This window comes from Pinus tabuliformis, chromosome 6 (genome assembly GCF_031772625.1).
Source record: "Pinus tabuliformis cultivar Carrire ecotype Pingquan chromosome 6, CPIR1, whole genome shotgun sequence".
Taxonomy (NCBI): Eukaryota; Viridiplantae; Streptophyta; class Pinopsida; order Pinales; family Pinaceae; genus Pinus; species Pinus tabuliformis.
In genome coordinates, this window is record NC_142292.1 from 705,018,754 (window position 1) to 705,090,842 (window position 72,089).

Here is a 72,089-nt window from a genome sequence, read left to right on the forward strand (position 1 = left end):
ATATAAAGATTGTATGGGAAGTCTCTTCATAAGGCGAAAAAAAGCCCAAAGGCCAATAATTCTCAATACCCAATGAGAATGAAGGAATATGGTGTTTCGTAAATGGACATTAAATCCAAAATAAAATTAACTTCTTACTTTATTTGGCTATAAAGTTTAAAAAAGTGCTGCTAACATTAAGGGAAATATCCAAATTAGGCAAACTCTTTAATAATTAAACTATTAAACTGCCATATGGTGATTAAAATTATATAAACTCTTCCATTTATTAAACGAGGCTAGTATAAAAAAAATCCAAATCTGAAACTAGTTTGTCCTTAAACTAAATAAACATTCCCTTCACAAACACAAATCTTCAATGTTTTAAAATTTCAAATATCGTATTTCATGTTTGTAAGATGTGGAACTTCTACAATTATTGCCTCACTTTCTAGTATGCCTTTGGTATTCTCTTTTCTATATTTTATGAATTGTTTGATTACAACTTTAGTGATATACATCAGCTTTAGTTCATACCTATCTTCTTTTTATTTTTTACGAGTGGTTTGAATGGGGATTTAGTGATCCATGTGTTTTAGTTTTGCACCTATTTTTATATATTTAAAAATTATAAAAGTAAAAGAATAAAAACAAATATTCTGGTGGGATTATGATGCAACTGTGTAGATGTAGGAATTTATTTTTTTTAATGGACGAGTTGCAATATATATTTTAAAAAAAATATACAAGTAGAAGACTAAAAATAAAGGTTCTAGATTATGATGCAACTATATAGATGTAGCAATGATTAAATAATAGGTTTGGGATGTCATACATATAGAGTACATAACAATATTATTATCTTATTTGTCATGGGTTTAATTTCAAGTTGTGAGGGATCATGTTTCTTGGAGAACTTGTGGCCAGTTTGGATAAGGCATTTGGACATTGTTGAAAGCATCCAAGGACTTCTACCTCCTCCTTTGTCAGGAAATGTCTAGGTGGATGTCCTTATGGACATTTCCTTCCAAAAGGGGATAAGATTCCATGCAATATTGGTTCACAATATTTTATGAAACATATTTAAAAGAGAGTGGATACAAGGTACAAGAACTTACAAAACAAGGGACTGAAAACTATTGTTGTCCTTGAGGCATTCCCTGAACTTACAAAACAATGGACTAAAAACTATTGTTGTCCTCAGGACATTCCCTTCCAAAAGGGTATTTTCCTTGCAATCCCCAAAACAAACCCTTGGGATGGATAAATGGAGGGGATTCCCCCAAGGTTGGGGATGGGTTTCCATGCAACATTGGTTCACAATCTTTTACAAAAACATATTTAAAAGAAAGTGGATACAAGGTATACAAACCTACAAAACAAGGCGCTGAAAACTATCGTTGTTGTGATTATCTTCCATTTCAAAATTGCACAATAAAGTACTCTAGCAGTGATTGAATAATACATTTGGCATGGCATGAATGTATTAAAATCGGTGATTAAATCATTTTTTAAAAATATTTAAGACATGGGTGCAGGATTAAAAAGAAGCCATCAAAACATCCCAAAAACCTGCAATCTCCAAATCCCATGGATGCAGAAATGCAAGGTATTCCCTAGGGTTGGGGGTGGGCTTGCATCCAAGATTTTTCCATACTTGCACAACATTCAAGAGCATTCAAGAGTGTATGCAACATGGGAGTGAAAATTGTTGTTGTTTTAACTTTTTATTATTCCCTATTACAAAAACTTACAAGTGTTCTAATAGGCATTGCATAAAAATATTTGCCATGGCATGAATGTAAAACCAATGAGTAAATATTTACATTAGAGAATCAATGTCACTTGGGTGTAGAATTTGAAAGAAGTTGTAGAAATTTCACCTGTAGATCAACTGATATATACAATGTACTAAAGCATAAAACTAGATCTACTTCTACCATAAACTTTGCGGAAGCTTAATCACATATGAGTAGTATCAAACAAGAACAGATATAACTGAGAATGAGAAGCAATCACACATAACACAAAAATATAATCCAAGGAAAGCCTCAGCCTAAAACCCCACTCTCTGTATTATCATACAAGTGGAAAATAGTCACAGAATTACACAAAGCCTTAGCTTGGAAGCCAACTAGCTCTCAGTATAATCCCTCTGCTGCTCATAGACAGTCAAAGGCCTCTCACAAACCTTCTCCTCTGCCCTCCAAGCCTCCTATTTCCTTGTGCAAATTTTCTTGGGGTCCAGTGCTTCCACACATGTGAATTTCCACCTCACACTGCTCACTTGGCCCAATAGTAACTGCGCAATCCTGAAGGAGATAAATCCTTCTGCATATATGAGTTTCCTTTATAGGAAAAATTCATCCAACTACTAGTACACTGTCCCTCCTCCGATCTCAACTGGGTCTCTGACAGAACTGACATGCATGAGTTATTTATGATAGAATATTCAGTTATCTGAAGTGTAGCAGTTACATGCATGCAAGCATTAACTAACTGAACTCACAATCAGTTCCTCCAAATGTTGGAACTAATCTAACTGGATTGAACTCAGTTAACTGAGCTAACTAATTACAACTCACTCTTATCTCTTTAACTAATGGATAAATCCCTTAATCAAAGGAATAACTATTGCATGTCCTCACATAGACTTCATGTTTATTTTTCCTTAACTAATTAACTCAAGATGAATTAATTAATTAATTTACAAACAGGTGCTAAGATCAAATTCGAATTTTAGTTCACAATTTTAGTCTAGGGACTGACCAAAATTGGAATCTATCCCGAACTGCTATTTTTAGTAATGCTATTTATAGCACTTCCATTTTTCATTCCTTGTTGCTCAGTCCAGCACTGGTACCTGAACTGCTATTTATAACAGTGTTATTTTTAGCACTTCTATTTTCAGCATTTCTTGTTGCCATTTTCAACACTCCCTCTCAACAAGAAATACATTCAACTCGAACCCGATCCTGAACCTTTAGAATGTTCTGCATGCAACACTTCTTCCAAGTGTGGTTGCTCCAGCAACTCTAGAAACAAAAAAAACTCCCAACTGACCTCTCTGTTGGGCTAGAAACACACTCTGATGCTGAAGCTTCCTCTGCTGCTGACAAGTGCTCCCTCTCTGACCTCTGAGCTGCTGCAACACTCCATGCATCTTGCACTGTTGCACACCTCTCTGTGCCATCCTGCACTGGTGCAACACTCGTGTGCCTCTCGCATTGATGCAGCTTGCTAGCTCTACACAGTCTTGGGACTCCTGCATTGTAGCTCTCTCTACCACTCCATCCGCATCTGTCTTTACCCACTCATCCAGTCCTACTACTCCTCATCGGGGCCCCTGCAGCAAAGTAGAATCAAAAGAGGTTGGGTACCTCAAGGATCCTGCCCCTATTTCAGCCTTCGTGGGACGATCACTCCACATCGCCCCACCTCCCACCTGGAGGTATGGCTGCATGTGATCCCTCTGCCCACCTGGCTCGAAATTTCCCCCTACTAGAGGTCTCTGGATGAATGGATGTGTCCACTCGAACTCCTCTTAGCTTCTCTAGTTGTGGCTGCTCCACAACCTCCTGAAGCTGCTTCACCAACTGTGGCTCCTCCACAATTTTCTGAGACTTCTTCTGGTGTTGTATGTTGAGAGGTAGTGTACTCTCCCTCTCAACCACCAAGTCTCCAACAGTTGCCTTGCTCCTCAAGGCATGCATCTTGAACCTCAAGAGCATACAGGTTCTTGACTCGTGAACCAATCTACTTCACCCGTCTTGTGATGATGTGTCTAAGGAAAACCTTTCCCTTACTGAAGACTACATCATAGCCTCTGTCTTCCAACATCGCTATCAATACCAAGTTTTTCTTCAGTCCTGGCACATACTTGACATTTGTCATGGTAATGCGAGCTCCATGCTCCCTCTGAAAAACAATCGTGCCTACACCTGAGACGCTATACTTTTCATCATTACCCATCTCTATGAGTATCTGGAGATCCTTCTCCTCCAAGGTACTGAACAAACTCTTATCGCCGGTCATGTGGAATGAAGCTCCACTATCAAGAAACCAACCACATCCCACCATGGATGAAACCATGCATGCGATGAGAGTGAAATCCAACTCGAACTATGAGGCAAGTGCCTCACCTTCTGATCCTTCCAAGGATCCATTCTTGGATTTCTTCAGTGGACAATTTGTAGCAAATTGGCCCACCTCATGACAACAAAAGCATCACACTTTCTATTTGTCAAACTTCTTCCTACCACGGGAAGAACTCGAATTGGAATGAGAATCCTTCTCCTTCCCTTTCTTTGCCTCGCTAAGGCGCAGTTTTCTTCATCCTTTGTGGATGAAGAACCACCTCTGGTGCTTCTCCTTATCTCCTCCTGCATCAAATCCGACCAAAGTTGTTCCCAATCTGGCAGTTTCTCTCTTCCATTAACTGAGTCTTAGTAGCTATGCCAGCTCTTAGGAAGACCGAGGAGAGCAAGACTCACCATGTCATCATCGCTGTCATTACCCCTACACTTCCAAGCTCATCCCTACAGGTGGTGAGCTTGGTCAGATACATAGAGATCGAATCGCCCTTTTCACACTTGATTTTCTAAAGCTTGTCCTTCAGCGCCAGCTTCCTCTGATTGCTACTATTCTGATACAGATATTTCAATGTTTTCCACATTGAAAACGGAGTCTCCTTCCCATGGAGGCTCGAGACAATGTGGTCTCGAACTCCCTCCAGGAGGATTCTTCTTGCTCTAGCCACACATTTCTTCCATTCCGCCAATTCTTGGGCACTAGTTGCTGCAGGCTTGGGGACTTCTTGATCAATGAAGTCCTTCAGCCTGTTTTCCTCTAATACCGCTTCCATGTGATCCTTCTAGGCTATATAATTTTAGCTACCATCAAGGGCATACTCAAGTCTCAAATCGTTGACCGCCATTGATGAAATCTGAGATGTGATAAGAACTCGATATCTATATCAGGAACACTAAACTTCATACTTCTCCCTTCTTTGTATACAGTTCTTCGCTTGATTCACCTTTGCTCTGATACCATGTAGAAATTTCACCTATAGATCAACTGATATATGCAATGTACTAAAGCATAAAACTAGGTCTACTTCTACCATAAACTTTGTGGAAACTTAATCACATATGAGCAGTATCAAACAAGAACAGATATAATTGAGAATGAGAAGCAATCACACATAACACAGAAATATAATCCGAGGAAAGCCTCAGCCTAAAACCCCACTCTCTGTATTATCATACAAGTGGAAAATGGTCACAGAATTACACAAAGCCTTACCTTGGAAGCCAACCAATTCTCAGTATAATCCCTCTGCTGCTCATAGACAGTCAAAGGTCTCTCACAAACCTTCTCCTCTGCCCTCAAAGCCTCCTATTTCCTTGCACAGTTTTTCTTGGGGTCCAGTGCTTCCACACATGTGAATTTCCACCTCACACTACTCGCTTGGCCCAGTAGTAACTGCGCAATCCTGAAGGAGATAAATCCTTCTACATAGATGAGTTTCCTTTATAGGAAAAATTCATCCAACTGATAGTACATTGTCCCTCCTCTGATCTCAACTGGGTCTCTGAAAGAACTGACATGCATGAGTTATTTATGAGAGAATATTCAGTTATCTAAAGTGTAGCAGTTACATGCATGCAAGCATTAACTAACTGAACTCACAATCAGTTCCTCCAACTGTTGGAACTAATCTAACTAGACTTAACTTAGTTAACTGAGCTAACTAATTACAACTCAAAGTTACAACTCACTCTTATCTCTTTAACTAATGGATAAATCCCTTAATAAAAGGAATAATCGTTGCATGTCCTCACATAGACTTCATGTTTCTTTTTCCTTAACTAATTAACTCAAGATGAATTAATTAATTAATTTACAAACAACTGTTAAGATGAAATTCGAATTTTACTTCACAATTTTAGTCCAGGGACTGACTAAAATCGGAATCTATCTCGAACTGCTATTTTTAGCAATGCTATTTATAGCACTTACATTTTTCATTCCTTGTTGCTCAGTCCAGCACTGGTACCTGAACTGCTATTTATAGCAGTTCTATTTTTAGCACTTCTATTTTTAGCATTTCTTGTTGCCATTTTCAACAGAAGTCATCCACGTCCCCAAAACCATCGAGGGATGTCTCTAAGATCTTCCCTTCTTTTGAAAGGAACATCCAAGGGTGGTGGGGGATGTCGGTCTCCAATATCTTCCCTTCTTTTGAAAGGAATATCCAAGGGTGGTGGGGAAGTCCTCCACTTTCTTTGGGAAGTCCCCTTTGAAATGGGGATTTTCCCTACACTACCCATGTCTTTGAGGATGGTGAAATACAAAGGATGCAAGATGGGGGGAGTCCCCATGTCCTCTAGGACGTCCCATTCCAAATGGGGACTTCCCCTTATAGATTCCATGTCTCCGTGGATGGTGAAATACAAGGGACATGTGGAGAATGACACTGCCAGATAGAAGTTTAGAACTTGGTTACTATTGAAAGTTTTGGATCTCTATATTTTTTATATTTGAAAGGAAGTGAGACAATTAATTTTGTAGACCTTCATGGTGTGTGTTCCTTCATTCTTTTGAATTTTAATAGTATATCAATGACCCCGCGAGGACTTCCAATTGCAATGATATTTTATTGGTATTTGTATGCCTTTTCCCCATGAAATGCTTTGAAGGGTATACAATTTTCATTTTCCTTATCATGTAGGTTGTAAGGAGATTTTTCTCATCATTGGATAGTCCTTGATTACTAGTATTTCTATAACATTCTTGGCCACATGAAGCTTCCATTCTACATTTTGCACTTGTCTTTGCTTGATATTGGTTATCAAGCAATACTCTTTGCACATTGTCTATCTCAGCACCATTAAGTAGTGTTTAATATCCTAGGCTCTGAGATCCAACAATATGTTTGAGTATTGAGCATTTGTACACAATTTTTTGAATTGTAGATTGGACGCTCCACTGCATGCATTCAATGCCACAAGCCTTTTGCCGAATACCAAATAAAAATCAACTAAATGCACTTTTCAACCATAGTGTATCTATTAAAACAACTAAACAATTGCATACAACATCGCGAATATATAACTAAACAATTGCATACAACATTGTGAATATATAACTAAACAATTGCATACAACATCATGTATATACGTTGAGAGTTTTTAGTTACGTTGAATGCAAATTTCATGCATACAAGATGCTTATGAGGATTTTAGTTACATTGAATGCAACTCTCATGCATACAAGATGCCTATGAGGAGTTATTGTCATTTTGGAGATGTCTACTGGTGGATCGAGATGGATCAAGAAGCATCAACAAGCAAATCAACATTATAATATTGAAATAATCATTGTGTCTTTGTTACAAGCCAATGATGAGAGATCAATTATATTGGAAATGATGCGTTCAAATAAATTTTATTGATTTTTCTAGGCTACCATCTATGCATAAAGCATGAACAATTTTAGGAGGCTGCAAACCCATTTGTTTGCATGGGTTTATTATTAGACACATATATAGTTGGTTTCACCAAATCATCAAGGAAATTATACGAGGGTCCAACTCAATTGTTTAAAATCTGAACATTTAGCAACATCATAGATATTTCTGGCCTAAATGTAGGCCATAGTCATGATATATGATTCAAATTCAATATATTTGAATCTTCTAATAAGTCATACCTTTATTCTCATTGCAAGTTTCTAAACCTAAAATGGAAATCCATAGAAGATATTGTTACATCGAAAAATATTCAGGATTACAAGAAAAAAAATTAGTTTCTAAGCATTTCACTTCAAGCCAAGGTTCACGATGTCTATCAGGGCTACCCTGGTACCTTGCCACTCAAGAATCTTGCAAAATGGCCATGGCTTCCCAAGCCAAACCTAACATGTCCTACAATACATTTCGAACTATTGATGAGTCTCATCACGAGAAAGTATTGTTAGATCATGTGTAGGTAGAAAATACAATTAGTTTGTCGTTTTTTTCTCTTTAAAAGCATTGGAAAAGAAATCAAAATCAAAATAGTGAGTTGACAATTGTGTCTCTCTTTACAAACCATCAAATGAGAAATCAAGTCCATTAAGAGTGATGCATATTAACAAACTTTTCTTTCATGATATTTTTAGGCTATCATTTTTTTCTAAGGATGCTTCCCCTCATTCATGAATGACATCCCTAATAAACTCATTGGCATTATTGGCATAGAATAATGCAATTTACCTAGGAGGATTCAAATGGGCACTTGCCAGCATGGAACAATGCTTAGCAAGATTGGTGAAAACAAGTTGTGCTTAACCCCTTGGACTTCTAAGTTACCATGTATGCATAGAGCGTGTATAATTTATTGGAAGTAAACTATTTGGACCATGTATGCATAGAGCAAGGATAATTTATTGGAAGTAAAATCCTTGGGAGGTATTTGTCTCATACCCATATCTGTCCACACTGGATTCCTAATATAGATGAGTATAGTTGGGTTTTATCAAATCATTGAGGAAATGATGTGGGGGACTAACTCAGTTGTTTATAAATCTGAACATTTAAGTAGCATCATCTATCCGAGATTGAAAAAATAAATTTCATTTGCAAAGTATGGTTCTTAAAGTCCAGATCCATGAACACAAATAGAGATAACATTATTAGTCAAATAACTTTCAAAATGAGCAAGGATTCATAAAGTACAGTTAAAAGTGTCATTTCTATGCTCTGTAAAAGAAGTTGGATGTAACATATTCTTAGGAATCTTATTTTTAACTTGCAAATTCAACCATTCAAGATCTGATATTTCCAACTTCTTTCCAAGCTATAGTTGTTGCCCATTTTCTCCAAGTTTTTCAAACTAGGTTTATTATGTGAAAATACAATTGAATGACAAAAGGTCCATGTTCCTCGAGGATGAAATTTCATGATCATTTCTTCAGCATGATATAACAGGTAATGGGAGGATATCCCTAAATGCTACTATTTATGATATGGTTTACCCCCTAAGAAATGTTCTGAATATCTCCAATATCTCTTTAAATTTCCCATTTTTTCTAAGTTTTTAAGGTTACCATTTTTTATTTATTTTTTGAGTATTTTTACTATTTTTAGGTCCCAAGTGTTTTCTAGTATGTTCCAATATTTTCTTTGATTTTTCCGACAATTTTTTTCTAGAGCCTATGCAATAGCTTCCTCTATCCCCTAAACAATATTTGCAACATTGCTTCTAGCCTTATTTATGTTCCAATATTTTCTTTGATATTTCCCACAATTGTTTTTCCAAAGCCTCTGCAATATCTTCCCCGACCCCATAAACAATATTTGCAGCATTTCTCCTAGCCTTATTTCCCTCTAGAAACTTCATATGCTAAACTTTATTGTTTTGCAGAGTTTTCTTCATCACCACTAGGTTGTTAGCCTTTTCAAAGATCTTGAGAAAAGTAAGATAGAGATCATGAAAGCAAATCAAGTAGTTTCTGTGGAAATTAGCAACATATGTATTTCAGCTTATCACAATATAAGCACGCATTAGAGTTGAGTTTGGCATTTTGAACCTCTATCATTGTTGTTATCCCTTGAGTCTTGGCCTTAGTAAGTTTTCTAAAATAGTATTTTCTTGGAACTATATTCCATAAATGCGCTTTTTTGAACTATATTGTGCACCTTTTCCACTGACAAAGGAGATTTGTTTGCATCGTCTCTGAAACATAGAATTCCATCTCCTAAAATTTGAAGTACACAACTAATTAAGTGATCTAAAGAAAACATGGCATAAGACTTAGCTCTAAGAAAATTAATTAGCATATTATAAAGACCAAAATGCTAGCCATGAGCTTGGCCACCTACTAGCCCATCAAAAATTGTGGAACCTCACTAACTACAAGAAAGACAAAAATAAAAATAAAGTGAGTGTTGTTGTTTGGGGGAGATGAAATGTTAGGCATGTCTGAACTCCTTACTTCCAACAGTGAATGCTCCAATTTGTCTATAAAATTCCAGTAACAGGAGGAAGGGGGTTCCTTTTGAAAATCTTGGCGGAGACTGACTTTCGTGCAGAGTAAACTGTTAATGGCCTATAGGGCATGATAATATGTAAGTCCCTGTAAGTGTTGATAATAATAGAGTTAGTTTTCCCATTTGAAGTTGGTTTTCCCCAATTGCGTTGACTGCATCATTTCTCTATTCATTAGTTAAAGAGTTGTTGTGTATGATGATTCCATATAGCTATTAACTTTCTAGATTTTGTAACCTAGTAGGTGATGTCCCACAAACATTAGAATGGTGTGGATCATTCACCTACAACAGTCCATTTATTTTGGTGTTCGTTACCTGTGGTTCAGTGATCTCTGATGTGTAATGCCAAATGGTTGATTGTGAGATAGAGCAGTGATCTGTGGTGTATAATGGTTCCTATGTTCGTTAGTCATATAATTGGTTTGAGTGATTGGGAGATGAACCTTCCCACAAAGCATTTCCTTGAGTTGTTGCCATTCTGTCCTGAATCCTATTCATCAACCTTTCATTAGTAATCAACTTCCTAAGAGATGTTTTCACTTTGCGATTAAAAAAAACACAATACAAGTTTTTGGTTATATTTCAGATCCATGATAGGGTGTCTTCTCCCAATATTGCAATTAGTGGGGAGACATTTCTATTCACAGTGTTGGTTGAAGAAAATCATACACTGAGAGGTAATGGAGAGGCTTCTAACACCAGTGAATAGAACATGGGGAATCACATTTAGAATCAAATATGGCTGCAGACGACATAGTAGTTTATATTCCACAAAAATAATCTATGTTGATGGGATGGACAGGCCATGGGCCCATAGTCTATGGATCATTGAAGTTGGTCTTGATTCTTATATAAGATCTTATATTTCCAACTCATAATGTTTTAAACTATGAACTACAGATTTCATGCCTCTTTTCTAGTATATTTTCTGCTATGGCCCATTCTTGAAAGCGGCAACATTTTGATATCTATAACTTTCATAAGAATAGATCCAAAAGCTTATTAACAAAACATTTTCCATGTTATGTCTATGATTCTTTTGATAGGAAGAATTCATATAACTGACAACATATATGAAATAAGTTGGACTAATTTTCTCATCCAAGGAAAGAGTCTTGGTTGGAGATTCAAAGCATTCTTGTAGTAATTAACCTACAAAGTAGCAATTTCAAACTGATTTTCCATTCCTCACTGGGAGGATGAATGGATGGAGTGTAGGTGTCATTTAGTCGGTCCACCATTGCATGTTGATTATTTTGTTACAATGTCTTCATTTACAATTGTAAACAATATGATTTGGTACTAGTACGCTTACACTAACAATGGAACCAACAGTGTTAAATCATAAAACACCCACTAATGCAATACTTTGTGTAGTCTCACTTTGTGGTAAACAAAAAAATAGCCTCAAGAACTTTATCATTGCTAATAGCAGTAAGGAATAAACAATTTTTGTTGGTCAAAAGTTTTGAGTCCACTCACACTGGTTGACAGTGAAACTCTGCATATTACAATGTGATTTTGTCAATCTTATTTGGCAATTGCATTGGTCTATGCCTTGTTGAAGGTCGTTTACAGGTTATATATTAGTATCCCTCCCATCTCTCAATTTCTACCTTAGCAAGTGAACTTAGGTGGTTTCCATCATAATGACCGTTCTTGCGAACTATCCCTTCCAACCTTTCATATAGGTTGGAAAATTTGGTCAATTAGTGCAACCAAGTCTAATTTTGAAAGAGGAAATAAAAGTAACATAAGCTAGTAAAAGGGAAGTTTTGAATACATATATTCATATTTAAGAAGTATCATCTTCCTTCAAATAATTCAAATGGCCTTTGTATGTGAAAAAATAGTTTATAGGTTAGCTCTGTTGCAAAATAGGCGAGTGTACAAGTATTAGGCTATGAGGTGGCATAGGACTAGAATAACTAATAAAGGGTAGTAAGAACATGCTATTAGATGATGATACTAATAGGGATAGGATATAATCTTCATTTTGGTCTTACGGGATGAATATGGTATATTTTGGAAACTTATTTTAATTTCGAATCTTTGCACACTGTTGAAGCCGAAATTTTATCTCAGTTATTGTTCTTTTTCCAGCACAGATAATATAATTTCTAAGAGATATATTCTTAGACATTTCCTATTCCTACATAGAAGAGGAGACAAGGGTAAGGCCGTAAGAATATTGGGTGGACATGGCTAGGAGGGATCTCAATAGAAGTTTCATGTAGAGGTCAACAGTGAAAGAACATAAAAATGAAGGATCATATTAGAGACGAGCTAGAAATTTGGAGGATTATGTCTTCCAAGACATATTTATTAAACTTTGCAAGGATGTTAATCTTGTTTGTGACGAGTTTTAGATAACAATGGAATTAAAATTATTCCACAAGTAACTTCACAAGGATGTCAATCTTGTTTGTGGTGATTTTTAGATAAAAATTTGGGTGTATTGAATGAACATTATTCCACAAGTATCTGGCCAATGTTGGAACAAAATTTGGAGTTTAGCAATGTATTATGGATATGATTGGGGTGCAAATGAAAAGGGATGAAAGGGATTGTTTGGGAAGCATATCTAAACTACTTAGATATTTCTCTTTTATGATGGCTATACTACCCCACCTTCCTAGATTTCAATAATGAAATAATGAATTCAAGTCGAATTTAAGAGTTTTAGAAGTGGTAGACTAGACAAGCCAGTTGGAAAAAACAAAATTATGGGAGAGTGAAAGTGAGGTAAAGGTTTTATTTTTAAAGAAATTGTTTTTTTGGTTAAGGATCCTAAGCGATATTGAATATTGTGCAATGATTGTATGGCTAATTTTTCATGCCACTTTCAAATTGTCTAGCTAGCCAACCACCGCATCCCCTTCCTTTTAACCATGTTAAGGTCTTTCCTAATAACTTGTTTACCTTAGACAAGGATTGTGTTATTCAATCTCACAATTGCAATCATGACCATAAGTAATTAGGTGGCATACACTGAAAGAAGATCCTAACCATTTTGGTTAAAAGTTAAATGTAATCTAGTGACATCTAGTATCAAGTTCTTTTACTTTGTCAATAATGTTAAGGTTGCTAATTGACATGTTATTACATAAAGTACTCTCCTCTTCCCTTTTCCTAGATCTGGATCTGCTCAATCATTGAAGTGAGGGCATAGTGGCGATGGAAATATTCCTATAATCCTCTGTTACAAAGGATAGTACCATCCTTATTTTGAGTCATTGAAATATTTATCCCCTTTTCCTAGATCAAGATTTGCTCAATTAGTTAAGTGAGGGAATCATGACCATGGAAATATTCCTACAATCCTCTGTTATAGAGGATAGTACCATCCTTATTTTGAGTCATTGAAATATTTCAAATAGGTATTGTTACTCACCAAAGTGGGTGACCCTATAGGAGAAATTTTTTCTCCCATTTAACGAGCCAACCATGTAGCCCCTAACAAGCACCATTAGGTGATGACATGCCATTTTATCTTTGCCACCTACAACAGTCATATACTCTCATCCATTCAGAAAGAGAAAATGGAAAAAGGTGGGATTTTGATCAAAAGGTTCTTTATTCATTTTGCAATTGGGCACTTATGCTTTCTTGTATCTGGGCTTTTGATATGGATTATGAGGTGACCTAGAAGAAGGAGTGGTTTTGATCATGATCTAGTTTCCTCACCTTAAATGCAGGGTTAATCTTTGATCCTAGTCCAGTGGGACCTCCCCTAATGTTCCAATAGGTATAGAAGGGACACTACTCAAGAAGCCTCAATTGAGATAATGTGTTCCATATATCCCTATTCCATACTTACCAATTTCCATGTTAAATTACACGCTCATATTCCACTTCCATTCTTCAGGTTTAACTCATTGTTGGTTCTAGGATTTGGCACCCATATATCCACATACTTGGGAAGGGCCTAAAACTTTTCCTTCAGAGGTTGATACATCTAAAAGAAAATGAAAAGGCATATTACAACTACAAAATAAAATAACAGTGTCAATGAAAAAGATGGCCAAGAGATACACATTAGCACGTGGGAAAAAGCATAGAATTAACACATGGGAAAGAGTCGAGCATGAGCTCTACCTCACTCATTATGGCCATTTCCCGATTCTTGAGCACATTGTTTCCCCATTTCACCATAAAAGGAACCTTTGCATGTCCCAATCTCAATGAGAAATGAAATGACTCATCCTTAAGGGTAATACAACTGCTATACATCAATTCAAACCAAGCTCTAATCCTTTGAGCTACGAGTAGTAATACAAAGAAAAAATAAGAAAAATTAAAAGACGCACAAGAGGGGTGAAAAAAAAGGGTCGATTTGGTAACTCATGCATCCATAATTGCTCCCTCCTCACATCTAGACACTTAAGATGTCGATCCCCTATCATGTTGGTCCCCTTGACCATGGCACTTTGAAATGAAATCTTCTCCCATCCATATCATCATTATTCACTAACACCTATCTGTTGAAGGGTGGAATGAGGAAATGTCACTTCCCCTTAGGGGCTAGAAACACCTAATAGGATTTTCCTTTAGCCACTCCTACCTAGGGAGGAAAAATTATTGCGAGTTCAAAACCCCAATTTTGGAAGGGAAACCTTACTTGAAGTATTAAATAGCCCTTTACATTCAAGGTTGGTTCACTTCGATGCAAAAATGATTATTATACCTATGTTTGGTTTTTTTCATTAGAATTTATGTTGTGATTGTCAGGTGGTTCAACAACCCATGACCTTGGCACCTTACCCACAAGTACCCAGGCCCCAGAGAAGTATATTAGCACCTAAAGGTGAAGTGTTGAGAGCCTTACGTCTCTGAGTAGTAGAAACACATCATACCTACCCCTAGGAACCTCCTACACCTAGAGAATTTTGGCACTTTTCACTGTGTTTGATGATTCTCTGGGATCATACACCTAGACCCAACATGCCCCCAAGTTGGCCCAACACCATATGAGGGATGGAATCTGATTTAGGATCCATATGAATATGGTCTCATCTTCTGAGACAAGGGAGAACTAGTAGCACCTAGAAAGCCCTCAATATTGCAACATATATGGACATTTTTTAGTGGTTGGAGACCCAAGAGACTACCTTTTGGTACCCCAAGTGGATTTTGGGGACCACAGAGGGATATTGATGAAGATTTGAGGGCCAACCCTCAAATGATGATTTTTAGAGGCTTCTACACCACACATGGGACCAAAAAACCTCAATGCATGCCACATGGAGCTCATTTATTGGATGGCATTAGCCTTCTGAGGCCTCATGGCTCACACATGTGGGCTCCCATTTGATTTATTGTTTAAGCGAGATGATTTGGTTCGTAACCCAATATATCATTATGGTTTTACTTGTCTTTTAGGTGCTTTTAAACTAAAAATTAGACTTATCCAAGAGGAGGGAATATTTTTATTTGTCACCATCATCACTTGGGAATTCAGCCTCTCTTAGGAATTTTAGCCTTCTTTACTTGTGTAGACATGTGATCTATGGAATGAATTTTTTATTTGTCATCATCATCACCTGGGAATAGGAATTTCAGTCTTCTTTACTTGTGTAGAGACGTTACCTATGGAATGAATTTTGTATTGGAGTTATGTCTCTGTCTTTGGCGAAGTTATCTTGCATCAATGATGGATTATTCATGAATGTTATCTTGTATGTGAGCATTGTATTTGATAAATTGTTGCTTTATGTCTAATGCATGAAATATATTGGTAATGTAGGGGTTTTCTATTATGCCATAATTTTTTGAAAATCAATTATATAGAATACAGATATCAGTATTGCATGCATTACTCATTTTATAACATGTGAATGGTATTACCCTTGGGAACTCATGTTGTGGCTCTCCTGAGTGCCTTTGATCCCTCACAAACATAATAGCTAGGGTTTTGACGCTAGGGCATCAAAATATCCTTACTCCTTTGTAAGGATTAGCTAAACTTAAATATCCATAGATTCCATCCAACCCAAGGACTAGACGCTGAAAAGCCATTTGTTGGATATCAAACCACTTTTATCCATACATTTGAATGCTGCTTTTCTCTCTCTAATTCGGCTCTCTTAAGGACAAGCGACCAACTAGGGCTTAGTGTGAATAGACAAGCAGATGGAATTTTGGGTCCACGAAAGTCTAAACATTGAGGGTTGAGTGGTTGCCACAAAATCATTCCTCTTTAGTGGGCATTCATTTCATTTTCATCCATAATTTTCCTTACTCTAGTTGTTTTCCCTAGGGTACACCATAGTTTGGTTATAGCTTCAGCTTGGGAGCTTCTTGAGGTTTCATGTGCCTTAAACTTGTTGGAATACATTGTAGGAAACCATTTTTTTGGCATCTTGACCTTTCGCCATCCAAACTCTCAACCTATCAATCAAACCTAGGTCTTGTGTTTCCCTAATTTTGCCTTTTCAAGGAAAGTGAGTTACTTCCTCTTGGTGCCTTGTGTCTAAATTATGTCTTTCCCTTGGAGGCCTCTTTGTCACCTTACACCTTTAATCTTAGAAGACCTATTACATGACTTATTATATACAAGGACTCTTCCCATTGGTGAAAATCCATAAAGAGTAGGGGTTTTTGGCTGTGGTGACAATGGACCATCACCCCATTATTTACACTTGGTCTACTGATAACCTTGTAGGGTACCTCTCTCCAAGGCTTGCTAGGTTTTGTGGCAACAGGTAAAATAACATGTCAATTTTTTATATCATAGTTCAAATTTTCACTTAAAGAATGAATCATATAGATATCCTTAAGCTTAGAGATTTAGATTGTTCTTGTCATAATCGTAGGATAATATATACTAAAATTATGTAAAGAAATATTCGAGAGTGAAAATACTTCATTATATGAACTAATCCAAAGCAATGGATAGATAATTCCCCCCATGCATAAACAAGAGGAGCATACTAGCATACTTCAAACAACAATCACATGAACTCTATACTACTAATAAATTGGAGCTTTCACTGTCATAGCAACACACAAAAGCACTCAGACCCTAAAGACTAGATATCTTGCTAATGTGTGGGCCCTCTCTGTAAGCTAATAGGCCTCTCTTTTTTATGCTAAATAGAATATTTTTTAAAGTTGTTTCCAATATTTCCTCTCATCCCCACCTTCATAAATATGGGAAATAAAGTTTCCTTCAATTATTTCCTCTTACCATCATGCATGAACCATCACACTTATGCGTGATTGTCTCCCTCATAAATCTACCATGTATGCCAACCATTCTCTCCTAGAGTAATTTTCGTCACCTAATTAATGTAACTCATATGCTAAATATGCCTCCCTTAAGTGGAACATTCTCCCTTTTGAGTGCACGTCCATAACTATGCAACATTTTTCCATCGCTATGTAAACCCCATTACATTAACGTGATCCTTAAGCATTAGGATTTTCATCCCCTTGAAATAGAAAATGCCTTCAAATATGCAGTTTTCGTCATTTCCTTTGACTCCTACAAGCCCAAAATGAAAGGGAAACCTATAAAGAAAAATTGATTCTCCAAAAATATCCCCTTCACCTATGGGACCTCTCTCTAGTGTGGCAATCTTTGTTAAATTTTGTTGTTGCTCACCCAAGTTTAAGGTGAATAGATTTGAGCAATAAATGATCTAACACTCCCTCTTTTTAAGGAAGACATTCGCAAATCATCTTTTCGCTTAGCATCTCAAATTTTAACAATGTAAACTTTGAAATGGGAACTAATATTGTTACTCGTTTCGTAGGGATAGCAAAAAAGTGACCCGATTTTGAAAAGGGGCGATGCAAAACACATATTTTTTTTAGAGCATAGTTTTTGGCATTTTAATTTTTTTTATATACATTATGTTTTAGAATGTTAGTGATTTGCATGCTGATTTTAAAAAGTGGTGATTCTGCATCAGGCCCTTTTTTTAAAAGATCTATTTTTTTACATTAAATTTTATAATGTATGAAATGTAAATAATTATTTTCTAAATTTAACCATTTTTAAAGTGGTCTTCTTCTTCATATTTTCTTGTTTTTATTAAAAAAAAAAAATCGTAGTGAGGTTTTTATTGTTTTACATATTTAAAGAAGAAGGTCGATATTTTGAAGTCTTAGTATTCTACATATTTATACATCGTTATTTAATTTTTCAATGCACATGAAATAATTGTCTCTAAAAAACAATAATTTTTAACAATTGACATAAAAATAACCATTTTCAACATAAATATAACTAAAAAATTACACATTTTGATCATTTTTTGTAATTTTTTGTTAGAAATGACATGTCAAAATCACAATTTTTATAGGAAAATTTTAACTAAAAATGGTTAAATAACAGTTTTTTTTTTATGAATTTCATGTCAAAATAATAATAATAATAATAATCACTGTTTTTTTCAAAAAATAATGATTAACATAAAAATTAATGCGAAAATCACATAATACAAATATTGAACACATAACAACATTAATTGAATGCTTATTCTTCTCATAAAATGTCAAAGTCAAAACATTATAAGTATAACTAATTAATAGTTACAAAAAAAGAGTTTGATTTTCAAGCATAACTTAAATTTAATCAACAATATCACGTAATCCAAACTCTTCATCCTCTAGAGTTTCATCATTGTCTTCTTCTACAATATTTTCTGCTTCATTTTTGCTCAGTTTCCTCTTCTAATGGATCTTTGATGTCTGTGAATCTCCCAATGTACGCCTTTCCAATCATTCCATGTAATGGTGGTTGGGTTCCTTTGCCTTTTTTGCCACACATGATTCACTAAAGTCCCCTTTGTTCAACCGAATTTCTTGCAGTGCATCTGGAAGAAATTGAAGAGCATTAATTCTTTGCTGAATAAAATTGCACTATATTGGATCTTTTTCAATGGAAATGCAATTTCTTCCTTTTCGAAGGCAACATGCTAGTGTTGTACCTAATTATCAAGCACAAAAGAAATAATGAAGTAAATTAGTACAATGACATATAAATTAAGAAATAAGATATTGAAATTCAATTCCATATAATAAAACTTACCTGAGCCAAAAAATAAATCCAGAACCCAATCTCCTTCATTTGAACATATGTCTATAAGATAGTTAATCAATAACTATGGTTTTTTTGACAAATGTTAACTATCTCTCCTTTTGCTTCTTTGTCTTCATATGCTAGTTTTCTCACAACAACATCATAAGTCAGTACTTATCTATTACTCTTTCCATCTACCCGATTAAAAATCATAGACATATAGCTATCATCTTTTGCCCAACTATCAATATGGATGAACTCACAATCATTTATAAATGGTTGATCTTCACGGTTAAGAAGATTTGACTTTTGCTTATAACATGAAATAGTAAAAGTTCAATTAACTTGTACATAAATTAATTTTTTAACATTAATCAAATATACATTTTCAACATCTTACCATGTAAGCTGCATCTTTGAGTTTGTTTTCCCCTTGAATCTTGACAATAACATTGCCAATTGTGTGTCTAAATGAAATGTCACAAATCTCCATAATGGTGATGATGTGACTTCTAGAAATCCCACAACCACTTTACTAAGAGCTTGATAAGTATAAGGGTCACTATCATAGTCAATGTTTGGAATATTTCATCTGGTTGTAACCAGAAAAACCGTCCATAAAGGAAAAAAATTCGCTCCCAGCACATTCATCAATGATCTGATCAATGAAGGGAGTGGGGTAGTTATCCTTAGGACATGCACGATTGAGATCACGATAATCAACGCAACCACGGATCGTGCCTTGTTTTTCGTCATCGAGACAATATTTGACACCCAATCTCTAAGAGGGATTGGATAGATGAATCCAGCTTTGAGAAGTTTTTCAACTTCACCCTTGATAGAGGCAGCCTTCCTAGGGTGCACTGGGCGGAGCCGTTAGCGAACAGGCTTCGCGTGAGGATAAGTTAGTATTTTGTGCACAAAAATGCTAGGATCAATGCCAAGAATTTCTTCATAGGACCACGCAAACACATCACGGAATTCTTGAAACAGACAAGTATAGGTCTTGATCTCATTTGGAGAACAAGTTACCCTGATATGGACATGTTCAACGATACCAGGCTTGATAGAAATATCAATCGGCATTGTTTGGGTAATATTACCCAAATTTCCTTTCGACCATACTTCATGAGTCATGATTGGAGGTGGAAGTGGGAGGGAATGAAAATGAGAAGAGAACTCTTCAAGACCGGTAGACATGACTGTCGAGCAAGGCAGGAACGAGGAACGATGATGAGTATTGTTCCAAGGTGGTTCCTCAAGAGACATTACTTCCATGATACTTTCGTTAGCAAGAAAAGTCTCGGCCAAGGGATCAGGAGATTCCAAAGTGCCAAGCCATGGGGATTAAGAATACGTATCGAAAGAGGTCTTCGAAATAAGAGAATTAGAGGATGCTAAACTTGAGGCCGAAACAGTCTCCACATAATTGATTTCGGCAGGACTAAGTGGCATAACTGCGCCCCAGGTATCAACAAGATCTGGCGAAGGTATGACCCAAGGGTCAGATTTGACCGAGATCATGTTGACAGAGGCAACACGAGGAGGTGGGAGTGGAAAAATTCCCATCCAGGAAGAATCTTTAAAAAGACATGCCCCCACACTCTCATAGGGAGCACCAATGTGCTCGACGTACGAAACATTGCCATCCAAGGAGGAAGAGGCAAAGAAAGACAGCTAGTCGATAGTGACAATCTTCTCTTGATGAGGAAAATGAATCACGCGGAATAGGGAGGAGGCTACAACATGCATGGCATGGGTCCAGCTCCAACCGAATAGAATATTATAATTGAGATTAGCGTCAACAATCTCTACCTCGACTTGTACTATCTTTCCCTCTAGAGTAATGGCAATGTTAGGTAAGACATCGAAGGGTTGTGAATCGTGCCCATCGAAAGCTTCCAAAGTGTTCGGGGATTGGTTCAAAGCAGGAGAACTAATGGCCTTCCAACATGTGATTGACATGATGCAGGTGGAAGCACCTTCATCGATGATAGTCCTGTGGATGGTCTTCTCATTGATGATTACCTGAATGAGAAAGGAAATCTGATGAGGCAGGCACGGAACATGGTTCTCTATATCAAAACATATCAAATTGGAATCGGTAGGATCAATACCCTCAATAGCCGACAGCAAAGATTTCCGCTGTGATGGGAAAATTTGGAGCACCTCGACAGCCGACATAGCTGACAGCACCTGAGCCAAATCCTCAACAATATTATAGTGTTGAGCGGCTCGAGCGTTGGGATTGTACAAGGATTTCCTTAGCACACCTCGAGAGGGTGGCCGTATAGAAAAATCAAGGTTAGGGCGCTCGATATGAAGAGGGCCAAAACTCGGGGCAGAAGAAGAAGGGGTGGCTTCTTTCTCTTTCCCAGTGGTTGGAGCAGGAGTTTGGTAATCTTTTGATATAGTAGCCACATTAATAGGCGTACTCATCATGAACACTTGAGATCCTGAGGAAGCATATGATTGAGGTTGGTCTACCATTTGGGTTTTCTGAGATGGAAATGGCTCTTTTAGGACAGTTGGGGTCCCTTTGAGCAAACGACTAACTTCAGATCATCGAGGAAAATCCTTGGTATAGTGATCCTCCTCGCAAATGAGGCACGAATACTTAGGCTTCCGTTGTGAGGAATCACCAGCAGATGATTTAGGAGGACCCTGTTTTGGGACATCGACTTTACCCTTGCCATTGCCTTTCTTCTTACCCTTCGAGGATTTGTCCGCTGTGGTAGACTAGACAACGTGGACCTCTGAGGTTTTACCAAGGATAGGTGGATTCAGGGAGGAACTATTGGAAGCAGTGTTTGATACCGACTTATGTTTGGAAGAATATTTAGCAGGGTTTTGGGATACTGAACTAATGACTCCATCAATAGGGAGTGTAGCCTGCAACTTCGATGTCGTGGGATCGTATGATGGCCACAGAGCATCAGGTAACAACTCATACAAACTACCAGACTGAGAGGAAACTAGATCTAAGTACTGGGCATGAGCAATGACTTGTTCTTAAGTAACGCACCCACCCATAGCTATATCGTGAGCAATTGGAGCCATGAATGACTTAGTGAACCATTCGGTGAGCAAATGATCAACAATCTTGAATTTGATCATGATCCAGGTGGATATTGATGGCCACCCGCCAAGTCCACTTGGACCCCACCATTGTTTCTTTCAAATTTTCAGTTTCCTTAATTGTAGCATAGTTTACTATTTTTAGCAGTTTTTTGGGTCCTGAACTTCCGGAGCCATTTTGAGGCCCTAAACGATGTTTTTTGTGAAAACTGGGAGCAACATGGGTATAAGGGCTAGACCATGTTGCTCTTGCCAAAGTTGTAGTTCTCGGATAGATCTTTCTATCGAGATATTGTGCACGTCAAACGGAGATCGTATGCCAAAGTTACGACCCCAGGAAGTTGATGTACCAATTTACCCAAACGAGGCCCACAATTCGGCGTTTCATCTTCTAGGGTTAGGTTTTTGGATGTTTATGGTTTTCCATTATTTCTCAACAATAAATAGACCTTCGAGCCTCATTGTAACATAGTTCAGAGGCATGTAGCAGCCACATCTCTTCTCAGAGATAAGCTACCATCACCCTAGCTAATTTATTTCCATTTCTGTTCGTAAGCATATTTTAGTATTTTACAGTAATGAAGTGAAGTATTATTTATGCTGCATCTCTATATGTATGGTTATATCTATAATTTGTTGCATTCCTGTTTAAATCTGGATCAGTGGTATCAGAGCGGTCTGCTCTTTCTCTGTCTTTCTTTTCATGTCCCAAACGAGGTCGAGATATAAGGAGTTAGGGCTTGAACTGGTCGAACCTTTGCAAGACCAGCCTCGCAAATCCTGATGGACTCCCATGGTAGATGAAAAGAAACACGAGGGGGTAGGAGATCCTATCAAAATCTTGCCCGAAGAGGCCTTCGAGCGACAAAGGAACGCGATGATGGACAACTTTGCCCAGATCCTTCAGCGATTACCTAGGGGCGACACATCTACTTCCAGCAGCTACTCTGGAAGCGCCACACCCTTTAAGGTACAAGTTAACTTTGACATTCCCATATTTGAGGGTCAGATAGATGCAGACGCCGTAGATAAATGGTTAAATCTGCTAAAAGGGTATTTTTTTTTGTTCATGATTTTTCCAGTGGGGAAAAGATTACTTTCGCTCTTCTCAAATCCACCCCCCAGGTCAAGGACTAGTGGGAAACCTACTGCGAGCAGAAGGATGAAAGTACGGCCTCACTGTTTTCAGCCGCACCCACTTGGAATTCATTCGGGACTGCCATCAAGGAGCAGTACTACCTTGTCAAAAGTTATGAGGATCAATACATAAAGTGGACCACGGTGCAGCAGGGAAGGGACCAAGATGTGCCAGAGTTTAACAATATTTTCCATACCCTTCACAGGAAGTTGGGTATCAAGGATTCAGAGCAAAATTTGGTACTCAAATACCACGACTACCTACATAGGTACATCCGGGAAGAAATAGAATTCCTGAACATCTCCTCGCTCGGCATGGCATACCGATATGCCGTCAAGATCGAGCAAAAGTTTAAATAGAAAAAGAGAGACTTTGGATCTATGACTCCGAAGCAAGGGAAAGGTGCCCCCAAACCGCAGAACAAAGGACAAAACCAAGGCGGGGTGGCCCAAGACAACTCGCCAAAGCTGCAAGCAAAGAACAACACCGCGAAGTGGAAAAAGGACACGGGAAAGTGGTGTGAGTTCCATAAGAGCTCCACTCACAAGGGGAATAACAAAGGGAAGCAGATTATCGATGCGGAGCCCAATGCCATTGTTGTCACCACAAAGATCTAGAAGGAGGAACCTAAAGATCTAGAGGAGGAGGAGCATCTCTTCCACTCCTAGATGTCGATAAAGGGCTCCCCACTACAGTTCATTGTCAAAAGCAGGAGCCAAAAGAACCTCATTTTGGCAGAGGTCATGAAGTGGCTGGGCTTATCGACCACAGCACATCCACAACTGTACACCATCGGGTAGCTTCACCAAGGACGGGATCTTCGCATGAGCCAGCAGTGTCACCTTCCATACAACATCAAGCCCTTCACGGATGAGGTATTATGTGACATTTCTCCCATTGATGTTTGTGATCTATTATTAGGACAACCATACTTGTGGAAGTGACATGCTGTGTATGAATCAAGGCCCCGTGTTGTTATTGTTACTTTGGGAAATAAGTTGTACAGGATACCAGAGGTAGCACCGCCTACCGCCATCTATTTGGTTACTACAAAACAATGCAATAAGCTCATTTCCAAAATCGGGAAATTTATTTTTCTGATGATATGCCCTCAAGGAAAGAATAAGATGGTGGCCATGACCTCTAGACAGGGCCCCTCCGCACGATAACTACAGATGGACAAGGTCATGGAGCAGTATGAGGACATCTTCACCTCCCCCACAGGGGTTCCTCTGCACTATCAGGTCAAGCACTCCATCGATCTGACCCCAGGTGCGCCGCTGCCCAATGGACCAATCTATCGGTGCTTCGTTCGGGAGAACGATGAAATCAAGAGGCAAATTCAGGAGCTGCTGCAGAAAGGTCACATCCGTCTGAGTTCATCACCCTGTGGGAGCCCGATCATGTTGATATAGAAGAAGGATGGGACTTGGAGACTCTGTCATGACTATCGGGTGCTGAACAAGATCATTGTCCATAATAGGTACCTGATCCCACAGATTGATGACCTCGTGGACCAACTGAAGCGGGAAAAATATTTCAACAAGATCGATTTGAATTCGGGATATCACCAGGTACCAATCGAACCCTCTAATGTGTGGAATACTGCCTTCAAAGCCAAGGAGGGCCTTTTCGAATGGTTGGTTATGCCTTTCGAATTGACGAATGCTCCTGTAACCTTCATGAGGCCAATGAATGACATCTTGTGGCCATTCACCAACTCATTTGTAGTGGTATACTTGGATGACATACTGATCTTCAGCCAGAGCTGGGAAGAGCACCTCCACCACATCCGATAGGTTCTCCAAACACTGCGGCAACACAAGTTATGTGCAAATTTGGAGAAATGCACTTTTGGCATGACCGAGGTTCAGTATTTGGGATACATTATTGATGAACGGGGGTGCATGTGGATCCAGCCAAGATCCAAGTCATTCGGGATTGGCCATCTCCAACCACTCTGACAAAGCTCCGCAGCTTTCTAGGTCTTGCCAACTTCTACACAGGTTTGTGTTGGGATTTTCTCATATCACTTGGCCCTTGAGTCAAGTCACCAAGGGAGGAGCGAAAGAAAAATTCTTTTGGTCTGAATCTCAATAGAAAGCATTCACAGAGTTGAAAGATCGCCTCTGCTTGGCACCAGTGCTCGCATTACCAGACTTGCAACAACCATTTGAGGTTGAGACAGATGCCTCTGACTATGCTATTGGGGCAGTCCTTACTCAACACAGGCATCCAATGGCATATCACAGTGAGACACTTTCAGACACAGTCTGGAAGTATCCCACTTATCACAAAGAGATGTATTCCGTTATGCAGGCCTGCCGACAATGGAAGCATTACATTTTGGGGAAGGAAACGGTCATCCACACAAACCACTGACCCCTGCAGTTCATACAGACCCAAGGGAAATTGCAGAATGATTGCCATCAAAAGTGGTCCACATAAACAGTGCCATTTGAATATCAAGTATAAGAAGGGCAACACCAATAATGTTGCAGATTGCCTCAGTCAACCACCGATCATGGCGTTAAACACCTTGGTCAACTCTTATCGGCGCGAGACTTTTGATTGGCCACTTCTCTACAAAAGTGACCCAGAATTTGGCCACACATACCAGACACTCTTAGAGGGTCAGCATGTTCCAGATTTTCACCTCCAGGATGCCCTATTATGCCACCTGGGTCACCTTTGTGTTCCTTCAATCGAGCGTGCCAAGATGATTTGGGAAGCACACTATAGTCGAGTTGCTGGGTATTTCGGGGTTGAGAAAACGTTGGCAGTACTGCAAAAGTATTTCTATTGGCCAAATCTTCGACAGGATGTCAGGAAGTACATCAGATCATACACTGCCTACGCCATTGCCAAACTGACCATCAAGAATCAAGGCCTCTATACCCTGCTGCCTACCCTTAGTCGACCTTGGGAATCCATCTCCATGGATTATATGTCGGGCCTTCCTTCTACTAAGCATGGAAATGACTGTATTTTTGTGGTTGTTGACAGGTTCTCGAAGATGGCCATTATGGTGGCCTACAAGAAGAATATCACAACAGAAGCCATTGCTAAACTCTTTTATGAATGAGTGTGGGTAAACTTTGGGATCCCACAGTCTATCATCTCAGATTGGGACAACAGGTTCCTCAATACATTTTGGTCCAGTCTCTGGTTGATGCTGGACATCAAACTCACTAGGTCCACAGCCTTCCATCCTCAAACTAATGGCCAGACAGAGGTTGTCAATAGGATGATCGTACACATTCTGCGCATGTACAACTCAAAGCATCCACGCACATGGGATGAGAACCTCCCCTATGTTCAGCACAGCTACAACCGGGCTCTCCATAGCTCGACTGGCCACAACCCTTTTCAAGTGGGCTTGGGATTCCAGCCACTATGTCCCATTGATGTGGCCATGCCATTTGCACCTACTCACGCAAATTCAGCTTTAGTCCAGTCTGAAATAGATAAGGCAAACAACATCATTGAGCACATCCAACATATTCACCAGTAGGTCCATGACATTCTGGGGAAATCAAATGCCAAGTACAAGCAGTGATATGATCAACATCGGGTGTGTGGTGAAGTAAAATTATAAGTGCTGACACGAACGAATTCCTCTAGCCCGATAATGGGTCTGGCCACAACAGTTACATTCTATGGAATATTTCCTTAGGCTAGAATCAATCAAGAGGGCCTACCTCTTGGTCGCTTATCCTTCTTGATGATGTCCTTGCTTGCTCACTCCAGCAATCTCTCGTTTCCTTCTTCAAGCTCCTGAAACAAGTAAACAACAACAACCAACAAACATAATAATAAACAGATTGCAACTCAACCTACTTAATGACTTAAGAAGCATCAAGACACAAATATGTAATATTACAAAACATGTATGAAATCAATCGATAGTTGCATATATTAATATCAAAGAGAGATTACAACCATTCGTCTTGACGTCGCGGTCTTCCTCTGATAAGACTAGGTTCCCACACACTTATACTAGCATTCCATGATGGCTTCAAACAACAATAGTTTAAAAGCTCTTCCCTTTAGACTTCACTCCAAACCAAACACACTTATCCCTCACACAACTAGATGGCTACAACTAGTAATAGCTTGCTTGTCTAATCAAAATAGTATACTCACACTCAGCCAAAACTCTAACTCTGACTAGCTTGTGCTTGGGAAGAAGGGAGGTTTATATAGGGAATATGGATGGGAGATGGATCCTCTTCTCATGGGAGAAGGACTTATCCCTTGAGGTAGTTCCACCATTATAGGGGAAAGGAGCCCAAACTGTCATCCTCCACCCCATCCAGCCAAACCATTTACCAGACTTCTGTTACGAAGCTTCTAGAGCTGGAAGCTTCAGCTCTAATTTAAAAAACTTTCCATAATAGGATCGGCGCGACTGGAACACAGCTCAGTCACACCAATCGGCGTGGGGAAGAATGCTAATCTCTGCACATCGGTGCGGGGGAGACAAAGGTCATTAGCGTCGGCCTTGTAAACTGGGCAGAACAGAAGTTTTAGGGGAAATGGTGCAAAAGGGAAATGATCTACTCATGAAGAGGGACATAATGGAAGTTTCTTCATGAAGGCAAAGCATGTGGGGTTAACTGTAGAGGTACTCCAGGATCAAGGAACAGGGAGTACAAGGACAGTGACAAAATGTTGTGTAACAGATGACCCCTAAAGCGTGAAGGTCGAACTAGAGTGAGGGATGAAATGCTTTATGAATCAATGCAGGGAACTGGTCTGCCGTCGGAAAACATGCAAGCAAGTACATATAGATATACATAAACTGAGATCTTTGTCAAATGATATATGAATCATGGCATGGACGTAACCATCTAGAGAATGATCATGTAAATGGATATAGGTATGGGCATAGCCATCCATCAAAGAGGATCATAATGAAACCAAGGTATGGTCGCAGCCATTCAATGATGAGAAGGATCGCATATGATAACTCATGGTCTGGTCGCAGCCAACCATCTGATAGAGACATGCATATCATCATAACCATGTCACACCACTTCGCAACCTGGACTTATGTGATCTGAGCCTAGGGTCTTGCACTCCAACACGACCCGATCAAAGTACAGATCCTAGCATGCGAATAGATGTGTTGATGTCGAACATGCTAGAAAGTCACTTGATTACCAATCAATGAGCTAAACTATTAACAAACACGAGAGAAACCACTAATAATGACAATGGCCCTCAAGGTACTATCAGCACAATTCACAGAATGTGAATATAGGAACTGGAGCCGAACACCCGTGAAATCACTCGATCAAAAGCCAATGATCTGAACTTGTCGTCGAGTGTGAAGAACTTTCCATTAAGGCATGCAAGCTCTCAGGTACTGGAAGGGAGTCTCTCGATCAACTTCTCAGATAATGAGTTGAAGTCGATGGAAAGCGACCGTGTCGAAGGAGGGCCATAATGAATCCCACATCATCAACGCGAGACGAGAGGATGCAAAATGATTTTGGATGATACAGAGAAATAGAGGTAAGTGTAACTGCAGAAGGACAAATCTTGAACATATCGGCGACACAACTAGAAGTTTGGCAGCTTTTGGATCCATGGGATTGGTGGTCATGATGAAGTGGAAGAGATCAAATGGAAGGCAAAACTGAATGGCCCAAACACAAGAAGGTCAATGATACAAACAAGGATGTCCCAACCCGACACGAAGCAAAGAGTGTCATGTTCAAGAGTGAGCTGCCGACACGACTTAGTAGATTTCCAAATTTTTCCCCCACCATTTCCGGCAAGTACCCCAATTATTTTTTAATCACAACCTTGAAGGGGATAACATATGCTTGCATTGTAAGTTCATCCTTCGGACGAATCTGACCTAGTAAGTTTAAAGAGCCCTAGGAAGGAGAATCTCACGTTCATCATGGCGATGAATCCGATGTCGTTTAATAGTTTAACGAGTCCGACAAAGGTGTAACTCGGTATCTTTTTCATGTTTAGAGAGTTTGAAAAAGACACGTAAAAGAAAACTCCACATGGTCTGTTTTCATACATTTGTGTCTCTCAAGCCCGAAAAGGTAGAAAAAAATACTTGAGATAACCTCTTGACCATTTCAGTCAAGGAGTACCTTTTTCATAAATAGTGCCTCCCAGCCTGAAAAAGGGGTAAATTTATACTGGGCACATGACGTTTTGCATCCATTAACGAGTTCGAAACGACAAGGGCTCGGCCATCTTTTTGCTTTTAAAGGGTCAAAAAAGAGCTGAAAGCAGACCCTCCGTTTTTATTCTCTTTAACGAGTCAAAAGGAAAAAATACTCGGCAATCTTTTCATTTGAGTTTTACGAGTCGAGAAAAGAGCTTAAACGTGACTCGGCTTGGAGGAACGAGTGGTATAAAAGGTAGCAACTAGTTCTGGAAATGGTGGAACTGCTCAAAACATGTAATGTTCAAGAGGCTGGCTAATAAAACCACTCATTGCTGCGGTCTGTCAGGAAAGGAAAAACAACCAAGTGAAAGTATATGATCAGCTAAAGAGATGGTGGCAATGGAATGAAACAACCAAGTGAAAGCATATGATCGGCCACAGAGATGGTGGCGATAGAATGAAACAACCAAGGCTCATCTAGTAGAAATTAGCTGATAAAAAGAGCAATCACGAGATGTAAATTGGGCATGGGTTCATTTTTACACAAGCTTGAACCATGGAGAACTTTGCTTGAATTTAGTTTTATGTTTACACAAGCTTGAAACGAAAAATTATGCTTGATATAAGTTCGCATGCCCCCAACATAATGACTCAATCAAGGTACATGCACCCCAAGCTTCATTTCAATCAACTAGGTGGATGGAATGAAGGTTCATTTGCGATATCCAGAAAAGACTCGACTGGGATTTTACAAGATCGTAATCAAAGACTCGATTTGGAAAAGGAAGGTGTTTCATTTTTTAATGAGGTTGACACCGTAAAAGAACTATCCTCGAGACCCTTGTTTCATTTTTTAATGAGCTTGACACAAGACAACGAACTATGCTCACACCCTTTGTTTCATTTTTTAACGAGGTTGATATAGGAACAAACTATCCTCATACGTTGTTTCATTTTTTAACGAGGTTGACACAAGAAAAAGAACTATCCTCGTCCCTTGTTTCATTTTTTAACAAGCTTGAAACAAGACAAAAAACTATGCTCACGACCTTTTGTTTCATTTTTTAAGGAGGTTGACACAAGACCAGGAACTATCCTCATACATCTGTTCATGAACCATACGAGAACATGGCTCCCAAGAGGTCTTCACTAGATGGAAGAACCATGATCTGGGAGGAATACATGTCATTTGGCACCATAGATAGATCAAGTTCCAATGCCCCCAGTACATAATGTACTATACCATTTGTGTGGTCATCAGCATATGGGGAGACGGAACGGGTAGCCACATAATTGACCTGTGGCGGGGAAGGTACTGCTTGCAAACAAGAGCTGATAGGGGATGATGGTTGTAAAGGAGGTGACTGGAGACCAATGAAGGACAGTTGATTAAGAATCACAATTCTCCCTTTGTGTGGAAAACAAACCACACGAAAAAGTGAAGAAACAAAAGCTCCCATGACATAAACATAGTCACATCCAAGGAGAAGATTGAAATCTAATGGACCTTGGACTACCATCACATCTATATAAACGGTCTTTCCTCCCAAAGTAATAGGGAACTTCGGAAGGATCCCTAAAGGTTGACTAGTTCCTCCGTTGAAAGCCAACAAATTCTGGGTGACAGGCACAAGATGTTGGGAGCCCAAAGCTTGCCAAGTAGTAGAAGACATGATGCTAACAGACGCATCTTCATCTAATATAGTGCCATGTACTACCATATTATAGGCTTGTACTGTGATCTGGAAAGGCACATAAGATGGGAGGCGGAAAGTAGTCAATGGACCCCAATCGAAAGAGACGAAAAAACTACTTGGTGGGGGTATCATATGATTTCCCCCATGATGTGCAGGAATAGGAGAAGGACTCTCCTGAACAATTTGGACAGGAGGGTCACTCTTCGATCCATGAGAATTTGAGCAGACGAGAAGAACATGAGTAGTATGATCACTACTCTCTTTGGGAACAGAGTGAACAACTGAAGGCGGAGCCAATTTGACACTCTTTTCGACCAATGGTTGGTCGACAACATACACAAGAGAGTCACGCTTAGGAAGAGTAGGATGGGCAAGAGATGAATCCAATTCAATCTCTTTACCAACCAAGAGAGGGTCAGAAGAAAGCCTCTGATAACCAACAGGAAGTTGGGGTGGAGGAGCTGTAAGGTTTTCCAAAAGTTTGGAAGTTTTATCCATAAGAGGACAAAGGTGAAGAATATGCTCTCCTTCACATAACCTACAAGGGAATCTAATATTTACCTTCTTCTTACCATCATTAGCTGAAGGCATAAAATCTACATGATCTCCAGAGGTCGACGAGGATGGTCGGTTCAGGTCTTGAGAGCATGCCTCTAAGACTCTAGGAATGCTAGGACAATCTCGAAGGAGATGATCACCCTTACACAGCTGGCAAGGGAATTTCACCTTCCATGAAGGATCAGAAGGTTTGTCAACGGGGGGTGCATTTGGAGTAATACCTGCATCATTGGCCTCTTTCTTATTTGACTTCTTCTTCTTCTTCTTAGCCTCTTGGTTACTAGATTTAAAAATTTCACCAAGCGAAGGAGAAGAGGAGGGTGAAGAAATGGGGGTAGAAGGTGAGGGGTCAACCTTAGAATCATTGTGATTTGATTTGAATAATGAAGATGCTTGGATAGGAGTCGGGACGCTTGGGACCACCGAGGTCAAAAACAACCAGACAGACAAACCAATGGTTAACCCAGGGAGGGACAACGTTGCCATATAAGGAGCACCAACATTTCCAAAAGAAGGAAAAGGATTATGATTCCCATCCGAGGGTAACTCTTGACTGGTGGACTCTGGAAATGTTGCCATTGGAATCGACCCTAAAGAATTACTAAGGAAGATAACTTTTACTATGAATATTTTGTGGGAAGTTAATTTTAGAACACTGAAACAAAACTTTAACTTTTCATGTTTTAAGAGTCGAGAAAAGGATGAAATATGACTCTAGTCGCTTTTGAAGTTAATGAGCTCGAAAGGAGAAGTGCTCGATGATCTTTTCAAATTTAAAGAGTTAGTAGAGATAAAAAATGATTGCTCTGGATGATCTAGGTAAAATGGATTACCAGGTAACCGTGAACTACAGAATACCTCCCAGCGGACTAAGAAGTACGGGCATGCAATCTCCCCGAATGTTGTGTTCGATGAATCACATTTACAAGGTGGAAGACTCAGCTTCATACGGATAAAGGATTGCAGCCTTAGTGGGATCTCCCTCTATATACACAATGGTATGGAGAGCACAAGTCCATACTAGCGCTGTCTAATGCCGAAGCGAACGACATCTGCTAGGTTTAAAGACGTCGGAACACGTAGCCTAGACCATTAAATGTGAGCGTTAAGTTTCAATGCTTCCTTAAGTTAATTCAATAAAATTTAACAATTTATATTGAATTAAGTCTCAATTACAAGGCCCTACCGCTGTCATCTGACAAAACTCCTACATGCAGCTATATGAGAAAAGAGATCTTTGTCTTCAATGAAAGTTATCACTAATTGAAAGATAGAGAGCACAAAATTAATGCAACAATCGAAGAATGAAATCTTTAACTAATAAATCTCTTAAATGCCCTTAATCTTCCTATAACAAAGTAAGAAGTTTCATTTAATTTCCAATGCTTATGATGATGCAATTCTAGCTTCTCAATAACGCTACTAATTCAATATTTTCGCTTAAGTAAACTAGAATGATGTTCTCCTTTTCATAAAATGAAAAATGAATCCACATAAAGAACTTTAAATGAAAATTTTCACAATTCCGAACAAACAAGCATGAATCAAAACCAAAGCATGATAAATGAAACTAAAAGCAACTACTTCACTAAATTGAACAAACCAAACACATAAATGCTTCAATCGAGAAACCAATCAATGTAATCTATGCTTGGAAAGAGAAAAGAGACACTCGAAATAAGAGAACAAACGAGACTCTTTCACTCATTCAATTGAAAACAAAGCATCCTAGTGACTTTTGGGAGGAAGAAGAGAGTCTGAGGGTCAAGACACACTGGCACTGGAATGGGAGAATTCTGGGTTTTTCTTACCTCTAATATCGGAGCGAATTTTGGGCCAAAAATAGCGCCGATCGAGGGATTCAAAGAAAAATAAAAAAGAACTTCACATAGGGCCAGACTTAACACATTAGAGGGTGGGCTAAACCAAGCAATCATACAAAGCAAGCTAAATGAATCTTTCTAGTCAGGGAGAAAATGGTCCAAAACACTTACGGCGTCAAAGACACAAGAGCAAAACACACTGCCAAGATTGGGGTCAAGCCCTAAGATTCACTTACAGGCATCGGCGCAACTGCCTAACTCACAGCAAGCACCAGAGGATGGTCAACGCGACTGTTCCTCAGCAATTCGAACTGGCCGAGGTAACTAAGGAAAAAAAATCAAAACAGGGACCAAATCTGCTACTATGAATTTTAGACTTAGGCCAGTAAGCCGGAGAAAAGAAACTGAACCAAAGGGAAAATGTAAAACTAGAAAATTTCTCACGAAATCATGAAATCCAAAACAAACAAAAGGATTGGGATCTCCGCAGTAGAGTCACCAATTTGTGGTGAAGTAAAATTATAAGTGTGAACATGAACGAATTCCTCTAGCCCGATAATGGGTCTAGCCACAACAGTTACATTCTATGGAAGATTTCCTTAGGTTAGAAACAATCAAGAGGGCCTACCTCTTGGTTGCTTATCCTGCTTGATGATGTCCTTGCTTGATTGCTCCAGCAATCTCTCGCTTCCTTCTTCAAGCTCCTTAAACAAGTAAACAACAACATCACACAAACATAATAATAGACAAATTGCAATTCAACCTACCCAATGAGTCAAGAAGCATCAAGACACGAATATGTAATATTACAAAACATGTAAGAAATCAATCAATAGTTGCATATATTAATATCAAATAGAGATTACAACCATTCGTCTTGACGTCACAGTCTTCCTCTGACAAGGTCAGGTTCCCACACACTTTTGCTAGCATTCCATGATGGCTTCAAACAGAAATATTTTAAAGGCTCTTCCCTTTAGACTTCATTCCAAACCAAACACACTTTTCCCTTACACAATTAGATGGCTACAACTAGTAATAGCTTGCTTGTCTAATCAAAATAGTATACTCACACTCAGCCAAAACTCTAACTCTGACTAGCTTGTGCTTGGGAAGAAGGGATGTTTATATAGGGAATATGGATGGAAGATGGATCCTCTTCTCATGGGAGAAGCACTTATCCCTTGAGGTAGTTCTACCATTATAGGGGAAAGGAGCCTAAACTGTCATCCTCGACCCCATCTGGCCAAACCATTTACCAGAATTCTGTTACGAAGCTTCTAGAGCTGGAAGCTTCGGTTCTAATTTAAAAAACTTTCCATAACAGGACCGGTGTGACTGGAACACATCTCAATCGCACCAATTGGCACGGGGAAGAGTGCTAATCTTTTTACATCAGCATGGGGGAGACAAAGGTCATTAGTGCCGACCTTGTAAACTGGGCAAAACAAAAGTTTCAGGGGAAATGGTGCAAAAGGGAAATGATCTGCTCATGAAGAGGGACATAATGGAAGTTTCTTCATGAAGGCAAAGCATGAGGGGTTCACTGTAGAGTTACTCCAGGATCAAGGAATGCGGAGTACAGGGACAGTAACAAAATGTTGTGTAACAGGGTGCCACACAAGTTTTAGGTGGGCGACAAAGTCTGGTTACATTTGCAAAAGGAACAACTTACCAGAGCCTATCGGAAACTCAGACCACTCTGATATGGTCCTTACACCATTACCAAGGCTGTGGGAGACAATGAATTTGAGCTCAGCATTCCCCCATTCCTTGGCCTGCACCCAGTTTTCAATGTGGACCGCCTTCGGCCATACTTTCCACCATTACTAGACACATCTGACATTACATAACATCTCACACCAATCAAGCACACTCACCAGCAGAATATCCAATTGTATCGAGTTGTTAAAGCAGGCCAACTCCTTCACCAGGGCAAGTGGCTCACTAAGGACCAAGTTCAACAAAAGTTTCCTCATCTCATGGAGGAACTCAACGCAATGGGGACCATTCCTTCCTAACGGGGGAGGAATGATCTAGGTGGATATTGGTGGCCACCCACCAAGTCCACTTGGACCCCCACCATTGTTTCTTTCAGCTTTTTAGTTTCCTTAATTGTAGCACAGTTTACTATTTTTAGCAGTTTTTTGGGTCCTGAACTTCCGAAGCCGTTTTGAGGCTCTAAATGACGTTTTTGGGAAAACTGGGAGTAGCATGGGTCCATGGCCTGATTTTTCTCTTCCCAAAGTTGTATTTCTCAGATAGATCTTTCTAACAAGATATTGTGCACGTCAAATGGAGATTGTATGCCAAAGTTACGACCCCGGGAAGTTGATGTACCAATTTACCCAAACGGGGCCTACAGTTTGGTGTTTCATCTTCTAGGGTTAAGTTTTTGGATGTTTAGGGTTTTCCATTGTTTCTCAACAATAAATAGACCTTCGAGCCTTATTGTAACACAGTTCAGAGGCATGTAGCCGCCACATCTCTTCTCGGAGATAAGCTACCATCGCCCTAACTAGTTTGTTTCCATTTCTGTTCGTAAGCATATTTCAATATTTTACAGTATTGAAATTGTTAGCACCTAAATCTTCCCTAGGCTGAAGGAAGGCAAAAATTAGGGTAACCACAAACCACGCTCAGTCTGGTAGCTAGCCCTACCAGAACAGGAGAGGGCTCTCTCCGAGTCATGCTCAGTGAATAGATAATCAAAAACGGTCTGAGATGACTTACAATGAAATATTTACCTTAGGCTAGTAAGTGAATAGGGATTCGGGAAACAATTTTCATGAATGACCGAGCTTCTGGGATGGTATGGGACCAACGATCAGCTAAGAACAGAGAATTTAATATGAAGGCACAGATTATTCCGTGAGGCAAGGCAGGCGGAAAGTGTAGCAATTTTAGTTTGAGGTAACGCGGAATGAAAAGATTGCTGAAGAAAGTGAAAAGGGCATAGTCACATGAATCCTTTTCAACAGAAGAATAACACTGAACATGAAATTTTCCCACAGGCAGAGCAATAAAATTGAATTCTACCTAATCTCACTCAGAAAATTTCACTGGAAATGAGCATGAATTGAATTATGAAACATAACAAAATACATATGAAAACATAAGAAACACATTTGCTACACTCACAACCACAAGAATCTCATGAAACAGAGCCACTGCCTTTCATTAATTCTCTGTCAAAAATACACAGTGAAGAAACAGAGTTTCTTTCCCATAGTCTCCCAGAAGTTACAAGCCAACCAACCCTTTGCAAATAGTTTACATACAATATATAGAATGTGTAAGGAAGAGCTAGAACGCCCAAGGGTTGGGGAGTTACTCGAATCATTACAAAATGGAGATGGAGAGCCAACCATTAGCTACAGGTGCAGCGTTACAAACATGACATTTGGCCTTGGTGATCGTTTGCCTTCCTTCGCCACTTGGATAGAAGCCCATCTGGAGAGAAAATACTTTAAATGCCGCCGTTGGTGCCAAAAAACCGAAGTGTAGATTAGTGGGCCCACTTGGAGAAGTCGCGAACCGAAATTTCGTGAAACGGGAGCAAAATTGGCAATTTTTCCTCTGTGCGCCGCGCCATTTTCTCTGTGCATCGCGCTACTTTGGGGCCTATTTTTGGGCACTTGTAGGTGTCCAAAATGTGCCCAAGTGGGCTTGCTGGAAATCCTATCTTGTCTACTTTCTAACCCAACTGGAATTTTTGAATTTGGTGCTCATTTTCCCCTCCAAATCTCCATTCTCCCAAGACTGCTTTCTGTGTGTCAAAAAAGTGGCGGAGAGGCCATTTTTTGGGTGTTTTTGACCTCTAGGGGACTCAGATCTTGCCCAAATTTCTTGCCCGGACACCAGTAGTCGTAATTTTCCATGCTGAATCTAAAACTGCAAGCCATTCCTCATTTGGAGCTCTAGAATTTTAGCGTCACGCCAGTGGCGCAGCGCACAGGGAGAAAATCCCTGTTTTTTGCCCAAAAAATTACCATGTGACCAAAAATTCCCCAAATTTCTTGAAATTTGGGCTGGAGGTTCCCTATGGGGTGTTATGTTGAGCCAAGGAAGCCTCAGCCAAGATTCGAAGCCGATATTGCTCTTTTGCCCTCTTTGCCTTTCTTGTTGCTTTCCTCAATTTTGCCTTCAAACTCCTTATTCGGGCCTGGGCGCTCATGTTTCGTACCCTGTAACAGAAAGCCATGTGTCTCAGTAAAGCAAGGTCTTGGTCGGCCTTGTCCAGCAGCCTCTCCAAGTGCATGTTGGCTCTCTCGAGATTGGCCTCCCAATCCTCATTGATTTCTTGCTCCAATGATGTGAGCTCAACTCTTCTCCTTCGTGCAGCTTGGCGATGCTCATGAATGTTTTGCAGCTCCCTGATCGCCTGCTGATCCTCTAGCTGCTTGTTTCTCTACTCTAGGTACTTCATGTTCCACTTGGCCCTATCCAAGTCAAGGGATAAGGCCTCAATCACTGATTGCTGCTTCTGGATGATCTCTCCAAGCTCTGCATTTGTTGGCTCTATGTCTGTCTCATCATCATGAAGGAGAACAAATTCGGTCTCTCGTTCACTTGATGGCCCTTCCTCCTGCATTGGCTCCTTACCTCTGCCCTGCTCCTATGATGCTGATGTAGGAAGCGAGGCCCCTTCCACCCCGGGTGGAGATAACACTCTCTTTGCTACTGCAAACAAGGGTCTACTACCTTTCTGATAGGTGATGTATACTGGCATAGTAGCAGTCTCATGTCGCTCATACTGATGAGATGGGCCACCTATCTCATGCTCTGCCTCTGATACTACCTGTGGAGCGCTGAAGAAATCAAGGGAGATGAAGTCCTCCTAAGCAATACCCTGCAATCCCAAATGATGGTCCACCAAAATCCGGATAAGAGCAAAATGATAAACACTGTTTAGCTGCTGTCGAGGGGTCTTGTGCTGCACGAAGTTTTTCATCTTTTCTATGTTACCGCAAATGAAAAATGGGAGGTTCATCATTCGCACCTTGGTAAAGTGCATGAGAAACCTGATGTGATAGGTATAAAGGCAAGAAAACCTCCCCTCACAACTGAAGTATTTCATGATCAATTTCATGAGCGGAGCATACTCATCTCTCAAAAATCTGAATGGAAAAACTCTCGTGAACTGGCTCAAACAGCTGGCCTTAATGTAAGGCTCATAATGATGCCTCTCCACCTTCTTCTTCTTATGCCACTGTTCTCCAATGTTTGGTATGCCTGTTGCCACTGATATGGTTTCGGGTGTCAATGTGAAAGTGACCCCAACCAAGATAGACTGTCCTCCATGTAGGTGAAGTGCAAAAAGACGGGCCAACTCATGATGGACTCTGACATTTGCCACCCTTTGAAAAAATTCATAACATGCCAAGTGCTAGAAACAAGACATAGCAAGGGGCCATGCCTGTAACTCAGTGAGGGTGTTTGGCTCATCCCTAAGATGTCTGCCACTCCGATGATGTCTCCTGTGGGCCCTTTCTCCTGAAGCTGTGTCACTGTGGGTCTCCTCCTCATATTCTGATGAAACTTCTGATACCATGACTGCTGTTTTGTAGGTTGAATTTAGGATGCCCTTTGATTTTAATGAAGCTGGAGGTAGCTTTGACAATCTGCCACCAAGGGGACAATTAAAAAGGGAGCATTAGGATGGGGATAATATAATGGGGATAGGGGTTTATAGGAAGATTTTATTTGGGGATATACAAGGGGTTTTATGGTATTTTAATAGGGTAGGGTTTTGAGTTGTGGGCAAGGTAGGGTTTGGGTTTATTTAGGTAGGGTTTGGGTTTTTTGAGCCATAGGAGGAGGGGGGAAAGGGAGTATGATTTTAGTGGTGTTAGGGTAGTGATTAAGGGAAAATGACATAGGGGAATGAGTGATAGGGGTAGGGTAGGAAAAACACCTTGGCAGCAATATCACTGTAGCACAAACCCTAGCCTCATGTTTTCTTTGTGTCTTCTTTTGTTTGCTTTATAAAAAAAATTGCATTTGATTTATAATCCTAAAACCATGCTATTCCTTTCAAATTTGATGCAAAAGTGGAGGTAGGTTGCCTACCTTTCAATTTGATGAGCATCCACAAAATTTTTGGGTGAATTAGGTGGTTTCTGGGCTTTATATCCATGTGCGTCGTGCGCAATGCCTAGTCCACCGCGCCAGTGGAGAATTTACACAGTGGACGGGCTTTGTGTGCGCCGCACCCAATGAGTGTGCTGCGCTCCTGTCTGTGTGCGCCACGCGCTATGAGTTCACCCTAAATTGCTCCAAATCGCTTCACTCTTCAACTCTTCGACCTTGCACCTTTCTTCCAACGCCTTGCTTGCACAATGAGCTTGTCTTATGGTGATTTTTGTGTATATAGGCTTGGAGGTCATTTTTAAATTAACTTTTTCAAAAACCCACTTTTCTAATGTCTTGTTTCAACACTTTTTCCACTGACTTTAATACACCCTGATTTTCACTTTTTCTTTGAATTTTGGGCTCAAACGACGAAATTTTCGACACTTTTCGCAGGGATTGCATGACAGAGCACTTTGGCCACAGAGACCATGACTGCACCTGAAGAAATCAATTGTCGACCCTTTTTGAAAATTTTGTCACCAATAGCACTGTTGGACTTTTCTTCAAAACAGAGTTTTGAAGAACCGTCGATTTTTGTCGATAAGATGATGGAGGACTGCGGATCATTACTCTGCAAGAGCATCACTCTAGCATGCATGGCTTTACTGGGCATATTTCAAGACCAAACTGATCAATTCCTAGACCTAATGACCAAAAATGACTTTTGTCCATTGAAGGACCAGACCTTGACTGTTATGGACTTTTTGATTATTTGACATAAAGACTTAAGCCAGCAGGGACCAGACAAGAGGGAAATGAATAGCATGACCTTCTCCGTCAGATTATGGCATGCCCCTAGTGGAATGCAGCTGATTGAATGGAGTGGGACACCTAAAAATGAAATTCATAAAGAGTTTTGATCTCTGACGGAGGGCTGACCAGACCGACTCTAACAAAAATGAAGTATTATTTCTGATGCATCTCTATATGTATGGTTATATCTGTAATTTGTTGCGTTCTTGTTTAAATCTGGATCAGATCAGGCGATGTCTATGCCTCCATTCAGGAATGTGATTGGAGATGTGTGCCGCAGTATCTGGCTTAAGCGATGTGAGAAAATAGGTTTCAGTTTCATAGTGAACCAGCAGATGGAAATGTGTGAGGAAAGCCATGGCTAAAGAGTTAAAGTCATCGTAAGTACTTCGAGGAAGCTCGATGTACCACTTGGCTGCAGCACCTGTGAGGTTTTGTTGGAAAAGACAGCGACGAATAGAATCATCAATGTAAGAATTTGAAGAGCACTAGAGGTGATAAGTCATCACGTGGGCTTGAGGATCTTCTTTTGCTTTCCCATCAAACTTAGGACAATCGCTTCGGATCTTGGACGGAACCGGAGGCTAGTATGGCGAATGAAGAATTGGATCATTTGTAAGGCGACACACATCTGGAAACTCTAGTGTGGCCAAGAATGGCAATTGAGTATTAAAAGACATTGGAGGTTGGTAAGTGGGTCCATCTGGAGGAGCCCATCCCTGTTGGTAAGGATTTTGGCCCCATATTGGGGGATTTTGGCCATATGGCATTTGATTTTGCCCCCATTGTGGGTTACCTTGGCCATAGGGAGGATTTTGACCTTGAATATCTTGGAACTGTCCAACCATAGGTTGCTGATAAGCAACATAAGGGTTAAGATGTTGTTGAGCCTGTTGACCTTAAACATATGGGTATTGTACCTATTGTCCCTAAACATACGGGTTCTAGGGATTACCTAACTTTCAGGGGCCTAGTGAGTCAAGATAGGGATCCCATACTTGAGGGGCACCTCCGGCTTGAGGGATGACCTGACTTGAGGGGATCCTCAGGTCAACCTTAATGGGGTTCAGCCTATGAACGACCACCATGAGTTTTTTTATTTTTATTTTAGTTTTTATTTATCTCTATAAGGTGATCACTTTTGATGTGATGCTTTTAACCTGTTGCCCCTGAACAAGAGGATTTTGGACCTAGTTCCTTTAGGCATAATGATTGTACACTTGTTTCCCTTGGACATAGGGATTTTGTACCTGCTGCCCTTGGCCAAAAGGATTCTAGACCTGTTGACCTAGGACATTAGGATTCTGTACCTATTGCCCTTGGGCAAAAGGATTCTGGACCTATTGACCTAGGATATTAGGATTTTGGGCTTGTTGCTACAAGGCTTGTCCTTGGCCTTTCCCTTGCAAGGGTTGACCCTATTGATATGTATATAAGGGTTGATGATGCCTAGGTTGGTTCTGATGCTGCAAGGGTTGGCCTTGCGGCTACAAAAGTTGTCCCTGAGGCTGCAGAGGTTGGCCCTACGAAGACATAGGCTGGGAGGTTTGCGGAGCATACTTCATCTACTACTACATGGTTTGTTGCAACTGTTGTGAGGGTTGCCCCTACGATTGTTGCAGTTGACCTTGCTGCAGGATCATTTTCCCTTGTTGTAGCATGGATGGCCCTTGCTGCAACAAAGGTTTCCCTTGTTGCTACAGAGGTTGTCCTTGCTGTTGCAAGGGTACTTGAATAGTGCCCAGAAAATTCCCAAACTGAATCTGGCCATAGCCACCCTAGAAAGTGGATGAGCCAGGCTGAACGTACTACCCAAACTGAAGGACATAAGGCAGATTAACCATTCCTTGAGAACCATATGGAACGTAAGGAGTTTGGTATTGAACCTGAGCCTCATAAGGCTGCTGATACTAGAAATTGCTTGACCTAGATGGACCAACGGGATTTTGAACCTATTGGTACTGGACATTGCTCGATCCAATAGGGTTTTGAATAATGCCAGAAGAAGGCTGGTTCATACCAAGCATGTGAACCTGTGAGCTACTCACATTGGTGGCACCTGACACCATAGAAACATTTAGATTCTACCCCCTAGGAAGTGGCACATCTTGGCCACTAACCGGAGGGATTGAGGAACTGACAAACACCATTGGCTGAACTAGACAGGTAACTGGGACAGATGATACAAGAGGGTTTAGAATGGTGGGTTGCACCGGGACTGAGGTAACGGCCTGTTGGGAGGTCGAGTTCGCAATGAACAGACCTATAGTAGGCATGGTGCCAAATTCCCAAACAGGGTTATGGTAAAGTGATGAGGCACTAGGTGTACCTGAAACCAATTGTGCCAAGGATACATAATTAGGTGGCAATTCCTGATGCACATTGACGGGAATGCTCCCTATAGAGGAGAAACCTTTAGGAGGAAAAGGATGTTCTTCCTCCTTGACAGTGTGTGGAGTAGAAACTTTTGACTCATCCGGAGAGGTGACTGGAGCATCGCCTTCGGGTTCCATAGCTGGGAACAAACGACGACGAACGACCGAAGAGCTATGAGGGGATAATTCCAAAGGAACACCCAGCTGATCGTACGGACTATACAGATGTTGCGGTGATATCACAACAGGGTCAAACAACGGATTTAGAGGATAGATAACCAATTCAAGCTTACTGTCACTGGTCGGCGAACTCTGAGGAGTTTGAACAGGATTGTCTGGAGATTCCGAGCCAAAATTAGCAGGTGACCCAGTATTTGAAGTAGGCAGAGGATGTGATGACAAAGTTTGAATGCTTAGAATGATTTCGAGTTCAACACCTTGGTCCTCGAGTGACTCTGGTAATTCAAGAAGTGGCTCCTCAGGCAATCTTTCAGACAGAGGAGTGGAAGAGGAACTAGATGAACCAGATGGTTCAGCCACAATGACCTTGTCTTAGTTAACAAGAAAAGAGAGAGATAAACTTCAAGGCTTTAAAATGTTCTTTAAGTCGCGATTTGGTCTAGAAAAGACTAACAGGATGTTATAATATCGTGGGCAATCAATTTATTAAGACGCATAAATAGACTGGTGCTCTTTAATGTTTTAAGAGTTGAGAAAGAAACAAAGATGACTATCGCTTTCGATTGGAAACGAGCTCGAAAGGACAAGTTCTCGAATGATATTTTAAGTTTAATGAGTCAAAAAGATAAAATGACTGCTCTGGATGGTCTAGGTAAAAAGGATTACCAGGCAACCGTGAGCTGCAGAATACCTCCCGAGGAACCGAGAAGTACGAGCAGGCAATCCCCCCGAATACTGTGTTCGGTGTATCATGTTTGCAAGTCAGCCAACTCAGCTTCCTATGGATAAAGGACTGCAGCCTAGAGGGGTCTCCCATTATATACTCGTCGGTACGGGGAGAACAAATCGGTACTCGCGTTGTCTAGTGCCGAAGCTAACAATAGCTGCTAGGTTTAAAGACACCGGAACATGTCTCTAACCTAGACCTTCTAGATATGATCGTTAGATTTCAAATGCGCCTTAGGTTAATTGAGTTAATTTTAAATTTTATCTTGAGTTATGTCTCAGTTTTCGGGCCTTAGCGATATGACTTGAAAAACCCTAAATGCAACTAAATGAGAGAAGACCCTTTCAATTCGATGAATTGTCTACACTAGAGAGGGTAGAAAACACACAATCACATGCAAACAACCAAGCAACTGAAAGCAAAATGATTTTTCACTACTTCAACTTTTGAGAAAATAAACTAATGAAAAATACATTCCAATTCCTAATTTCCTGACAAGTACATTTCTAACGGTCCTTTCAAGAGCAAAGAGAGTTATTTTTCTTTTCAAATGCCAATGTAATCCTAGTCTTCAATGATGCTAACTACCATAGCATACTGATGTAGAAAACTAGAATTTTATACTTTTCGTGAAATGATGAAATGAATTTTTCTCATACAACACTTCAATGAAAAAGTTTTCGAGACAATTAGCTCTTCAAGAAAATGAAAACACGAAAAGAGAATCTCTTTCAAACTAATGAGACACCGACTTTACCAAAAACAAGACAAATAATGTGATCCATGTCGGTAAAGAAACGTTTGGACAAGAAAATGAAAACTTTTCACTTGTGTATGGAGGTCAAAGTCGTATAAGGACCGCAAATGAAATGCAAGGAGTAAATGCACTAATGACTCGACTCACTGAGTTCACAATCAGCTGAATGGATGAAAATCTAGATGCCCTAGTGCCACTAACCATCCAATGACCCAAGAAATCAAGTGGAAAGATGACAAAATCAACAAGCAAAGAAACCAAATGAAAAGCAATTTTCTAGTCAGGGAGAAGACGGTCTAAAAGGCTTACAGGGTCGAAATCATGAGAGAAAAACACACTGGCCAAGATTTGGGGCAAACCCTAATCTTCACTTACAGGCATCGGCGCGACTGCCTAACTGACAACAAGTGCTAGAAGGGGGTTGGCGTGACTGTTTCTCAGCATATCGCGCTAATCGGCGCGACTGTCAGCAAATTAAGCGCACTGAGCGAGGAAGCCAAGAAAAAAATAAAAATTAAAAAATTAAAGTTGGGACCAGACCTGCTACTATGAATTTCAAACTCAGACCAGTAAGCAAAGGAAAACAAACAGAACCAAAGGGAAAAAGCAGAACTAGAAAAGTTCACACAAAACCATGAAATCCCAAACAAACAAACAAAAGGATTGGTTCCCCAGTATGGTCGCCAATTTGTGGTGAAGTAAAATTTTGAGTGCAGACACAAACAATTCCTCTAACCTGATAATGGGTCTAGCCACAACCGATACATTCTATGGAATATTTCCTTAGGTTAGAACCAATTAAGAGGGCCTACCTCTTAGTACGCTTATCCCGTTTGATGATGACCTTGCTTGCTCGCTCCAGCTATCTCTCGTTTCCTTCTTCAAACACCTAAAACAAGTAAACAACAATAAAAAGCAACCATGATAATAGACAAATTGTAATTCAACCTACTTAACAAGTCAAGAAACATTAAGCCATAAACATGTAAGATGAAACATTATGTAGGAAATCAATCGATAGTTGCATATATATTGAATCAAGAAGAGATTACAACCATTGTCTTGACGTTGTTGTTCTCCTCCAACAAAACCAGGTTCCCACACACTTCCGTTAGCATTCCATGATGGCCTCAACAATTATAGTTTTAAGGCTCTTCCCTTTAGGCTTCACACTAAACCAAATTCACACTTCTCCCTCACACAACTAGAGAGCTACAACTATGAATAGCTTGTTGTTTACTCCAAACTTAATTAGCACTAGCACACCAACATTAACACTAGCTTGTGCTTGGGAAAAATGGAGGTTTATATAGCATGAATGGATGGGATATGGATCCTCTTCTCATGGGAGAAGATCTTATCTCTTGAGGTAGTTCCATCCTTATAGGGGAAAGGAGCCCAAATTGACATCCTCGACCCCATCTCGCCAAACCATTTCTTAGATTGTCGTTACAAAGCTTCTAGAGTTGTAAGCTGCGGCTCCTTATTTAAAAAACTTTCCGTAAGAGGATCGGCGCGACTAGAACAAAGCTCAGTCACTCCGGTCGGTGATAGGGACAATGTTAATCCCTACATATCGGCACGAGGAGGACAAGGGTCATTAGCACCGGTCTTGTAAACTGGGAAAAACATAAGATTTTGGGGAAATGGTGCAAAAGGGAATTGTTCTGCTCATGAAGAGGGACACAATGGGAGTTTCTTCATGAAGGGAAAGCATGTAGGGTTCACTATAGAGGTCCTACAGGATCAAGGAACGGGGAGTATAGGGACAGTGACAAAATGTTGTGTAACAAGTAGCTCCTTGCCTTGATGTGTATTCTTATACCCTGGGGTGGTAGTTCCCTGCCTTGATGTGTATTCTTATACCTTGGGGTGGTATCTCCCTAGCTTTATGTGTATTCTTATACATTGGGGTCGTATGTGGGAAACATTGAGGTGGATCTGTTTGGACTCATGATTTATGGTAACATTTATTGTTTTCTAAACCATATAATTCCCTTATATTAACCCTTGACCATAGTGTACCTATTTTGTTCCCTTCATGGACCATACCTTTTTGTATGCACAAATCTTTGGTCATGGCTATCATCCTCCTTGGTGGTTTCATAGTTCACGATGCATCTAAGGCATCATCCCACATCCTAAGATAGTAAAGAGGCTTGTTACATCCTCCAAGTCAAGCGAAATTAACTACAAGATGAAGAACTCAAAAATCCCTCTTAGAAGTGCCTTAACCGACTTTGGTGTACCTCCTAGAGGGACTATTTTCTCATTTGGGGAAGTTGTGGGGTTAATTAAGTAGCTTGTAATGTTTGTAAAGCATAATATAGGTCAATTCAAGTAAAAGACACATCATCGACCAAGGACAATGAAAAACCAAGCAAGTCCAAGCCTTCAATCACACGAAAAGCAATGAAATGGACCGAGGCAAGGGGTGTCATCCACCTCTAGTCTTAGGAGGTCAAAAGGGTAAAGTGCAGAGAAATTTGAGGCATATATGGAGGTCATTGAGGTCTCCAAGGAATCCAATGGTCACTTCAATTCAAACACAAGCAAGAGTAGCCTAAAATCAATTCTTCAACCATCATTCCTCCACCAAGGAAGGGATTTGTCTAACTTTTGCTAGTCATTTTCCGTTGGAAGAAAATCAACCGTCAAGAAAGGAATTTTAGTCTCCAAATCAAGTCATTCCCCCTCCTATGCACTCAAATAATTATTTCAAGTAGAGTTCAGCCTCTTCTTATGAGGGTTTTAAGCAATGTAAAGGATACTTTTTGTATTTCACTTAGTTTTCGAACACTTTATGGATGACAAGTCATCAATTTTTGATGAGTCAAAGGAGAGATTCTAAAAATATCATTTATAAATATATGATTCTCCTTGTTTAGCAAATCTCATTTATAAATATAGGTTTCTCCCTCTTTAGAAAATCATTGTGAATTGTTGAGATCATTTGCCAAAATATGATTTATTTACATGAAATCTTCAATGTTCATCTTGGAGTCTCTTTTTCTTGGTTGATATCAAATATCTTATAAGGAAAATTGTGGATAACCAAAGACTACTACAAAGGCTAATTATATTGATTCATTTGAAGCGCATCATTTTCACTTGGAAAGGGACGTTTAGGGTTTCTACTCATACTTTTCTCTTGTTTGTGTAAGGGAAAGCTTGTCTCCCCATTTGTGGGTAACTAAAGACTAATAAAAAGGCTAATTAGATCAATTCATTTGAAGGGAAAAGTTTTCACTTGGAGAGGGAAGTATAGATTTTCTACTCATACTTCTCTCTTGTTTGTGTAAGGGAAAGCTTGTCTCCCTGTTTGTGGATAGCTAAAGACTACTACAAAGGATAATTAGATCGATTCATTTGAAGCACAACATTTTCACTTGGAGAGGGACGTCTAGGGTACTCACACTTCTCTCTTTTTTTATGTAATGGAAATCTTGTCTCCCCATTTGTGGATAACTAATACTACTACAAAGGTGAATTAGATCGATTCATTTGAAGCAAAACATTTTCACTTGGAGAGGGATGTCTAGGGTTTCTACTCATACTTCTCTCTTGTTTGTGTAAGGGAAAGCTTGTCTCCCCTTGTTGAACTATGCTCTAGGCTTCTCATTAAGGGTTTAAAATTATTTTGCATAATAATTGAACTATTGGTTGGAGGTTTTTCCCCAAGTGGAATCCCTTTTAGTGGGGCTTAGTTATATATCTTGTTCTTGATTAGGCACATGGGGCTTGGTTATATATCTTTTTCTTGATTAGGCTTGAGGTGATTTCTTTGGAGTTCCATCTCTAGCCTCAATGAGGAGGGCATTAATTTGACCCCTAGCCCTAGTGGAAATAAGAAACAATATTTATTTCAACGAACTCAAACATTTTTCAAAAATTCCGCAATTATATTTTTTATATTATTAAAAATTAAAAATTCCTAAAAATAGAAAAATATTTAAAAAAATAAAAATGGAAACTTAATGATAAAAAATAAAACTTAAACCACTGAATCTCTTCACCATCCTGTCTAGAATATTTTTTGACGAATTATTTTCTCAAATTTAGACTCCTTCCATAAGGTTTGTGTCATCTTGTCTAGAATATTTTTTACAAAATACTTTCTCAAATTTAGACTCCTTTCATGGGGTTTGTCCCTCCTAGGGAACCTAAAAGGCTAACTCCCCTCTTTTATTGAAGATTGATTGTGTATATCTTCTTGAGGGTTTTGAAGGTGAATTTAGCAATCTTATTTTGTCTTCAACACTTACAAATCAAAGATTGGTAAAATCCCTTTTCATGGGATACATGAGTTTGTTTAGAATTCTTTTAACCCTAAGTATCTCTTCTAAAGTAATTTAATTGATTATTATTCATCCTTGGTTTCAATTGTCTTGAAAATTGCAACAAAGTTCGTCTCAATTGGGACACTTGAGGTTTGGACTTGTTAACACAAAATCTAGTAGGCCTTAGAGAGGGATCCCTACAAGACAAAATCTAGAATAAGTGATAACAATGAGACAATGGCCCACTATCACCATAGCCAAGGTCCATGCTCTTTACGGATTTTCACTAATGGGAGGATTCCTTGTAAGATAATAATCACCTTTAACATATATTCCAGGGTTTAAGATGAAAGGTGATGGATTATGACCTCTCAAGGAATGCTCAAGATTATGATATAATGTTTTAAGAGGTACTTCACTCCTTATACAAGACCTAGATATGAAATGTGCAAGAACTAGGGTTTTGTGAATAATCATGGATGATGGTACTCCCAAGATTAATGCAATGAGGAGAAAGGTCTTCTTATGATATACTTAAGGAAGTACTAATCTCATACAACTCTTAAAGAATTCCCCGAGTTGAGGAAAAACTAACTAGGGTTTCCCTCTTAGGACAACGCTTAGGGTAAGAGGTTTTATGTCGAAATTTTTGCCAGAAACTCAAATAACATCAGAAAATGCAGCACAAGGAATGACTCAACTTAATTTATTATAATATAGCGTGAAAAGTACAACTGGAATATCTGAGACAAAATAGAAAAGATGGTAGCTGAGTGGACCTCCAAATATTTTGTTGCTATGTTGATCCTAATCTCTCAAAACTCCACAACGACTACACTCTCCCTCCAACAACAGTTGACACTGAATCAACTAAAATACGATGAAGCACCTACTGGCGACTAGAATGATCCTCACTCCAATATCCCTGAAGCTCTATGAAACTCTTGGATGAAGTCTCCTTAAGGAGAGTCCGTTTTTGTCCAACACTCAACAACATACTTGAGGGTTTCCGTCCTGGGGCCGGAGAAGTTGGAAACTAGGTTCTATAAACCTCATCAATAGAAAATATCAACAATCCAAGATGTCCCCCAATGCCTCCTCCTCCTCTTTTATAAATTTGATCAACCCCTCTAGAACCTCCTATTTTATTATTATTTTAATCATTGAGCACATTTCCCTCTTTTTATTTCAATTAAAATATTCTTTTTAATGTGGGAAAATGGTAAATTCACCACCATGCCTCCTCAAGTCACTGAAAATCACTTCTAACCGTCCTATCCTATAGATATTCTCGTTCCAGTTCCAACTAGCTATTACATTAAGGGGTTCCGTCAAGTATTCCTCTCGAAATGCCACTTTAAGCGTAATTAATTGAGTTAGGCCTAATAATAACCTTGTTTCTCGAAGGTTGTCGAAATACAACGAAATGAAAGACAAGTTGTGTAGATGATGGAATATGCCAAGAGTATTCCATCAGATCCCATAGAAACTCCTCAAAACCCCATGAAACATCTCCAAAATCCCTTGGGTCCGCTGATGAAGCAAAATTGCACCTATGACCTGTCTGCCTCCAACCTTGAAAGTCCATCTATAAGGAACACCATAAAAAGGAGCATCACAAATCCTCCCACCCTAATATTTCTTGTCCTCAATAAATATGTTGAGAAATCTAGTTGCCTCCTACCCCCAGAATGTTTTTCTTAAGGCAATCCAGGTTGAGATATCTAGGGGCAGCTAGATTAGGCGACTTCTCTTACTTTGATCACTACTTGTGATGTATTTTTACTTGAATTCATTAGCTTCTTCTTTCAATTGATTATGATTAGTATTCTCTTCATAAAACCACTACAAAACCATAAATAACAATAAGACAAATGAAACAAGATATATGTGATCAACCAGGGCCAAAACCTCTCCAACTGAGTGGAAAACCCACAAGAATTTTTCTCTTCTTATAGAATCTTCAATTGACAAATTCCAAGACCTATGACCCTTGACCAATACCCTCCAAGACCAAGTCAAACCTTTCTTCATTAACGAGCTTTCCTTCCAGCAACTTCAGCAATTTCGACCTCCTAATAGATTCTTCTACAACTTCGACTAGCCCAGTAGATTCTTCTACAACTTCGACCTGCCCAACAGATTCTTCTGCAACTTTGACCTGCCCAGCAAATTATTCTACAACTTTGACCTACCCAACAAATTCTTCAGGAACTTCGACCTGCCCAGCAAATTCTTCTGGAACCTCAATCCAGAAGTTTCTTCATAGCACTTCGACTTTCCCAACAACACTTCGACTTCCCAGCAATACTTTGACTTGCTCAACAACACTTTGAATTCCCTAGAAACACTACGACTTTACCCAACAATAGTAGAAACCCTAATACAAGAGAGAAAGAGAAAGGCCCAAAACTTCTCTCTTGTTTTTCTTTTCCCTTTTCATCATTTTCCAGCTTCTATCTTGAGGAGATCGAACTTGTTTGAGTGAGTGTGCTAATGAAGTCGAGTTCCTTCTTATTTATAGGCTTTTGAGGGGTATGAATTGCTTCCTTTAGGCCAACTTATCCACTTGCATAGGCCGACTCGATCACAAGGTCTTGATGGGCCTTTTGACTCTATTTTGACTCAAATAAATTTTTCTTTTCAATATGTAACATGCCCAGAAGGGTCTTTCATACATGACAATGACTCATTTAACTTGTAGAGACAATGAAAAACCCTAGAAGCACTCAATGTTGCTTGACTTAAAAATAATTTTCCCTTGAGCATACCCATGCCTCAAGAATAACAATAATAAAATTATTTTTCTCATTACATCATCATGATTACATATCATTAATAGAGTTTACTGTGTAGAGAAAGACGTAAATCACATGAAAAGTCATTTGTCGACGCTCGAACCAACCAGTTCATCGTCAATGAAGAAAACAGATCTAGCTTAGCATGCTATATAGAAAGCAAGCTTAATTTTGACCCAACTTGACCATCAAAATAAAGATAACCAGTAAATAATCCAGTTGACCCTAACATAGATATAACCTGAACATAGTAAAATAACAATTATTTTTCTAGACCACTGATATGACATCAAATATATAAAATCATCAAGCGATTACATATGCCATTATGAAGACCGAATCTAGTTACATATTTCAACACTCTGTATTAACTAGGAAGGTATTTATAATCCATACAAGGTACTTGGACATTCTCAATCTAAAGAATTATGATAAGAAGAGTCGGATTGGTAACCCATTTATTTATCATCATATCACCCAACATTGTCACATAGAAAGGCCTTAACTAACATATCTATCTCTCCACAAGATCAAAGCACAATGTTGGTGAGGCCAGTGATTTATAGACACCATCATCATGGTCTCTCAAGGAACATACCCCACAAGGGTTTTCACATGTTATGTCCTTCCGGGACTATTATTATCTTGGTTTCCCAGTCCTCAAAGAATATCAGTCCTCTATGACTACTCTTATCTTGAATACCCTACCACATCTTCAAAGAGTATCAGATGCCAGATGCTTACCCAATCTTCCATTCTTTCTTCCCATATTGAAGTCAAGAATGATGTGTCTATCTCCCCCTCTCAACTAGGGAGGATATACCCATTCCTATAAAAGAATTTATGCATTCCTACAAAAGGATTGTGCCCAAGTTCCCTCTCATCCCAAGACTTGTCCAAGATCCCTCTTAACCAGGGACTTGCTTCCAAGCTCCCTCTTAACCAGGGACATGTTTCCAACAGCAACTATCTATATTTTGGTGGATATCATGGGAACTATAGCTGCTTGTAGGGATCCTCCTTTAAATGTCATGAATTTCTTTTTCATTATTATGGAGGCTTCGTCTTTTCTTTGTAGGGCATCAAGCATCCATCACTTTCCTTTATGAACAGTGTCAGTCATGTAATCCTTTTCTTCATTGGAAAGTGATCTTCTAATATTCATCCAGCTTTCCTTCATACAAATACATTTTCCACGTCATGTTTCTTTTAGGATCTTCTATCCCACCACATGAGTGCTAGTTGTAGGTGACATCTACAACTGTTTTTTCGGTAACCCTACATTAACCCATCCAGATGTTTTTCAAAAACAGAAAATGAACATCAAATCAAAGTTACCTTTTGTGATGGTTCTTCATCATGACATCTTCTTGTAGCAACATCAACATCCTGCATACATATTGACACATCTCCAAGATATTCAATGTCAAGGGTCTCATTCTTTCCAGACTTCATCAAAGTATTTATACCTTTTCCATGGAGATGTCATGGTCAATTATCCTAGTCATTAGATGTTGATTTCCGTTTCTATGTGCTCATAGTTGCATCATTCACGATCTCTTCTTTCTTTCTTCACATATTTCTCTTCATGAACTTTCATTCATAGTTCCTTCATCTTTTTCAACCACCTAATATTCCATATGAGGACATATTAAGTTGATTTCATCTGCTGTGAACCATGCCCTTATGCATCTTTCCAAAGGAGGAGATCCCTTTTCTTTGAGCATGCTCATGAGATAGAACATTTACCCATGCAACCATATGATGACATGACTCGATTAAATACATGCATACATACCTCTTTCCTTCTTTTGGTAACCTAGGATTCCTTCAACAACTTCCTTTCCTTGATTGAGAGTACTTCAACCATCTTGACATGTTGCATTCCTTTGTCATCATACCATAATTCTTCCAAACAATGAATCCCATACAAGGTGGAATTCTCAACAAAACACTTGCTTCTTCCAAGAGGTGAACCTTCGAATGAAGATTCCAATGGAGGTTCTTGATTATCCTCATCCAGCAAACACTTCTTCCTAATGAGCTATGATGATATTTACACTAGATGAATTTCTTCTAACCATAAGTACTACTTGTGCTTTCAATGAGGTTACTAAGAGCTACTTCCTTCTATGATGACTACTACAATTGTGTATACATCTACTTCAGCTATCTTTTAAGCTTTTATAAGGATGGATTGAGCTCTTTCTTTAATCGTATGCTTCTAACATGATGCCATCTTCTATCGCATCATAATGATTCTCATCTTGACTGCCAAGGTGGAGGACTTTTCACCTCCCACTTCTCCTTGTTATGAATTTTAGAAACCCTAATAGTGAATATCTATCCCTATGGATTTCTTCTCATCAACTTTTTCTACTTCTTCAGTGATATGAGCCTCATTTCTTTCTTTCCTTTTGTTGTCCTTTTTGAATTTTGGACAATCTTTCTTGTGATGCCCATATTTCTAACAACTATAGCATTGGATCTTTGACATATCCTTCTTCCTCTTTTTCTGAGTACCAAATTTTCCAAACTTTCCTTTTCTCTTAGTCATGGAAGAAAATGCTTGAACTTGTTCACATGGTCCCACATCTCTCTGTAGGGTAGCGGATCCCCTGCAGCACAGTTTTGGGGCTCAAAGCCAGAGTTTTGGATCAACGTGTATTGTAAAGACTCCGGGAATTGCGCGGAGCGCGAAGTATATGGTTGAGTCATAGGGTTGTCCACCCTTGAGTATGTAAAATAATGTATTGTAATGTCGGCCTACCCATGGTCCACGGACCATGGGATTGTATAAATAGAGAGTGACTCTAAGATGTAAAGTAGTTTTTGGATAAGTATGAAGAATAGAGATGGAATAATAGCTCTGAGTCTGTAAGTCCAAGTCTTGGGTTGTAGTAGTAGGAAAAGGCTCTGCAGCTGAGTGCGCAGAGGCCTAGTAGAGTCCACAGCTGAGTGCGCGGACCCCTGCAGCTAAGTGCGCAGGGCGGAGTTGGGATTGTATTGGAAGTGGAATATTAATAAAGATAAGTTCGGCTCTGAATTACTGTGCATTTGTGTTTCTGTTTACTTTTATGCATTTTATACTGCTTATGGTTGCGCGCATTTATATGAATGTTAAATGGTGAATGAGAATACTGGGCCCACACAAATTAATTAAGAACCATAATAATAACGTAGTAAGGATAAAGGATCAAGATAAGACTTCTTCGCACTCTTTACAGAGTTACGTGAAGGCAGTTGCACAGGTTGTGAAGGGTAAACAGCTGCGCGGAGCAGTGTAAGCGTGCAAGTTCAGACCGCGAACCTCCATAAACTTCATCAAGACATCCCTAGGGTGTGGAAACCTGGTTCCAGCACCCTCTCATACTACCTCGGGTGAGACCTTAGTCCGCGCACCGCAAACTGTTTCCAAAAGGGCCGGTAGTGTCAGGATTTGTTTGGCTAAAACACCTCTGAACCTAGGTTAGGCCCCAACAAGCCAACAAATGGTTCCGCTGTCGGGATCGGGATCTGCATAAGGGATGTCTGATGTCGGAACACTGGAATCCAACAAAGAAGGAGATTGAATAGTGGTTGGACGAAAGAACCCACGAGTTTGCGACACAGGAAAACAGGAACGTGTGGATATCTGAAGAACAGTGGTTGGAGCGCTATCTGTATACAGAGATCCACGAGATTTTCTTTGCTTCCTTTCCATATGAGCTGTATGAGTGGATCGCGAAGTTAGCAGACAGTCAAGGGAGGTGCAGGCTCGATAAACCGATTGTGTGGACTCTAGAACTAGTGCGCATATTAGAAGCCTCGGAAGACAGGATCGCGCACGTTGTAGACCACTGGCTTGATCAAATTGTAGGCGGATTCATCATTGAGTTCGCAGTTGACACAACTATCATCTACAACGAGGCAGAGTGACGCTTCCTCAAGGGACCGTGAGGTAAGTACATAAGGTCTTTGAACACTTGGATTAAAATGTTATTGTGCGAAAAGTAGGTTATGCGAATAAATTAATGTTTGCGACTACGCGAAGTGGAAGACCCTACAGAAACAAGGTAGCGTAGGGATAGAGAGTAGCCCTTTGATTTCATTGCGAAGAGAAAGCGAGGAAGAGCTCACGGAAGTTTCCCAAGGAGCGCGGTTAGTTTGATAAAATAGAGGATGCCACAATTACCACCTCCACCCACACCGCCACCTGTCTCACCAGTTTTACCTCCATCTCCACCCACCCCACCTCCACCACCATCATAGTTCAATATGGCGAATACAATCAAGCTGCCAGTATTCAAAGGGATAGGAAATGAAGACCCGGACCAGTTCTGGTTCGTTGTAAGAGCAGTATGGGAAGCACAAGACATTGTGGATGACAATATCAAAAAGGCGACGCTGGTTAGCGCGTTGCAAGACTGCATGTTGACATGGTACATTAAGTACTCAAATGATCACCCGAATGCAGGAATCGTAGAGATTCAGATAGCGTTGAACAGGGAGTTCAGTAGGCCGAAATCGGAAACACAATCAATTATTGGGTTTAAAGAGATCGCGATGATCCCAGGCGAGACCCCTTGGGACCTAGATCAGCGATTGAAAGGTATGATTCACGAAGCTAATATGACGTTGACAGATGCACAACACCATGCATGGTTCGTAGCATCGCTCTCACCACATTTAAGGACTGCGCTGTCACAACAGAAGTTGACCACACAAGCTGAAGCGTTGGAAATGGTGATGAGACTACATGAGGCCTCGATACAAGATCCTGCATTGGGAGTCCAACAGATTCACGTGCAACTGCTGAATTTATGTTTGGAAATGAAGAGCCTGAAGCAAGAAAGGACACCGCGACCAGAAGTGCGCGAGGAATTCTAGTGCGTAAAGTGTAAAAGTCAGGGCCACGATAAGGATCACTGCCCGATTTTTGCAAACTACATAGCAGCAGGAGAGCTTATGCCATTAAGTCCGGAAGTGCAAGTAGGGCCCAGCACAACACCTGCATTGTGGTGCACAATATGTCAAATAGGAGGAAAACATAATACAGACAGTTGTCACCTGTTGCAAAAATATACGCAGACATCCCAACAGCTGTTCTGTAACTTTTGTAGGTCAGTGGGACATGATGAGTGCACTTGCAGAAGTTATGAATTAATGATGGACCAAACCCCGGCTTATAGAATGCAGACCAAAATACGAGCCCTCGACCCAAATGCATCGATAGCGCGCACTGGATTTCAGGGACGTGGAAGAGGGGGAGGAGGAATGGGACCCGGAAGGGGTCGTGGACAATTGATTTTTTACATTTGCAGAGCGCCTGGGCACTACGCTCGCAATTGCACGAATCCTACAAGAATATCATGTTTATACTGTAACTAGTTTGATCATGAGATCGAAGACTACCCTACGTTGATAACCAAGATGCGTGACATGGGGGTACTCCAGCCACCCCCAACCCAGAATGTACAAATGATGAGATCTGAACCACGTGAAGAGGAACCAACGGTAAACATGATGCTTAGAAGCGGTCTCACAATAGGAGAAGACAAGCAAAAACAACCTGAAGAGAGCATGTGGGTTCGCAAGGATCCTAGAAAGGAACCTAAATTTGATCTAGAGCATGCAAAGGAAGCATTTATGGAAGCTAAGAAAAGCATCGCGGAGGCCTCCACTTCATGTACAAAGGATCAACAAGAAAGAGGGATGGATCCTTCGATGCTCACTACCTTTCTGAAGACATGCATGAAATTTTTACGCGATATCAAGGCATTAAAAGGACTACAGGAACTGATCACTAGGTGCGTGGGAGCAGGAGAACTGCGTGTGGTCCGAAAAGTTGGAAAACATGCATTACTCACTGGAAGGGAAATGAGGTTGACTGCGCAAATCGTAGAATATGAAATGGATTAGGTGATTCTAGAATGTATTACCAAAACAAACATGGGAATGCATGGGCAAACCTGCATTGCAGTGGTCTCCTATTCAGTTGCGCATGGCCAATCAACAAAAGATCATACCAATGGGGAGACTACAAGGAATCACAGTGGATATTGAAGGAGTGAGCGTGCTGACGGATTTCGAAGTGATAGAGATTGTTGATGATAGCAATCCCTATCCTGCGCTACTAGGCATAGACTGGGCCACTGATATGAGCGACGTCATAAACTTGAAGAAGCGCAAAATGATTTTTGAGAAAAAGGAGCTACGCGTTGTAGTACCACTCGACCCGACCAAAGGAGCGCAATACACTGAACCGGTGCGCGACGAAGAGAATGATGAGGAGCTCGATTGTATCTATAAGATAACTGCGTGAGAACAAGATTAGGTGAATCCAACTGCAGATGGTAGGATTACGTGGGAGCGCGAAAACTCCTGCACTTCGGATTCAGATGAAGAAATAGAGCGATGGAAAAATCGGCTGCATGAAGTGACAACACTAAACTGCAATACACTGATGAAGTTACTGCGCTGTGTAACTATAGAGGTGCGCAACCTACCGATGTATGATGGGTTGACCGCGGTGGAGGAATTTCTGAGTGAATTTGAGAACACAGTACTTGAACAGCAACAGTTCGATGCGTTGAAATGGCACTGTGCACTACGCCCACAAGGTGGTGGGGTACACATCAAGGAAGTCTTGGGAGTTGGGGTGAATGTAGAAAAATGATGCACGTATGATTTGGAAAACCCCAGCTAAGGAGGACCAGTTGTAAGGAACAAGATAGCTTGCGCACACACCTTTCCCAATGGGTGCGGACATACAACATGTAGGTTGCCCCAGTGCACACCAGTCTCCAGGAAGGAAGCCAGAACCAGATACAAGGGCAGAAGAGGTGGGGTGCGCTACCAACTATCCAAGGCGAAGCATTCAAACAGGAATGCGAAGTAATGAATAAAGTACATAAGGAACAGTGTACAAAGTGGGACCTGTGTGTTCCAGTGGTTCAATGGGCTTATAAAACAATGTGCAAAAACCTGGCCACGAAGTCAATTCCAAGGTTGCGGAATGAGGGAAGGGCCAACATCTCTGAAGAACCCACACAAAAGATCCCGCATGAAATAGTACCGGCGAAATGGACAGTGCGTAAAGCCATGATAGAGGAAATCACAGGGATGTTCGAAGGTGAGTACGTAAGACTACAGGAAGCTATTCGGTGAGGGGACCAACAACTTCACGAACTTGAAGAAAACCGGGTGTTGCTGAAAAACAAGAGCATGTTGTTGGACACAGAGGTCAAGAAGTTGGAAAACGAACTGAGGAAAGCATTTCTTGATGAAAAACCTAGGATAATGCAGCCAGATGCGTACAACCCTAATGTTGAATGGGAGGATTACTACCAAGAGTTAGTCGATTTGATGCCGTGGCTGGGACCGCATCTCACTCTGCACAGAAATCAGGAGAGCGCGCCACACCCAGTAGAGCGCGCAACGGAAACAATGAAGGTTTTTTCGCAGACTATTCCATGGGGTGGAATGGAGCTCCACGAGGGTGGTGCGACCACCTAACTAACCATTGGCAGAACAGTCTCACCGCTCCAGACAATTGAAAGAGAGCGTGGGACTGTAAAACAGCCTGTTTGGGAGTTGTGTGATAACAGGGATGCGCGCAGAGTCATTATATCACAGGGTTTGCATCCGCACACTGGGGGTGCGCTGCCACGCGGATAGACTGTGAAGTGACCGTTGGTGTCACTATTCATGATGAGATGGTTGAATCAAGGCAAAATGGAGCAGGTGGCGAGCAATTAAGACTACAGTTATGGACAAGATTTTGGAAAATCTGCCGCCAAGGGAACATTTATGGTCTGGATTTGGGGGGAACGGTCGCATTTGAATTTGAAAAGCGCTATAAAACCTTTAAGGGCCAGCCATGAAACAACACTTGGTCTTTTGAGATTTGAGCTGTTGCAGAGTGTTGAGCACCAAGCGATTTTAGAGCCTATGAGTGTGCAACAAGATATTTCCAGACTAGACACGATGACTGCGACCAAGCCAGGGGTACGATTTGTCGAGGATATCGTTGGAGAAGCTACGTAGCCTGAGTTAGTTCACGATAATCCCGCGGAGGAAGGTATGGCATCAGAGGTTCCGAAATCTCCGCAAACACCGAGGCCGAAAAAGGATAAGCAGGCGCAGGGACCAATCCGCATGTCCCCACGAAATCCGCAGTTTGGTCGGTTATCCATGGAGGAGAAGGGCAAGGCTGTAAATGTTGAGTCGGAAGAAGAGGAGGAGGACCTACAGGACCTCATCACTGAGATAGATCAGCAAGACGACATGGAGGAGGACGTCCCAGCAATGAGTTCGACAGCAAAGCTACTCGCATACGTCCCTTCGTGGAAGGGGAAAGGCAAGGTGCCAAAAGACCTGGAAGCAACAAAGAGTGCACTCCATACCCCGCTCCTCCCTGATGGAATCACATTCGAAGGTCCGTTGTTAGGCAGGGTGCCTACATTGAAGTTTGAAGATTGGGACCTGGCGGACAGCGAGAAGTTCCCACACCTAGCAGTGGAGAATTTGTTGAAAGAAAACCCTAAGGGGCCAGTTACTATTTTGGAGCCACGAAAATGGTTGCGTGGTGTGGAGACGGCTGGGTTACTCCATCTGTGATGGAGACCCCACTATCACTGCACGCCCATCACCATTTTCGTCATTAGGAAGCTGTTGTGCCTAGTGCATGATGGGTATCTATGGCTAGAGGAGCCTATTCCCATCACGGCTGACCTGATTCAAAGGATTTCTCGGCTGCCTTACAAAGGAAATGACCCTGCGGCAATTGTGGGAAAAAGCAACGACTTGACCCTTGTGAAGGCAATGAAGGCCAAGTACGAGCTCGAAAAGAAGAAGAGGGGGTAAGCAATTGTGAGAATTAAGGATAAAGGGATGCACATAGCCACCCAACTGCTGGCCGACAAGCTAATGAGAAAGTGTCGTGCTGATGAAGTCCCAGCACCAGTGGTTGCGTTGGCCAAGCAATGCGCGGAAGGGGTCCAGTTCAACTGGGCAAAGTTCCTCTGCGAGGAATTTCTCACCAATTGTAAGGAGGCCCAGGAGTAGGGCAAGACCTTCCACTACGCATGGTTGCTCTTATCCATCCTATTGGTAGTAGGAGAATTGTCGAAGGACAGTCAGTTCCCCGACATTGAGCAGGATTTACCAGAGGATGCGAGGTACGCCTTGCTCTAGGCCACAAAATACGTGAAGAGTATTCGTGAAACAAAGGTTTTTTGGGTGCTCATGGAGGCGAGCATCCGAATGTGGATCAACAAAAGACGCGTCTCTCCCCCACAGTCTACAATGGCTTGCAGGGTTCGGCCGAGTTTAAGGTGGATATGCATAACTTGTATATCCGGGCGCGAAAGGATCTCGCGCAGAAATGGGTGAAGCTCCCGTTCATCACAACAGATGATGTGATCTTTGCTATATTCGAGTCTTAGCCTCCTAAGTGGTGTGCCCCAAACTTGACTGAGTTGGAGAAGGAAGTCGCACAGAAACAGAAGGTGGAAGCCAAGCTTCGTGTCATGAAGCTGGCCGAACAGCAGCGAAATGAGAAAGCAGCTGCAGAGGTTAGGGCACGGCGCGAAGCGGTATTGGTAGCCGCGACGCAGAAAAAAGTTGAGGAAGCAGCAGCAGCAGCAGCAGCAGTGCAGGCAAAAGAAACCACTACAGTGCCCGTAGAAGAGCCCGAGGAGGGCCAGGAGATGTCCACGGGGCAGGGGACCAAGGATGTGGACAGGGCAGAAGAGCGCGTAGACCCCAGTTCAACATCGACCCAACTCAAGCAGTCGCGCGTCCCTAAAAATCCCACTCGGAGGAAGAAGGTAAAAGCGACGAAAACATCCGTTGATCCAATCACGCTCACGGAAGGTGATCATTTTGACATCGGCGAGACGGTTCACGATGTCACTAAAGACACGCTTGAAGAGGTGATGATGGAGAAGACAACTATGCTGGGGGTGCTCAAAGCGCAGTTGCAGGACTTACAGGTGCGACCCCCATAGGCAGGAATGATGGCACCGTATATTGTGGCAGGTACATCAGAAGCAGAGCAGATGTTGTGCACCCACATGATGAACACTTTTGTGTTACCCGAGGGCACGCTGTCAACGGAAAATGAGGTTGACAAGGCCACAATGAGCAAAATGAAGGACTTGGGCTTGAACTTGGCAGCCCTTCCGAGAGAAACCCTATACCGGCTACAGGATGGGGTCAAAGCTGAGCTACGTGCCGAGGAAGGCCGCACGCTCCAGGTACTGAGCGAGTAGAAAATTAATATGGAGCAGCTCAGCCTGCAGCGCGACGAACTGGTTGCACAGACCCAAGGATTAGAACAAGCAATCGAGGAAGTGTGTAGTAGCATTTTGGAGTTGGTCGTTCTGGTAGAACTACCCGCGGCAAAAAGAATCCACCGACTGGCGGCCGAAGTCTGCAAGGCCAAGAATAAACCAGCGAAGGTTCAGTTGGAGTTGAACCTGTAGATCGTCGAGTTTTGATTGAAGGCACAACCATCCACGCCCCGTGAAGTCAGAGAGCGGTGTGCCCACGCTATCCAAAAGGGGCTGGAGCAAATTGAACAAACGATAGAGGACTGCACTGGGGTGTTGGATCAAGAACTAACCATGCTTACATATCTTCAGGAAGATCCCAACCTACAATGCCTAGAGACAGAGGTGCGCAAGCTGTAGCAGGAGTACGACAGTGTCCGGGGGACCACACAGACAGTCGCCCTTAATCAGCGACTGGCAAAGATGCAAGAGGCATTGGCACCAAAGGAATAGGTGGACGCCGCGTGACAAAAAGAAGCATTGCTTAAAGCACGCATCCAGCCATGGATCGATGAAGCTTTCACAGTTACAGCGAAGATCAAGGGAAAGCTAGCATAGATGCATGATTTTATGCGCTAAGGCAGGAATGTGTCCCTGCTAATGAATCTTCGGAGATCCACACACAACATATACAACAAACGGCAAAACAGTGTGCTGCGGACCGACGAGAAGCGTAGGACCTACTGGATGGGCTCCGCGCAAAGATCACCACACCGACTAAGTGACTCGAGGGCGAGTCACGATTTTTGTGTTGGGGGCCTGTTGGGCAGCGGACCCCCCGCAACACAGTTTTGGGGCTCAAAGCCCGAGTTTTGGATCAAAGTGTATTGTAAAGACTCCGTGAATTACACGGAGCATGAAGTATATGGTTGAGTCATAGGGTTGTTCGCCCTTGAGTATGTAAAACAATGTATTGTAATGTCAGCCTACCCATGGTCCGCGGACCATGGGATTGTATAAATAGAGCGCGGCTCTAAGATGTAAAGTACTTTTTGGAGAAGGATGAAGAATAGAGATGGAATAATAGCTCTGAGTCTGTAAGTCCGAGTCTTGGGTTGTAGTAGTAGGAAGAAGCTCTGCAGCGGAGTGCGCAAAGGCCTAGAAGAGTCCATAGCTAAGTGCACGGACCCCTGCAACTGAGTGCGCAGGGTGGAATTGGGATTGTATAGGAAGTGGAATATTAATAAAGATAAGTTCGGTTCTGAATTATTGTGCATTTGTGTTTATGTTTACTTTTATGCATTTTATATTGCTTATGGTTGTGCGCATTTATATGAATGTTGAATGGTAAATGAGAATACTGGGTCCACATAAATTAATTAAGAACCAAAATAATAACGCAGTAAGGATAAAGGATCAAGACAGGACTTCTTCGTGCTCTTTACAGAGCTACGCGAAGGCAGTTGCACAGGTTGCAAAGGGTAGACAGTTGCGCAGAGTAGCGTAAGCGCGCAGGTTTGGACCGTGAACCTCCATAAACTTCATCAAGACATCCCTAGGGTGTGGAAACCTGGTTCTAGCACCCTCCCATACTACCTTGAGTGAGACCTCAGTCTGCGCACCGCGGACTGTTGCCGAAAGGGCCGGTAGTGTCAGGATTTGTTTGGCTAAATCACCTCTGAACCTGGATCAGGCCCCAACAAGCCAACACTCTCTTCGATTCTAACTTGGTATCTTCAATTGTACACAATCAACATAGTTTACTGAATGAGGTGCCTTCCTTCTTTCCAAAAATGATTGATACTAAGTTTCCCCATTCATGAGGTTGTGCATTGAGTATCACGGTGGTAATTTCTCTATCTGGAACGATTTTCCCCAACTCTTTTAGTTGGTCTCGTAATTTTGACACCCTCATGAAGTATGAGGCTCTTCCTTCTTCCTTTGATATCTTCATCTTGTAGAGCTTGAGCTTCTTGGGCTTGCTTAGGCTTGATAATTATTTCTTCTAGAACATTGGACACCTTAAAACCTTCCACCATTTTCAACCACAAAAACTGGTTTAACATTATCATTATTTGTAGCATTATGGAATTCATTAAGCTCTCGGTGGAAGTAAGTATCCCCAAGAAATATGTTGAAAGGAGAGATATCGGTTACTACATTCAAGTACTCATGTTTTTCTTCCTCCTCTTCTTGATTATAAGGAATGTCCTATTGGGAGTGTGGTTCCTCAAAAGGTTGACACCAAGGGGACTCTTCTTGTCACACTAAGTTGGTTGGGGCAAGAATGTTTGGAACACTTTGTTGTATCCCTAAGTAGCTTTTCTATTGAAGGACTTGTCCTTATCGAAATATCCTTTACAAAGAAAACTAGGTCAAGATCCCTTTTCCTTTTCTATCATGGAAATATTGTTCATTAATGTCTTTTGACCTTGAATCAACTCATTAGTGAGCTTATCAAACTTTCGAGCAAAGGCTTGCGAGGCAAGATCAACATGAGAACTGGGTTTGGTTTTAGGGTCAATCATAGCCCTAGGGTAGTTAAATAGATCAATCATAGAAGAATTCAAATTCTGCTCAACTTCAGCAACGATCTTCTTAGCCTCTGCTAAGGCCTTAGGGATTTTGTCCCTAAGGGCATAGGTCATATGTCCATGGAGTGATATAATGTATCTATCAAGAATAGCATCATCAAAATGTCTAGATATATTAGGGATATTTCTGAGGTTGTAAAATATTTTGAGTGAATTCCATCATAGTTTCTTTCTCAGTCCTAGTCACTGCTAGAAATCTCTCAAGGAGAATACTTGCATCCAATGATGAAGCCCATCTTTTATTGAATGTATCATGAAAGGCATCCCAATCAAGAAGGTTTCCTTGTGGTAAACTAAGATACCAATCTCTATCATTTCCATCAAAGTTTAGGGAAAAAATCATCATGACTTTATCTTCTTCCATGATGAGGCTTGCACTCACTACCTGATGCAAATCATGTATTTGTTTTTCAGCAATGATGGCATTAGTGACATTGAATTTGGGGATCCACTCATGATATTTATGAGGGAAAGGGTGAGGAGAATTAGGGTGATTGATCAAATCCAAAGGCCTAATTTTTTTTATAATTTGAGGCATATCCATAGCTATGGTAGTAGTATTATCACCAAAGAGGCTCCTAACCAATGGGCTATTGAGATTAATGGTGGAAGTATGAGCTTCAAGATTCTTCTTTGTAGTCCTCTTTCTTGGAGCTATAATTCAGTTGGAAGAACTACTAGGTGATTTGATTGGGTTCAATTCAAGAGTTGCCAAAAGAGAATCTATATTTCCGTATGAGATATTATCTTCAAAGAGTGAATCTAAATCTTCATATTATAGAGAGGTTGACTCGAATTCTCTCCAATAATGGCACCATAAATGTTTCCTCAAAACCTAGTAGGTCTTTTAGAAGGGTACCCTACCAGGAAAGCACTAATTTAAGTGAAAATAATGAGGTGTGTCCCATTGTCACCACAACCACTACCCTTTATTATTTATGGACTTTCACCAATAGGAGGCTTCCTTTTATGGAGGTCACCTATGTTAGTTTGTGTAGCTCGAACAAGTGTTCTAGTCTCAAGTGGCGTCAATGAGGTCAGGAACACAATTGGATTAATTATCTCCATGCTCAGTTTATTTTGTAAAGGGACAATGCCTTAATTAGATTTATAAACCAATTTTAATTATTTTCCTAAGTGTAACTTAGGAAAATATGTTAATTAATCAGTATTAATTGAGACAAGTCGATTTCTCTATAGTGACTCCTAGAAAAGTGACTTGATGTGATCAAGACGATTTTAGTGATTGATTGTGATTAGATCATGCTCGTTGATTCATCAACGAGATATTATAAGAAGAACATTGATGGGTCATCTTGGAGACACAATCCGAGTGAGAAAGGGATGCACAGTGATGGCGTGGGAGACACCAGCAACTGGCTTTAAACAGGAGAAATTGAGGAGAGATTTACTTGAGGAAATTCTTCACAATGATTAAAGTTTTTTGAGAGACAAGGAGGTCGAATTATTTTGCAAAAGGGAGGTCGTATTTATCAATGCAAGTTTCCAGTTTACCATTGCAATTTGTTGGAGGATTAGTTTGAGTTGCTAGTTGTTAAAACAATTTACAAGAGGAGGTGTGACTCTATTAACTCCTAGAAAAGAGACTTGATGTGGTCAAGATGATCTCAGTGATCGATTGTGATTAGATCATGGTTTTTTATTCATCAACGAGAGATTATAAGAAGAAAATCGATGGGGCATCTTGGAGGCACAATCCGAGTGAGCAAGGGATGCACAGTGATAGCGTGCGAGACACCAGTAACAGGATTTTAGCAGGAGAAATTGAGAGACATATTGAAGGAAATTCTTCACAATGATTACAGTTTTTTAAGAGACAGAACGAGGTTGAATTATTCTGCAAAAGGGAGATCTTATTTACCAATGCAATTTTTTGGAGGATTACTTTGAGTTTCTAGTTTCCAAAGCGATTTACAAGAGGCAGTGTGAATAGGCTAAGAGACATGTTCAAGGTAGATAAACTTACACGATTAATTTCTGAAGGCAGGAAAAATTTCCAGAAAGGCCAGTATACATTTCCTATGCGTAGTGCAAGTTCATAGAGGCAGAGGGAATTTCTCAATAGAGGCCAATTTTATTTGCAGATATTCGATTTGGTCAGTTGAAATGAAGAGAAAAATTGTCAGAGCTTTTCCAGTGAAAGGAAAGCAATTTATGTATATTCTCAATTTTCTAAACAATTAATAATATAAACCTTCATCTGTAGAATTGGTTTTCCCCATCTTGGGGTTTTTCCAGGGAAAATTTGTCCAAAAATATTGGTATTGATTTTATGTGTGTTGTTTTTTGAGTTCCTGTAGTTTATTTAATTAGTGAAATTTGCAGTTGTGTTTTATTCAGTAATTGCAGTAAATTAATTTGTTGGGACAAATAATTTAAAATATAGGATAATAATAATCAAATTAATTAAAAATATAATTTTCACATGGTATCAGAGCATATTTGAGGGCATAAGAGGCTTAATGCAGAGTAGAGGAGAGAAGACAGAGGGTTTATAAAACCAAATTCGATTTCTTCATATTTATTTGGGGTTTGTTTATTGTCCCAGGGTTACAAAAATGGCTTAACATGGATTAACAAATTAGGACAGATTGGAGAGTGCATCTAACTTTGGTGTCTGGAAATCCATGATTTTATTATTTCTATAAGATAATGGTCTCAAGGAATATGCATCCAATGTTGTAGTCGTGACGACAAATGCAACATAGCTTCTTGCATACAAGAAGGAAGATGCCAAGGTGACGCAAATAATCCTAGAGGCAGTCAAGGATCATATTGTTCCACATATCACAGAGTTGGATACAACCAAGAAGATGTGGGATGCCATCCTAAATTTGTTCTAGAATGCTATCGTGAATAAGAAGTTGATTCTCAGAGAGAAGCAGAGAAATACCCAGATGAGAAAAGGAGAAGGCGTTGTTAGTTACCTCACCAGGCTCAAAATTGTCAAGGATGAGTTAGCAATTGTTGAAGAGAAACTAGTAGATGATGGGATCATGAGAAAAACTTTGAATGGGTTCTCAAATAAGTGGGATGTTTTCTTTCAAGTGATTAATAGACAAGATACCCTACCGAGATGGGATTGTTTATGGAGCAATTTTACTCAAGAGGAGCTTAAGTTGAATCTCGTCGATGGAAACAACAGTAGGACCCAGAAAGGTCAAGGAGATCAGGAAAACGTAGCTTTAATATGAAAGGGAAAAGAAAAGAAGGATTCTAACAAAGGACCTAACCCCAAAGGAGAGAAGAAGAAGAAGGACCTTTCAAAGGTAAAGTGCTATGGTTGTCATGAGTTTGGAAACTATGTCAGTAATTTCGCATAGAGGAAGAAAGCTGAAAATAAGGGAAAGAAAAAGATAACAGCTTCAACAAGTGCATACGATCTTTCTAACAAGATGGACCAAGAATTCACACTTAGCTTGTCTGACTAGCTCAACGTCATACGGTGTTTGTTATATAGACAATGGGGCATCATTTCATATGACAGGAGTTATGGAGTACTTCTCCAGCTACAAGGGGGAGGAAATCAGATTCTAGATTGATATGGGGAACAAGTCCAAGTGCAACCCAGTTGGGAGAGTGTTTGTTCTATTTCAGAGGGAGTTTGGCAAGCCAATTCCCATCCATTATGAGTTGCATGTGCAAGGAATGGGGATGAATTTGATTTCCATTTATATTATACAAGATAAGATGTACAAAGTACTCTTTAGGGAACATAAGGTGTTGATAAAATGCCAGGAGTGGAAATCACCCATAGTTATTGGAGTTAGGAACGACAAACTTTACAAGTTGTAGTTGGATACTCAAAAGACACTGGTGAGTAGCAACATTCTGAGAGATCAGGGAGGGCTATGGAATAGGAGGATGGGCCATCACGGGACACATAATTTGCTTCGAGAAATAGTGACAAGTGTTCCAAAGGTGAAGTTTTCTAAAGCAGTTTTTCCAAGTAGTGACACCAAATCCAAAGGCGTTCTTGATTTCGTTCATTCTGATATATGTGGTTCGATGTCGATTTAATCTCTCAAAGAGTACAAATATTTCGTTACCTTTATTTATGATTTCTTCACAAAGATCTAGATATACTTCTTGATGACTAAGGATGAGGTCTTCAGTCGCTTCCAAAAGTTCAATGCTCTTGTGAAGAATTCGAAAGGTAGTAGGTTGAAGGTTCTTCATTCAGATGATTCCTTATAACTCGTAATAGAATGGGGTTGCTGAGAGAAAGAATCATACATATCAAGGGAAACAATCACCATGTTGTATGACCAAGATAAGCCACGTTACTTATGGGCAGAGGCATGTAGTACCACAATATATATTCAAAACAGGGTCCCACACAAGGTGTTGGGAAATATAACATTGGAGGAAGTGTTTATAGGGAATAAGTCAGATGTCATCCACTTCAGGATATTTGGAAACTTAACATATTGCCTCATTCTAGGGGATACATGTTCCAAGTTGGATTATATTGCAGAGAAGGGGTACTTTGTTGGGTGCAATGAGACCTAGGCGTATACAATATTTTTTCCAAGTACCAGGAGGATTATTGTCAAGAGGGATGTTCGATTCATGGAGGACAAAGCATATCGAAAGTCAAGATATTTGCCAACAACAATTGATCAGAGTGAGCAACCAATAAGAGCTCCAAGGGTATAATAGAAAAGTTAGGGACAAGATAGTGCAACTATTGTTACCATACCAACATAGGCTCAGGTGTGAGTGCTCTTGAGAGTTCACAGAGTATGGTGTTGCAGATGCAACAGATACACAAGATACATCAAGAGGATGTGGAATTCTGAATTCCACATTCTACATTTGGCAGGAAGAACAGAGAGGTTCATCAGACACTTAAGGATGCTCAGAAGTTTGTGGGAACTCATAACATAGGTAGGAGAGAGAGGAGACAACCATATGACTACACTAGCTACATGGAATTAGTGAATCAAATCACGAATAGCGAGCCCTCCAAATATTAGGAGGCCACACAACAACAGGTGTGGCAAGATGCAATGGTTGAGGAGTACACCTCAATCATGCAGAACAATGTTTGAGAGGTGGTTCCTATATCAACAGATAGGGTGATGGTTGGATCACGTTGGATCTATAAGATCAAACATGGTGCATATGGTAGCATCAAGAATACAAGGTGATGTTTGTGGCCAAGGGGTTCTCTTAGAAGGAGGGAATAGATTAAGAGGTGAAATTCGTTGTTGTGTCTAGTTATACTTCTAACAGGGTCGTGATCTCACTAGAAGCACAGATGGGATCGCAGATCCGTTAGATGGATGTCAAGACGATGTTTCTTAATGGAGAATTTGAGGAGGAAGAGTATATTGAACAATTGAAGGGCTTTGTAGCACACAATAGTGAGACCTGCATGTGTAGATTGAAGAGAGATTTGTAAGGGCTCAAGCAGGTTCCCTGGGTGATTCAAAATATCCTTACTCCTTTGCAAGATTTAGCCAATCTTACACTCCCCTAGATTCCATCATCCCAAGGACTACGCACTAGCCTTGTCAATTTGGTGATCCAACACAATTTCATCCACAAACTTGAATTTCGCTCTCTCTCTCATTTTGACCCTCTTAAGGATAAGCGACCAAGTTAGGGTTTTGTGCAAATTGACTAATAGGAGGAATTTCAACTTGTGGAGGGATTCAACATTGAGGGAAAACTTGTTTGCCTCAAAATCAACCTCCCTTAGTGGATAATCTCTCCATTTCAAGCCCTAATGTTCTTACCCTAGGTAGATTTTCCCTAGTGAAAACCCTAGTTTGGGTAAAGCTACAATTTGAGGACTTATTGAAGGTTTCTTGGGCCATTTTCTTGCTAAAATTCATTTTTTGGAAACCTTTTATTGGTTTATTGATCCTAATATATCCCATTTGGCTTGCTATTTCTCAAGCCCTAGGTCAATTATACCCTAATTTAGCCTTACTAGAGGATGTGAGTTGCCTCTCTTTCCTTGATTGCGCCATGCACTTAATAAGAGCCATCCTCTATAAGCCTCTAGTGCCACATCAATCCTTGGACTTAACATTTCAAAGGTCACCTTGTTAGTTTATCCTGCTCGGACATTTGTTCTAGTCTCTATGGTGTCTATGAGTCTAGGGAATACCCAGAATTGATTTCGCGAGAAAAGGCACTAATTAGATTTAATTAAGCAATTAATTAAATTTTCCTAAGTTTAACTTATGGAAATAACTTAATCAATTAGTATTAATTGGGGAAAAACGATTTTGCTCTAGAGACTTCCAGAAAAGTCACTTGATGGAGTCAAGATGATCTTAGCCATTGATTGTGATTAGGTCATGGTTGTTGATTGTTGACGAGATATTATAAGAGAAAATCGATGGGGTTGGAGAGACACACTTGAGCAGTTCAAATTACCCCAATTGCAAAGATAGAAAGGGCGTAGTTGAAGCGAAGGGAGACACTAGCGTCAAGGATTTCAATAGATATCTGGGAGGAAATTTTTGGAGAGGATTTCCACAAATTTTCCAGTGTCTCAATGACAGAAAAGGAGGTCAATTTTATCTGCAGAAGGAGGAAAAAATAGCAGTGTGAGTTAGCCAGTTTACCCAATACACATAACTGGAGCAGTATTCCATTTCCAGTTTCTAGAAGAATTGTCGGAGGAGGCTCGAGTAGCATTGGTGGGAAAAGGGAGGTAGTTTTACTTACCAAGATATTTTCCCAATGGATGTGCTGATTTTCCAGAGAAGACAATGCGCATTTCTAGGCAACAGTGCAAGTGCCAGAGAGGAGTGCGAGTTTACTGGAGGAGGTCGACTTGGTTTGCAAAGAAAAAATTTTATCTCTAGATTATTTTTCGAGTGGAGATTATTATTTTTCCATAGCTTTTCCATCATTAGGAAAGCAATTGTAATTTCTCAAATTGTTGAAGAATTAACAATATAAACCCTCATATGTTGCACTGATTTTCCCTGCATTGGGGTTTTACCAGGGAATTTTGTCCAAACATTTTGGTGTCATCTATCTAGTGTGTATGCATTATTTTCTAAGTTCCTATATTTTAATTTGTGAAGGTGCACTTGTGTTTTAATCAGTGTTTGTTGCAAAAAAATTGCAGGTGAGAAATAATTTGAAAAGACAGGAGAATAATACTTAGAAATTGCAATAGTAATTAAAAATTTCACATGGCATCAGAGAAGATCTGAGGGTAGAATCTAGATCTGCGCAGGAACAAGAAGGGAAAGCACACAAGGGTTAATACCTAGTTTGATTAAACCCATTTTGAGTTATTTAATTTATTTCTCCAACGCACAGCTTTTACAGAGATGGTTGCAGCAAGATTGAGAGATGAGGACAGGTTGGATGAAGCCTCAAACTTTGGAGTTTGTAAGGCCAGGATATTGTTCCTATTAGATGAGTATGGTCTAAAGGATTTTTCTACAACAAGTATTGTTTTTCCAACAAATCCCATCCACTTCCATGAGTACAGGGGGGACAATGCCAAAGTGAAGAGGATGATTCTAAATGAAGTAAGAGATCATATTGTTCCATGCATCTTGGAGAAGGGTACAACAAAGGAAATGTCGAGTGCCATCATGAAATTCTATTAGGATCTGTCAGAAAATAGGAAATTTATCCTCGGGGAGAAGCTAAGGACCATCAAGCAGAATAAGGGAGAAGACATGACCACCTATTTCACTAGAGTTCAGTCTATCAGAGATGAGTTAGCTGCATTTGGAGAGAAACCCAATGGTGATGAGC